At 34.3% G+C, this 68517-nt stretch overlaps 3 protein-coding genes and 2 pseudogenes across 10 annotated transcripts; 4 read left to right on the top strand and 1 right to left on the bottom strand.

The window, feature by feature from the left end:
* Positions 1-5607: 5607 nt before the first annotated feature.
* Positions 5608-7145, top strand: LOC145824156 (UDP-glycosyltransferase 83A1 pseudogene; annotated as a pseudogene). Its single transcript, XR_014365933.1, has 2 exons — positions 5608-5984; positions 6674-7145. The product of XR_014365933.1 is annotated as a UDP-glycosyltransferase 83A1 pseudogene (transcript).
* A 13801-nt stretch (positions 7146-20946) lies between these two features.
* Positions 20947-23333, top strand: LOC145824155 (uncharacterized). Its single transcript, XM_082923763.1, has 3 exons — positions 20947-21799; positions 22262-22571; positions 22691-23333. The coding sequence occupies exons 1-3, from the start codon at positions 20947-20949 to the stop codon at positions 23331-23333; spliced, it is 1806 nt and encodes a 601-aa protein (XP_082779889.1).
* Positions 23334-28783: 5450 nt separating this feature from the next.
* On the top strand, positions 28784-36184 carry LOC114282429 (UDP-glycosyltransferase 83A1). Of its 7 annotated transcripts, none has more exons than XM_028225101.2 (6): positions 28784-29082; positions 30747-30822; positions 30997-31037; positions 32878-33404; positions 34329-34739; positions 35543-36184. In XM_028225101.2, exons 3-6 carry the CDS (start codon positions 31009-31011, stop codon positions 36013-36015), a joined length of 1440 nt encoding a protein of 479 aa, XP_028080902.2. In that variant the 5' UTR covers positions 28784-29082; positions 30747-30822; positions 30997-31008; the 3' UTR covers positions 36016-36184. The 7 variants fall into 7 exon arrangements, with proteins under 7 accessions (XP_028080902.2, XP_028080901.2, XP_028080904.2 ...); XM_028225100.2 differs by having other exon boundaries at positions 32842-33404; XM_028225103.2 differs by lacking the exon at positions 30997-31037 and having other exon boundaries at positions 33027-33404.
* Positions 36185-42263: 6079 nt separating this feature from the next.
* Positions 42264-42860, bottom strand: LOC114282402 (pentatricopeptide repeat-containing protein At1g06140, mitochondrial pseudogene; annotated as a pseudogene).
* Positions 42861-57530: 14670 nt separating this feature from the next.
* LOC114282412 (UDP-glycosyltransferase 83A1) lies at positions 57531-60711 on the top strand. Its single transcript, XM_028225089.2, is given in 3 exon segments — positions 57531-58169; positions 60022-60314; positions 60316-60711. Coding segments are annotated over 3 exon segments (1014 nt in total). The 5' UTR covers positions 57531-57679; the 3' UTR covers positions 60547-60711.
* Positions 60712-68517: the final 7806 nt, after the last annotated feature.

The raw sequence follows: 68517 nt of genomic DNA, 5'->3' as shown, positions 1-68517 counted from the left end.
ATACACTAAATCCATAGTAGAGAACCCAACACTAGGGTTGTTTTAGGAATATGGTTAAAAATTAATTTTTTAACTTTTTAAAAAATATATATAAAAAATGTGAGAAATGATGTAACTTAAAATGTGTTAAAAACTAAAAGATGACTTTTAATCATAGAAGAAAATCAAACATATCATATCAATTTAATTTTGACAAATACACTAAATCCATAGAAGAAAATCCACCATATCAGAAGTCAAAACTCAATAGGTCTAAGTAATTGAGGTCACTTTTGGCAAGGAGCTTAAAAGTAATTTTTTGACTTTTAACCTCTTTTGAATCACATTAGATGTGTTTGGTTTGCATTTTGAAAAGAAAAATGTTTGGTGGCCACAATATTCGCGGCTCAAATGGCTCGAATTGACCAAAACGACGTCGTTTTGTGTTGTTTTGTGTCCAAAACGACGTCGTTTTGGTCAATTCGAGCCATTCGAGCCTGGGAAATTCGGGCCCTCTATCATTACTGTTTTGAAAATTTGTTTTTGAATAATATTTTCAAAAACATGTTTGGTTACAAATTTTTTTTAAAAAAAATTGCAAAATTACTTTTCTCTATTACACATTAATCAATCACATTTTCTCTCTCTTCTCTCATTATCAATCACTTTTTCTCTCATACATATCCATTCAATTACAACAAAATATCAAATCATCCAAAACTTCCAAACTTCAAAACTATTTTCAAAACATACAACCAAACAAATCAAAAAAATTTCTAAACTCTCTCTCTAATTTTTTTTTAAAAAATTTATCTCAAAACACAAAACCAAATACACTCATTATCTCTCTATTTTTTTACACATTTTTAAAAAAAAAACAAAAAATCCATCTTTTAACCTACTTTCCAAAATGCACGTGAGGGTTGATTTTGGAAAGTGACTATTTTTGTTGATTTTTTTGACTTTTTTATGTAAAAATATACAGAATAATTGATTTTTTTTTTTATAGTAATTTTTTAAACTTTTTTAGATTGTTTACAAAACAATCCGCAAGCTGTAAAGAAGATGACTTAGAAAGATGAAATGTCAAGAGTTCTTAAAAAAATGTCACAAATTAATTTTCACCAGTAATTTGTATGAGTTTACATGAGACCCACACAAATCAATGGCCAAGAGACCTTGTTTAGGAAATAATACTTTTGGTCTAAAAGTTATTAAAGAAATTAAAAAGTCTACGAATTATACCCAAAAAATCAAAGGTTCTTTTGTTTTCTCTATTTTTTGTAAATCTTTTTATAAAAAATTAAAAAATTATTTTAAATATATAAATTTTTTTATCTCATATTTTAATAAAAAAATTAAAAAATTATTAAAATAACCGGTTTCGACCAGTAGTGAATAATACGCATGTAGTAGGTGGATTACGCTACTCAATGTTGCCCGCACTCGCTCAAGCCATTCTTGTGCCTTGTCATGTCAAGTCATAGAATTTGCTTTCATGATTTGTTTTTGTATTTTTCTGGTTGGCAATGGGTTATTTGTTTGGGTTTTCGAGCTAATTTATAACTTTTAGTTTTGAAAAAATTATTTTAGATTGTTTGGTTAAAATTTTTTTTAAATAATTTTTGATTCTAATAACTTATTTTAACTCAAAAAAGTTGATTCTGAGAAGCTGTTAATCTCTTACTTCTGATTATGAGTTTCTACTGTGAATATGCTAATTTAGATTATATTCTTAGATTTTTTTTATTTTTTTAAAAATAAAAAAAGACTCAAATGAACTATAAATTATTATTATTATTTTTTTATGAGGAATGTAGATAAGCAGTGAATAACAAAAAATAAAAATTAATTGAAAAAGCTATTTCACAACTTATTTAACAAACATTACTCAGCAACTTAAATCTATAATCCAACAGTTACACCAAACAGATTAACAGTTTCTGATTAAAGTCATAATTTATAATCTGTTAAGGTATAATCTATAGTATGTTTTAACAGTTATACCAAACGGGGCAATAAAATGCGCTTGTGGGTAGGGATGGCAATTTGAAACCGGCCCGACGGGGATCCCCGATCCCGACCTCGATTTAAGCGGTTTTTCCCCGAAAAATACCCCCGACGGGGAGGTGACGGTATTTGAAAATCAATCCCCGATCTGTCACGGGCCGGGGACGGTGATCAGTGTTTGATCCCCGGCCCGGCCCGATCCCCGGCCCCGCCCCCGTCCCCGAATTTCCCCGAAGTGAAATTACGTTTATACCCCTTATATTTATATATATATATATAATAATAAACCAACTCTCCCTCACTCTCATCTCTCAACTCAACTCTCTCTCTCGTTCATCTCTCAGGGACCCTCACTCTCATCTCAACTCTCTCCCACTCTCTCGTTCATCTCGCTGTCAACTCTCTCTCTCGCGGTCACCGACGGCGACGTCAGCACCACCGCTGGCCCCGACGGCGAGTCAGCACCACCGCTGGCCCCGACTCCCCCTCTCTCTCACCGACGGCGACATCACCACCACCGCCGCACAACGTCTGTCTCTCTGCCACCACCACCGAACCCACAGCCACCGCCAGCCACTCTCGATCTCGATCTCTGTCACCACCACCGAACCCACCGACGGCATCGCTCAGATCTGTCTGTTTTAGATCTGTGTGTGTGTGTGTGTGTGTGTGTGTGTGAGATCTGATCTGTGTTCTGTGTTAGATCAATTTTTGTTTTTTTTTTAGATCAATTTTTTTCTGTGTGAGTGATCTGATCTGTGTATCAATTTTTTTTTTTTTAAAGTTTAAATCTGTATTTTTTTTTAAGTTTAAATCTGTTTTTCTGTGTGAGTGATGTTGTTTAAATCTGATCTGTGTCTGTGTTAGATCAGTTTAAATCTGATCTGATCTGTGTTCTGTGTTAGCCGGGGAATGCTCGGGGTCGGGGAAACCCGATCCCCGTTGGGGGCGGGGGTGGGGGCAGTGATAGGATCCCCGTCGGGGATCGGGGCCGGGGCCGGGGAAAATTTGACCGTCGGGGATCGGGGACGGGGAGGGTGATCCCCGGCCCCGCCCCGCCCCGTTGCCATTCCTACTTGTGGGTATATATATCTCTCTTCCTTGAAAAAGAACAAGAAAAGGAAAAAGAAAGAGAACAAAATGAGAAGAGTGAACGTTTTTGTGTAGCTCTTTGGTTGAACTTCTTTTTCTTGTTCTATATATAATATAGCTAAGGTCATCATCCAAGTGCCTTTGAAGCTTTAGTAGTCTTAGGTCAAGTTTGGGAACTTGTAAAAAAATTAAAAAGTCAAAAAGTTACTCAAAAAGTCAAAAAGTTAATACTATTCACCAAAAGTCAACAATTATGACTGCATAACTCCCAATTCGAATTTTTCTTTACACATCAATTTTTACAATTTTTTAGGGCTGAGCAAGGAATTCGTGAAATCCGTAATCCGATCCAGTCCAGTCCAATCTAGTAGGTTTTGATTGATTTTTTGAATCCGTGGTTCGGTTCCGAATTGAAAAATTAAAAATTCGTAGTTCATGGATTGGTTCCGGATAGAACCCCACGATTTTGGATTGGAACCGATCCGGACTGTATACCAAATAGTCTATATTTTTATTATACATCCTCCGGAATAGTATCTTCTCTTATTTTATAGAAAACTTAGATCCAAACCTAAACTCGCATAATATCTTCTTTTATTATTTTTGTTTGCTAGTTTTTAGTGTTAATTTGTAATGGTCTAAATACTTATGGTGGAACTAATTTTCTTATCATTATTTAAATTCTAGAACAGTATGTCGCTATTATGAAAAAATATGTTGCTATTGTGAAAGTAATATGGTGCTATGCTTATATTTTTATGAAATGAAAGTGTTATATATATTTTTTGTTATTTAATTATGTAAATCCGTGGTCCTAAACCGATCCAATCCGTATTTAAATGGATTGGTTCGGATTGGTTCCACGATTTAAACGGATTGGATTGGTTCTAATTTTTCAGGAACCGTAGATAACGGATTGGTTCTAGTTTTATTTCAATCCGGTCCAATCCCGATCATGCTCACCCCTACAATTTTTTATTACACATTTTTTCATAAAAAGTCAAAAAATTAACCAAAGCATCCATATTTTCAACCTCAAATTTTTAATCTAAAAAGATAAAAAGTAAACTTATTTAGAATGTCCCAAACAACCCCTTACTATTGAAGAATTGGTATAATATTTGCATGTGTGGAGGACTCGAAATTAAGCAAGACAATTTTCTGTGGATGATTTTATACAAGAGGTACATCGTAATCCCTATTAATTTTTGTTTAACAAAAAGCTTAAGCGTAAGTATTAGTGCCCCATCCAAAAGAGAAACAACACCAATTCATAAATCTAAACGTTGTCAAAAAAAAGCGACTAAGGCTTCATTGGGGAACAGGCTTTTTTTAGTAATTTTTTTACTTTTTGACTAAAATGTGATGTAAAAAAAACTAGTATGTTTGGGATGACTTTTTGACTTTTTACAAAAAGATGTACAAAAAGTAGAAAGAAAAGAGAATTTTTGACTTTTTGATATGAATTTTTGGCTTTTTAATTTTTTTTAATAACTTTTTAACTAAAAGAGGCACTTGCCAAACGAGGCCTAAAGCTCCTTATTACTAGAGAGATTGTTTGTGTGACTTGAATCCACACCATTACTAAAGAAGCTTATTTTTGGGACTCAAAATCACTCCACCAGGGACGTTGACGACAAGCCTTGGTATCCATGATGGGCAAGCAAGCACATGTAATGGTTGTGCCATACCCGGCACAAGGGCATGTCACACCTCTCTAGAAGTTGTCACACAAAATAGTTGATTATGGTATCAAAGTCACATTTATTAACACACAGTTCACACATGCCAAGATTATGGCTGCTATGCTGGATCACAAGGATGAAGAAGAAAAATAAAACCAGGTTAGACTAGTTTTGATTCCTGACGGATTGGGACCTGATGATGATGATCATCGGAAGGACGCCCTTAAACTGTTGGAGAATATTCAGAGAGTCATGCCCGGTCATTTGAAGGACTTGATTGAAAAGATTGGGCATTCAGAGAAGATTAGGTGTGTCATAGCAGATCCAACCCTTGGCTGGATATTGGAGGTTGCGAGAGAGATGGGAATTGAGCAAGCTGCAATGTGGCCAGGGGGAACAAGGGGTTTACCCTTGCTTCCTCACATTCCAAAGCTTATTGAATCAGGGGTTATTGATATGAATGGTAAGAAGAAGAAATCACTCATTCAAAACAATTCACTTTCTTTATATTAATCGGGTTAAATTAAGTAAATTACACTTTAAACCCCTGCACTTTACATTTAATTCTACTTTGCTCCCTTACTTTTCAATTGTAGCAGTTAAACCTAATCTGCAAATATAATGCTGACAACACTGCATTCATCTATTTTTTAAAATCGGCAAAAAGAGAGATATTATTGATGTATGAAAATGATACAATGAAGTCAGTTTACAAAGCATCAATAATTCAGCACCAAGAAGGTCGCCTCAAAATTCAAAGCATTCATCTATGTTTGTAGCATTATTGGTATATTGAAATATTTTCTCTGCAGGAGCTACTATGAGACATGAGCTCATTAATGTGTCCAAGGACATTCCTGCCTTTGCCACCACTGAGTTGGGTTGGAACTACTTCGCTGACCCCATAACACAAAAGGTTTCCTTTGAATTTGCTCTAACCATCAAACAAACTTTAGAACATTCTGAATGGTTTCTCTGCAACACAATCTATGAACTTGTCGGTTTGTCGGTTGCTTCCCAACATCTTGCCTGTTGGACCGTTGCTTGCAAGCGATCATTTGAGGCGTTCTAGCGGAAGCTTTAGGCTCCAGGATTTGACTTGTTTGAGGTGGCTCGATGAACAACCTGCAGGTTCAGTTGTTTATGTTGCTTTTGGCAGCTTAACGGTCTTCAGCCAGCACCAGTTCCATGAATTAGCCCTCGGTCTTGAACTCGCGGGTAAGGCTGTAAACAAGGCAAGTTGAATAGTGGATTGTTCAAGTTTGACTTGAAAACTTGATAAATTTCAAGTTGTGTTTAAACTTGATTTGTTTGCCCTTCAAGTCGATCTCAAACGAGTTTTAATCAAAGCTAATATGTTTGTTTGGTATAATTTTTAGCAAATTGAAGGTTGATAATCAATTAGAGAGCAGAAGCTAAAATCACATCTCTTTATTTTCTAACAATTAGTTTATTTAAACTATTTTTGTCTCATAAATTAAGCAACTTCATAAGTTTACACTGAACAACCCCCAACCTTATTTGGTGAAGTTTGTTGGAATTGCTTATAATTTTACTTTTATTTTTTTTTTTTAATTTTGAAAGTATGTGTTAAAGTGTTTGGTGCAATTTTGTTTTCTATTTTTTTCAAAAAAAACTAAAGACTAATAAAAGAATAATAATAATAAAAAACCCAATCATTTTTCATGTGTGTTTTTTTTTTCTTCTCTTTTTTGGGAGAAAATAAATTTTAAAATTTTGGAGAAAAAAAATTAATTTTTCATTTTTGTCAAACTAGTTTCTATTTAAAAAAAAAGAAAAAGAAAAGAAAAGAAAATGAATTTTAGAAACCAAACAGGCTGAGTGAATTTTTAATGAGCCCACACGAGTCAGACTCTAGTAAATTAATTCATTTTACAACCTTGCAGGCCGACCATTCTTGTGGACTGTTCGACCAGGCATCACAAACCGATCATTCACTGAATACCCTGATGGGTTTGCAAAGAAAGTTGTCGGCGGGGGAAGATTGTTGAATGGGCACCTCAAGAGGTGGTGTTAAGTCACCCTGCGATTGCTTGTTTCTTTACACATTGTGGTTGGAACTCAACCATGGAGGGTGTGAGCAATGGGGTACCATTTCTGTGTTGGCCTTATGATGGGGACCAATTCCATAACAGAATCTATATTTGTGATTCCTGGAAAGTTGGTTTAAGTTTGGAACACGATGAAAATAAGATTGTATCAAGGCATGAAATCAAGAACTAGATTGAGAATTTGCTCTCTAATGATGATATAAAAGTGAACGCTTTGAAGTTGAAGGAAATTGCCAAAAAGAGCATTGAGAAAGGTGGATCTTCTTGTAAGAATTTTGAGAGGTTTGTCCAACATCTAAAACAATGAAGAGGATGTTGCAACTAGTTCTTCAATAATATTGTGTGTGATGAAGGATAAAAATGTGGCGAACACATAAATAAATCATCAGCGGATCATATCGTGGTTGGTTTTTGTGATTTATTTATATGTTCTAGTTTTAATTTGCCATTTTTGTTTTAATTTTTCATGTTAGGTATGAACGTTAATATAAATTTAAACCCATTTAATTAAGTGTAAAATAGTTATTTCAATGTTAAAATAGATAATATCATGTTTTTTCATTCGACTATGTTATGGTGTGGGTGAAAGTGTTATTTTAATTTAAAATTTAAGGAAGAAATATTTGACTTTTCATAATTTTTTAGTATCTTTTTGATTTTTTACGAAAAAATGTGTTTAAAAATAAAAAGTAGTAAGAATCTTTTGACATTTTTCTAAAATGATTTTTTTGGCTTTTTTAATGGCCTTTTGCTAAATCCATTCTTTCCAAACAAGGCATATAGGTTAAATTATACTAACACCCCTAGATTTCACTGAAATCACACTTGTCACCCTCATATTATCTGAAATATCACTCATTTCCCCGGTTACTTAACACTGTTTAATAACATAAAAATACTATAATAACCTTACCATTCTGCTACTTTTTCTCTAGGTAAATTACAAATACATCCTTGGATTTGTTTAAAATACAAATTGCCCCTGTAGTTTTAAAATTTACAAATATCACATTGTTAGAATTTTTATTTAACAAAATTAATTGAAAAAAATAAAATTCCTAGCTACTCTTCTATACAATAATAAAATTACTCGAATTATTAATTAGGGCAAATTTCACTTTATTCCCTATGGTTTGAACCAGGTGCGGATTACCCCACTGACGTTTGAATATCACCACATAACCTTCCTGTGGTTAATGGGTTGATGTGCACAGTTAACACCGCTAACATCAGAAGTAAAAAGACTATTTTACTTTTGTATATATAATCTTTGTTTAGCATTTCTCATTCAAAACACAACACATCTGTCTCTGTTTCTTAAATTATATACACAAATTCATATTTGTGATTAGCTACAACATTGTTTTTCCAATTTTTGAATGAGAAATGCTAAATCAAGAAAACAAAAACCTAGCAATAAAAATCACCAATCTCAATAAACTACAGAATTGAAGAACTAAAACATACCCGGATAAGAAAACACAAAACCCCAGCAAAAACAAGCCAAAATTGAAGAACTAAAATAAACCCATATAAAGATTTGAGAACCATAACAAGAAAACAAAAACCCAGAAACCAAACAGATCAGAAACCCACTTCATGGATGCTATAAACAAGAATATCCACAAGGGGGTCCTCTATCCTCTAGACCACTCAATATCAACAGAGACATTTGGGACAACTGTTCTTTTACATTATTGTCTTCTTCATCGTTTTCTTCTTCTTCTTCGGCAACTGTTCGAGTCGATAAGGTGAGGAGCGACCTTTTAATCAGTTCCGATTGGATTATGAACATGGATATTTTAATCGGTCTCCTTCTTTTCCTTTGTTTGGTGACCAAGAAAACCAAATCTAGATGATTGAAGAAATAGTTTTAATTTCAATTAGTTTTATAGATTCGTGGAAAATCACAAAAATATATATATATATATATATATATGAATTTGTGTATATGATTGAAGAAACAAAGAGAGATGCGTTGTGTTTTGAAAAATGAAGATCTGGATATTGATGATGAGAATGAGGGTAGGTTTTGAAAATTGATGATGAAGATGAAGGTATTTTAGTCATTTAATTCGAAGAGAAAATCATCTTTCCATGCCCATTTGGATATTAGGCGAGTGTCATGCACGGCCTGTTAGATTAGATGAAAATTCTAACTGTGCACATCAACCTATTAACCACAGAGAGGTTATGTGGTGATATTCGAACGTCAGAGGAGGTAATCTGCACCTGGCCCAAACCATAGGGGGTAAAGTGAAGTTTGCCCTATTAATTAAAGCAAATTTATGAATCATTAAAAACTGTTAATTGACTTAATGATTTATTAATAAAATGAAATATTTGTTATGAAATTGAAAACTTCAAGGGGCAGAATGTAATTTTCAGAATCATAAGAGCAATTTGTATTTTAAACAAATTTCAGAGTGTATTCGTAAGAGTTATGTTAGGAATTCCAAATAAATTACTAAATTTTCTACCAAACCTCTCAAATGGGTATGAGACCTATACAAATCACATGTGTGTAGGTCTCATACCCATGCGATAAAAAATTTGATAATTTATTTGGGATCCATAGCATTTTTTGTATTTGTAATTTACCTTTTTTCGCTACTACCTCTCTTTCATTTTCTTTTCTAGCCATCACCACCATCGCTGCCATCACCGCCACCTAGAGAGAGAGAGAAGAATGAACCCTAATCACTACAAGGATCACCCAACCCAAATTTGACAATGGATGATCGCGTGAGAAATAATAACAAATTGATGATTGCGAAGGTCTTTGTGGTTAAAGACTCATTTGCTCTTAAGGCTCCAAAATTGGATCGTGATTACTTCTAAGGTAGGTACTAATATACCAGTTATATCCCATGGTTTCACTCATCAAATCTAGTTCATTTACAACATCTTTAACCCTTCACCTTCTTTATCCATCTAATTTAATTTCAATTTAAGTAAAAACCCTAATTTGATACTATAAACTACTTCAATTTCATCAAAATCTTTTTAAAAAGAAAGAAAAACTATAAGCTACATCGAACAACCCCCGATCTTATTAGGTGTAGCCTGTCGAAGTTGAGCATCTCTAACCTATGTGCCAAATTCTACATGGCATGTCAACAATCAAATTTGACCCCAAATTTTTGCTCTACCCCATATGTCAAACGTGACATGGCTGTGGCACTGACAAAGGTTGAGAGATTTGACATGCTCCTTTAACTCATGTCAAAAATAATTATAACACTTTTTTAGAAATAAAATAATATTTTAATTCATCTTTGAATAATAAAATAATAAAATTTGGCATATAAATTTAAAAAATGAGGGATTTGGTGATAGGCCTCTCACTGTCTAATTTGTCTTTCAAAATGATAAGAATTATATAGATCCTTTTAAAACCCCATAATATTTTGAAACTTGTTTCTTTTACTATACTACCCTCATATATATATATATATATATATATTTATCAGCTTTCTTGTAAAGCCATCCTCATAGTGTATTTTAGAATAAAATTTTACTTTGAACTCTAGTAAACTTTACTCTGATTCATAGTAAAATTTTACTCTAAATCAAAGTAAAATTTATTATGATTCAAAGTAATATTATATATCGTTAAGTAGTAAAATTTTAATGTTAACGAACCAAAGTCAAATTTTACTTTTAGATCTATGAATAAATAAACCAAAAAAAAGAAAAGAAAAAAAAAAGCCAATTGATATGCATTTTTGTTCACTCTCTGTACGTTCCAACCCAAATCACACCACTATTCTCTAGCTTAAACAGATTAGAGCTCACATAGCTCATATAATCATTCATCATGCATTGAACCTCACTGCTAGGCAAACAGATTAGAGCTCACATAGCTCATATAATCATTCATCATGCATTGAACCTCACTGCTAGGCATAATAGAATTCTCATGTTCCTTCACTTTGCCATCTCCACTCCTAAAATCATAGGCAAAGGTCTGAACATATTAATACATGTGTATATAAGGAGAGAGAAAATAAGACTTTTGAGTTTGAACAGAAGAATAAGATTGAGATCTTAGATTTAACGTGAGGTGGAGATCTCAAATCTGATGCGATCTAAGGAAGGAGGAGACAGTGGTGTTAGAAAGTGAGACCAACTGAGATGAACAAGAGATGAGAGAGAGAGAGAGAGAGAGAGAAAGAGAGAGATCTGAGATCTGAGCACCACGGTGGTGAGATTGTCGTAATCGAATTCAAGATATAGTTGAGGGTATAATAATCAAATTAAATATTTAAATAATAAATTTTGTCCCTTATACAAAACTTTATAATTATGGGGGGGGGTTTTGAAAGTATAATTTTTTTTTAGTCCTTTTAACAAGAAAAGGAAGGTAAGCGGGGTTTATGGCTAATTTTTTCCTAAAAAATTCAAGAGATGTCAAATTGACATATGTCAATTTGCTACCAAAGCCTTCAATTTATTTGACATACCAAAATTTGGCATATAGGTTGGAGATGCTCTATAATTTTTTTTATTTTTTTTTGAAAATTTGTACCAAAGTGTTAGATGCAACTTTTGTTTTCTATTTTTTTTCCCCAAAAAACTAAAGGCTAATTTATTAAAACAATGATAATAAAAAACCCATCATTTTTCATATGGTTTTTTTTTTATTATTGTGTGTGTGTGTAAGTGATAATAATTTTTAAAAATTTGAAAAAAAGAATTTAGTTTTTTTTTTTAAATTTTATTTTTGCCAAACTAGTTTCTATTTTAATTTTTTTTAAAAAAAATGAAAAAGAAAACGGATTTTAGAAACCAAACAAGATGAATACGAGTTTTTAATGAGTCGAAGATGAGTTACACTTAAGTAGATTAATTCATTTTACAACCTTACTTGCAGGTCGGCCATTCTTGTGGATTGTTCGACTAGGCCTCACAAACCATAGAGAAGGTGTTAAGTCACCCTGCAATTGCTTGTTGCCTAACCATTAGGTTGGCCTCTGCTCAGTTTTATTAGTTCAATTACTTTAAATTTGTTAAACCTTTAGATTCATGATGATAGATAAAGAAAGTAGTACCATGTTACAAATTAAGTAGGATTTAGGCAATGGAATGAGAATAGATGGTCATTCAAGCTAGAATCACACCAAAATGTTTGAAGGGTGAATAATCTCCAAGTGATAAACCCCACGGCTTGAGTCCAACCCTTTGAAGGTTTCACTGTAGGTTTTATCCGACAAAGATGTATTTATTCAAGACTTGAAAAATGAGTGTTCCCATGAAGTTTGAAAGTAAGTCAAATATTTTTGAAAATATGTCTCCACATCAATTAAAATTGAAAAATGCTTCAGGGCTCGAATATTTTGGCTCGAATGGCTCGAAAGCATGGGCTCACGTACCCATAACACCTCTATCTAACTTCATTCATCTAACTTCCACTAGTAATGCTATAACACAGAGTGGTCATCGACTCGGATGTCCTTCATGAATATTTGCTCTTGGTGGATGTCCACCCGGATATCCCCCGTATGTCCGATCAAGTCTCGGTTAACAGGGATGATTGCCACGGATGTCGAGTATACTGCTAGGTTGACAACTGGAGTGAAACAGAGCAAAAACTAGGCCAAAAAGCATTGCTGGATGTCCACCTAGATGTCCGGCATTGTTTTTGCTTTGCTTCTTTGTTGCTGCTGTTTGGGTTTGATTTAGTACCTGTTTAAACTTTAATTTGTGCTCAAAATAAACATCAAAATATGATAAAATGTTATAGATGATTTATAAGATAATGATCAATTTTATTCTTCCAAAATAATCCAAATCATAATCAAAACATAAATAAAAGCAATCATCAAAAAATATTACGTCTAATAATATTCATGCTTATATCTACAGATATATGTCAAATTTCATATTCTAGATGAACAAGAATCTCAGAATAACACAATTTGATTAACCCATTTTCATATATCCAAAATCAAACACTGTATCCATCAGGTTACAAAAGCTATGAAGGTTTCTGATCCATTGTTTACAAGCCAAAAAAAATACAAGGTACTAATACGAAACTAAAAAAAAAATGGCACATTTGGATCCGTAACTACATTCATTTGGATCCGCAACTACATTCAAGTGATCAAAATTTGAAGCGATTGTTGAACTTTGACTGCTGATGTTATTCACAATTCCTAATTGAGTATGAGATGTGCCTCCAATATTGTCCACCATTTGCATTGGATTAAACCATGTCTATTCAACATACAAGTAAACTTTACAAATATTGTCCACAAACATATATATAAATTAAAACAAGAACAAATATTTTACTTTAGACATTGAACACATACCGGTACATACATGCTCTGTTGCGTGCCATCGATGCAAGGAAAATAGTAAGGTGCAATTTGCGTCACCTTATGATCATAGTAACACAATTTCATTATTCATTTCAGACATTAAAATAAAAAACAACGAACAAAATATAAAGTCCTTTGTCAAACACATATCGGGTCATACATATTGTATTGCATATCATTCGTACAAGGAAAATTTAACGTCCGAGGTTGACATTGAGGCACCATACGTCCCAATAGTAAAACACATTGGTGAATAATTTATCTTAAAAACATTCAGCAATATCCATATCACACACAAGAAAAGAACTTACCTATGCTTTCAGAGGCTTTTTACTCTTTCCCTTCAACCGATTCACTATTTCATCCACTTTGTTAACCTTCCGTTTGGTATATGGACGGCCACTTCGGCGAGCAACCATAGGATTAAGCATCTTGCAAGACATGCTTGTTTTTGTGGTACTACGAGCAGACGGACTTTTCAGCGAACTATGAGAAGGTGGTACATTACTAGAAGAAGGTGGCACATAAGTGAGAAAAGATTAATCAGTGTTCTACATTACATAACAGCCCACAACCAAGCAAAATTGACTGCCCATGGTGATTAACTCCTACAAACAAAGCAAATGGCATAATATATTTGTTTGTGAGATAGGTTGTATCAAATGAAACCACATCTCCAAATGCTTTATGTTAGCCCTAAGGTTATTCAAATTTAATTTATTATTGATTTTGATAATTGACAAATATTTTGAATTAATTTTATTATTCAAAGTTTTCAAAATAATTATATACAAATTGTGCTTCAATGTCTGTAGAAGATATATGATTCTAGAGTGTTGTTTTTCGACGGTTTTTAGCCCTTCATAACATGAGATTAGCACTTGTATGCAAAAGTCTATTAATGCTTGAAACAGGTCTAAGGGTCAAAACCAAAATAGTAAGGGTTGATGCCAGAGTGAAGCTCAAAATGTCTAAGTGTTCCAACAACAAGGGTCGACCCCAAGAATAGCAAGGGTCGATACCAAGAACAGAAAGGGTCGACACTAAATTTCAGAATGTAATCTAGCAGGAAGGGTCGACATCAGGAGCACCTAAAACTCAACTCAGAGAAGAAAAAAGAGCAAAAGGTCGACACCCAATCTGTAAGGGTCGACACCTGTAAATTTGGGTTTAAAAAATCCCACCTGCCAAATCAGATTAAACTGACACAGATCATTTCTCAGCCACTTTTTCAGAGTTGTGTGCAGAATATGTCATCTTTTCTAACCTTTGAGTAGATTTTCTGGCACCATATCCTCTCCAAGAGATTGACCTATGAAGGAGAGCATTAAATGAAAAGCTTATGCATTTAATGTTCCTTCTCTTCCCAAGACCTGTCAACAGTCTTCCTTCTCCATACTCTAATCAAACACAATAGGAAGATATCTTCCATGATTTGCTCAAACAGCTAGAAGATGTGTCTCTACCTCTCTCTAATAGCTAGAAGCCATTAATGCTATAAAAGAAGAAGCTCTTCTTGGTCGAATATACACTTCTTTAATACAATAAACCTAGAGCATTCAAGAGCTTTTAATATACTCCATTGTACTTCCATTTTCACATTTGAGTGAGTCTTAAATTTTCTGTGATCTTACACTTTCATATCCATCTTTTAAGAGAAAATATTTGTGAAAGAGGATAGTTGTACCTCTTATTTCTATTCCTTATTTTTTGAGTGAAACACTTGTAAAGTGAGGCATTTAGTTGAGAGGTACAGATTGAAGTACGTCCTTTGTAAAAATCCACAAGCTAGGTGAAACTTGGTTGTGCATTGATTCTTAGTGAAGAAATTCTCAAGGAGGTCTCTTGAGGAGTGGATGTAGGCTTGCGAGCCAAACCACTATAAATCCATGTGTTGAGCTCTTCTTTCATTTTCTTTTATTTTCTATGTATTTGTTGATTGTCTATTGCATTTAATCACTTAGTCTTTTGAAATTTATTTTTTCGGCCAAATTTTTTAATAACCCAATTCACCCCTCTTGGGTTACTTTCCTGTTTAACACTTTATAAGCTGCCCTACTCCTTGCATCCGCCCAAAACAAATTTCGCATGCGACCATCTTCATCGAGGTCAATTGCAGAATAGAAGTTTGAATTTTGTTGTTGCATCCTATGAAAATAAAGGGCAATTGATTCAGTATCTCCTACCCCAAGCCTCAATCTTCTCATTCTCTCAATGTGATTCTTTGCATCTCGTTCATCAAATTTTAATGCCTCATATCCCTGTCACGACCCAAACCCGGCCCTATGGGTCTAGCACCGTAACCGGCCAGTAATCCGAGATTACCGAAGGCCTGCAGAACAGTAATACAGTAAAACAGAGTACAGGGCCTGGCGGAAGCCAACACAGTAAATAAATAGTGTCCATTGAGCTGTGACAGTCTGTATGCAAAAAGGCTTTTCATATATTCACACATAAACAGTACAGAACAGTATGTACAATATTCACATCCATTCAAGCTAGGGACTCAACCCTATAGAACAGTACAGAAAACATTCCGTCTGTACAAAACAGTACGGTCTATACAAAATTTACAGTCACACAGTACAGGGACCTACTCCCTGTATAACAGCACAGTAAACAGTCAGTCTATACAGAACAGTTAGACAGTACAGAAGACAGGCGGGGGAAACAACCAAAACACCCCCAAGCCATAGCATGGCAACTCGGAACCTCGCAGTGAGGCACAAAGGCTGGCTTGACAAAACTGGAGTAACCCTGACGCCTCTAGCTGCGGTCTGGTGCCTGTACACCTACATATATATATGAGCAGTGAGCTAAAGCCCAGTGAATAACATAAAGCGTAAAGGGGTTTAGAATGAATGTCCTTACAGTAATAAAAACAGTTCAATTCAATCAGTGTTTCAGTCGTTCAGTACAGTAAACAGTCATATGTGGTACATCCATTAGCATAACAGTAACAGTAGGTCTTAAAAGACCGAATAGTAATGATGGCCATCAGTCAGTAAATAGTAGTGGTTCCACGAGGGAACCGACAGAGATCTCTGTAACAGTAACAGTAACAGTAAACCGTAGGTACTAAGGATGCCACAGTACAGTTCAGAAATAAAGGACATACATTCATTCAGTAAATAATACCAGTTCAGTAAACAGTTCAGTTCAGTATTCAAAAGATAATCAGTTGAACATATCTTTACACAATTGTTACTCACAGAGTTCTAGGCTATAGTATGCTAGAGCGCGTCTCCCCAGTCGCCAACCCTACACAGTTCACAGGTTGAACACACACTAAGCTACACAGTTGGGAAATATCATAACTTAATCCCTAATTTGCCTTGGTGTGTTCTACAACGATATCCTCAACAAGATGTCTCAAACTAGGCCTAAGAATGCCTAGGATGGGATGAGGATGCAAAGATGTACACTTAAAAGCATTTTCAGAAAAACAGAGTTCCGCTCGAGCGCACGTTTCCCCGCTCGAGCGGTCATGCAACAAAGGTACACGCTCGAGCGTAAACTTCCCCGCTCGAGCGTACTGTAAAAGTACTGGATGGGTGAAATCTCCGCTCGATGCCCGCTCGAGCTTGAGACAAGACTCCGCTCGAGCGCCCAATCCTCCGCTCGAGCGGACTGTAAAACAGTGCAGAGAGATGCTGGATGCTCGGATTCCACGCTCGAGCGGCACTTCCCCCGCTCGAGCGGAAGTGCGAAATCTGGAAAACCCAGATCGCACCTCCAAGCTCCAAAATCAAGTTCAAAAGCATCAAAACTCGACCTCTTGGGCTAAATTTCCAGAAAACACATGTAAACTCATAGTTAAACATGATTCAAAACTCAATTTGAGAAATCAAGGCCCAAGGGTGGTTAATTTAAACTCAATTTCAAACCATTTTCCAAGAACAATCCTCAAATATAACATGCATGATCTTAAATCATTTTCAAAGCTTTAATGCTGTTTCAAAAGAGCTCAAACCTTCAAAAACAAGATGAACTCATGGAGTATGACCAAAAGATGGACATGCATGTGAGGAAACATGGATTACAACCTCAAAACTTCAATATATGTACATGCATGCAACATCCAAGCTGCAATACAACATCTAAACCATGTTTTGGCTCTAAACTCCATCAATATGACATGAACCATGCAAGAATCAACTCAAAACATGAATAAGAAGACAATGGAGCTACCTTTAGTCTTGTAGTTCAAGAAGGGAGCTCAAATATGCAATCAACCTTCAATTCTTCAAACAATTCTAGCCAATTCACAATGAAACAAGTTGAACTCAACTCTTCTAGCTCCTCTCTCTCTCTAAGGTCGGTTGTGTGCAGGAAGTGGAAGAAGAAATGTTTTGTTGAGTGTATTAGGAGATCAAAAAGGCTCAAGTAGTGGGCCACTCAGGTGGCAATTTGGTAAAAAGTCCAATTCATGAAATTTGGTACCATTAATCTAATTTAATCATACCTAATCAGTTTTCAGATAACTTCACCATAAAATTACATAAATTATGTTGATCAAGATACACTAATCAATTTTGGATTCGGCCGCCGATAAGGCCTTCAATTTGCAATTTAAACATACAAACAGGAACAGATAATCAAACAGTCAAACAGATAGAATACAATTTAACACACACATACTCAGTCAATTCGATTCCAGTTTTCAGTCGGTCAGTTCAGTACCTTAGGCAGTTCAATTATCAGTCATTATCAGTCCCATTTAGCAGTAATCGATGATTAACGGTAATCATTCAGTCATTAATCAGTAAACAGTATGAGAGTTGTTACAATCCCCCTGCTTCAACAACTATAGAATGAAAATTCCTAGCCACCCTTATCCCTGCTTCATTGTTTATTTCTAGTCTTCTTTTCACAGGAGTAAGAATTCTCTTATTCATTGCAAAATGCCGCGAGTCACTAGAAATCAAGTCATGCATATGTTCAAGCACAACTGTGGTTAACTTAAATCTTCCATCCTTTTATAGAGTTGCTTTAACCTTTGCTATACATTCAATGAATGATGACAAAGATGGTTCGAGAGGGTGTACTTCTGATCGTTTTGTTTTTTTGCGTGCCCGAATACATTTAATTCCAAAGTATTTTATTTCCCCATCTTGTCCTATATTTTGTGTTCTATAAGCTACAGCAAATCCGAGGTGTTTCGCATATTTTGCATAAAACGCATATACTTCTTACTTTGAGCTAAAACACATTTCCTTCTTAGGTTCTTCAATTTCACCAATCTCATTTATTGATGGATTGTTCTCTGCTTCTTCAACTTCCTCAGTCCCATTTAATAAAGGATTGTTTGAACCAATGTCCATTGAAGTGTGTAGCTTGAAACCAAAATTCAGAGAACATAACCAGTAACCAGATAGAAAATAAAGTTCAAGTGAATGTAGTGACATGATAATCTAATGCAAATCTTAACTTAATATTATCAGTAAGGTTCATGAACAACATTTCAATTTTTCTATCCTAAAATCAGTAAGGTTCTCCAACATAAATTTTCCTAACATTAAAGTTCTCATATAGCACAGAACATGCATTAGTTTATTTTAAAAATTGCTTATTTTAAAATTGTTTCTTTTGATTGCTTATTCTCCAACATAATTGCTTATTCTCCGTACAACATTTCAATTTTTCTATCCTAAAATCAGTAAGGTTCTTTTAAAATTTGCTTATTCTCCATACAGAACATAATACAATTTGTGAATGTTTATTCTTTGTTAAACATAATACAATTTGTTTATTCTCTGTTAAACATAAAACATCCCATGCATGTAAAGATTGAACTAGACAATTAGCATTATCAACTATCAAACATAAATGCAATGAATGTGCAACCTTGACTATTCCCGCTTTCTGCAATTGTTTCCCTAAGCCAAAGAGATTTGAAAACTAGTTTTAGATACATACAATTAGAGGTCTAAAACACCTTAACTTTTAGACAATAATAAAAGGTACCACTAGTAAAGAGGGTCCGATTCCAATGGGGACTTTCATCAAACACTTGGAATGCATCAATACAATGGAAGATGTTTAATAGAGGGTCTGATTCCAGAACAAGCCAAAAAAAAATAATTTACAGACATCACGTCACACAATTCAGCATACCCATTGTTCCAATGCATCTCAGATCAAAAAAAAAAAAAAACAAAAACAAAAACAAACAAACGAACAAAACAATAACTTACTTCACAAGCTACAAGTGTGGGAATGGAAAAGAGAGGTGGATGGTGGTCAGCGACGTTCGTCGGTGGTCGTCGTAGTTGTCAATGAACACACAGGTCGTCGTTCTCGTCGTTGTCCTCACTTTGGTTTCCCCCCCTCTTTCTTCTCTCCTCTTTTTTCTGTTTTCTTTTTGTTTCACTTGTTTGATCTCCAAACTAGCACACATGGGTTCCCCGTGCATGTTTTATTTCGGAGGGAAAACACTTTTTGAGCCATTTGAGCCACTGCCCATTTGGGCTCCGTAGCAACTTTGATTAAAATTACAGGGTCTTAGGAGACATCTTTAAAGGGTTCGGTCTTTGTCATTTTGAGGCATGAAAAGGGTTTGGTTTTTGGCAAAACAATGAACAAAAATGGACCTCCACACCTAAAGCAATTCCATGTAAAGTCTAAGTTCGAAGAGTTCTTCATAAATATACTTCCATATCATCATCATAGGGCAACAACTCAGCTCCAGCTGGTCACAATAGGGTGTTTACACCTCGCAACATCTCTCTCTGACTACAAGAAAAGCACATTTGGTGACTAAAAATAGCGACTAAGAAAATTTTAGTCACTGAATGTTTAGGTATTGGCCACTGAAAGAGGTGTAGTCATTGAAAGTTGAGTGTTTGCCAACTAGACAAAATTTGTCGTTGAAAGTTGAGTTTTTGTCAACTAAACAAAATTTAGTCGTTGAAAGTTACATTTTTGGCAACCAACAAAGGAATTCAATCGCCAAATCTTAACATTCACCGACTATGTAGTAAATGTTGCCTTCTTTTTTTTTTTTTTTAAATTCTGTTTCACCAAGTTATATTTTTATTAAAAAAATAGGTTTTAGAACTTTTACTTAGATATTTATAAATTTCTACTAGATATTACAATTTTTTTTAAAAAAAAATAAACTAGATATTTATTTTTTTTCAATAAAATTTTCACCAAATAAATAGATTCTAGAATTAATTGTCCTGCTCAAAACTAAATTCTTTTAAAAATGAGATTTTAAATTGGAAAGTTTAGGAATTAAATTTTGGAAAAATTATCCAAAAATCCCATATCACCATCATACATCCCATTTAGTCCTACCGTTTTACAAATACACTAACAGATCCCATTTGTTATAATTCTAATACCAATGGGTCCTGTTTTGATTTATGTTTTCAAATTTTGGTCGTTTCTACCCTTTCCTTATCTGCGTCACACAGATTTAGGAATGAAGGCCGTTTCCTAATACCAATCTTGTGGCACAGAATTAGGGATCAGGTTCATAACGTATTACCATCTCCTCCACTGGGTCACACAGCGTGTTGTCCAATATTTGGTCACCACAGTCATATCACAGAGGGAGCACATTCAGGGTTACACCGATATCAGAATTAGGTACGCCATCTGATTTCCCCCCTTGTATGATGGTTGTTACATAAGTTTTCATCGTTGTCTTTGTGCCCCTCATTGCTGATGAGTTTTTAAGCATTTGCATTCGTCTGTGACACACAAGTGGGTCTGTGTTTTTCTTTTTCTCCATACCTTGTAAACCGTCTGTAACTATTTTTAAATGGAGGGATGGACAACGTGATTATGTTGTTGTGCTGTTTCCGGTCCATGAATGTCGCATACAATCTGAAATCCCCTTACGCATTTGTCGATTTGATTAATTTTTTGTGTGATAATTTTGATGGGCTTACGTCGGTTAATGTTCGATTGTTCTTCAATGTTCCGGGTTACAAAAATATCTCATTACAAAATGACATAGATATGCAGAATATGGTTCACCTTGCATTCTCTTTTCGTTTGCAACTAATCGAGGTTACGGTCGAGTCACACGATGATGTATGTGTAGCAGTAGATGATGATTGTGTGGACACCACACCAAGCCTTGGCACGCGTGGAACCAAACGATTTGTTCACCACATTAACAATGACCCTGATATTGACTTGTTGCCAAACTACTGTCCACATGATGAGCAGACATTCTTATCAGCATCATGGGCTAACGGACTAACTCATGTGGGGCAGAGTTTCGAAGGTGGTGCAACTGAGTTTCGAACAGTTCTTCGCAAATATGCGGTGGAATGCGGTTTCGAATTCAAGTACCTCAAAAATGATACAGTTAGAATTACCGCTGTGTGTTCGTTGCGAGAGTCAAAGGGTTGCACATGGTTGGTACACGCGCGAGTTCTGGACACTAATGGTTTTTTCTACCTTCGCAAATGGAACAATGAACACATTTGTGGCGTAGCTGTTCGTACAGTCAACAACCGCCGTTTGGGATCAGACTTGGTCTCCGACATCTTTGCACATCGTATCCGCGACAAGCCTTTGACTAGGCCTACTGATGTTGCATTTGATTTGAAAAAAAATTACGGCCTCGAAATAAGTTACCACATAGTTTGGTTAGGTGTCAAAAAAGCCAGAGGCGAGTTATTTGGGGCACAAAGTGCATCTTTTGATCAGCTAAGGTGGTACAGTGGGGCATAACGGAACACAACCCAAGTACTTATATCAATATTGATTGCGACGAGCATGACAACCGGTTTGAAAGCTTTTGCATATCATTCAAAGCATGCATTGACGGGTTCAAACATTGCCGACCATTACTTTTTCTAGATGGCATCTTCTTAAAGGGGAGGTTCAAAGGGAATTTACTTGCTGCCATATCTAAGGACGGGAACCGAGATACATTGAACATTTACACAAATATAATGCACATACGGAACACAACCATGCCTGCCAATATTTTCACACAACTATCTACACCTTCACACCCAACTAACCACCCTACTCACATGCAGGATTGTTTCCAGTCGCATTGGCGATTGTGGGGGAAAAAACGCAACAAACTGGTCATGGTTTTTGTAACATCTTCGTAATGCGCTAGCTGATGACAGAACGTTCACATTCATATCAGATCGGCATGTTGGCCTCATGGAGGCAATGCCCATTATCTTCCCAAATGCTTACCACGCGTTTTGCATGCAACACCTTCAGAGGAACCTTAGAGACAAACTTAAATATATGAACAATTTCCATTGGATTGGGTTGATCACCAAGTTCAACAACTGCGCTTATGCACCGGCTGTTACTGCATTTGAAGAGATGGTACAAAAGTTCACCAATTCTGGTAAGAAAATTGCAATCAATTTCCTCATAAATCTACCTCCACAACATTGGGCAAATGCTTATTTCAGGTGCGTACCTTTACATGCTCCACTTGTATATGAACTGTACAAATCATTGACTGTGTCGTGTTAAATTACATTATCTGTACTAATGTCGCTGTTATGTTGTGGAACAAATTGCACTACAGAGGTGACCGATACGGCGAGATGTCCTCCAACGCCGCCGAATCCTTCAACAACTGGATTTCCGAGGCACGTCACCTTCCGATAACCCGTTTGGTGGACAGTATAAGGACACAAATAATGCGACAAATGTCAACTAGGCGGGAGGCGTCACAACAATGGCATGGTGTGTTATGCCCAAAAATGGAAAAACTACTAGAAAAGTCATACAATGACGGGAGGTCATGGACTATAAGCCAATCAAGCCCCACCGTGTACGAGGTACACTCACACTCGTTCGTCATGGTCGATGTTGACAGCCGCACATGCTCGTGTTTCCAGTGGCAGATTAACAGGTTCCCATGCTCACATGCCAATGTTGCCGCTCGGAAAAGTGGACAGGATTTGTACACATTAATCGAGCCTTACTTCCCTGCCTCTGAACATCGCTTGTCATACAGCCCAACAATTACACTAATTCCAACGATCAAACAACCACCCATCCACACACACAATTTGATCATACTGCCACCCACTGTTAAACGACCACCTGGCAGGCCCAAAAAGAAGAGGATACCGTCACGCGGTGAGGAAGTCCAACCAATACGTTGCAGCAGGTGCGGTCGCATGGGACACCACAACCGGAAGACCTGCAAAGAACCAATATAGCATATCAACCCAATCATGTGGAAACACACTATTTGACACTTTTATTACTTCATTTTTCCCAGTTAATAATCATGGGTTACAAATATTTCCCATGTATGCATTTAATTTCCAAGTACTTTTCGCATTACTTTAATTTTCCTAGTTAATAATCATGGGTTACCCATATTTCCCATATACGCATTTAATTTCCAATCACTTGTCGCATTGTGGACAATGTTCCAAAACAGTCTCCCATTCATAATGCAGTGGTATACTCATTTACCTTTCTCCTTTACATTGTTTTCAATTATCAATTTCCTTACTTTTGATTCATATTTTAATGAAAATTTCTTTCACCAATAACACACAATACATAACAGCACACAAATTGCATCATTACCATTCACAATGTCGATACACACGCCACTAATACCATTTAACCCTTAACAATTTAACAAACTCACATTGTCACAATATATTAGTTTACATGCTGAAAGCAATATTATTCATCCACCATCACACAACGAGTTAATACCTGTTCCACTTTCATGAAACATACATGTTCAACATACAAACTTCAAAACCTGTAACTGAACAAAACACAACATATTCAACACACGGAAATCCCAAGCAGTAAATGAACAACATACAATGTCAAATGTAACATAACACACAATCGCATAACATCCATCTGTAATTACTATTATTCACAATTTAATAGCCAACGTTAAATCCAACCAAAACATTCACAATAACTAACACAAACTTAATAAAATATGTTCAGCCCTGTGCAAAAAATAACCCACAAAAAATAGGTATATAACGTAGCGCCACCACATTGCTAAATCAAAACCCAACCGGCAAATCAATCCCATTTACAAAACCCAAACAGTTTCATACTTCATGCACTATCTTTCAGACCCCTTTCATGGTCGTTCACAAACCCTTTAACCATGTTGGCACGCAATATGACGCAGTTATCCCCTTGCAACAATCTGTTGACGTCAACATGATGTACATACTGACGCATCACAACACACATAATGATTGCGCAGTCCTCCCTATAATGAGCGACAATACAAATACACACAACTTATTAAATCCTCCAACAAACCATATACCACATTACATTTTATGTATGTACTATCAAATTAATCTGGACAATACACGTACGAGTCATGTTTCTACTGCGGGCAGTCAGTAACTGCCTCCACACCCATTTCACCAAACTGCGTTTCGTCATCATCGCCCAATCCACCAACTGCGCCCTGCTGGATTTCACGAATAGTATCTCTCTGTAAAACAATGCCCTACCATTACCAAACACACACAACGAATACACATAAAAACACATCAACCTCACACATATAATGATACATTTCACTCACCACAAAAACTGCCTCCTTAAAGTGCTTGTCTTCCATTCCAACCCGGGGCCTCATAGAGTTGTAATGTTTCCAGACACCCGTTTCAGTGTTATAAACAACCAACGTCCAGTGTGCTCGGAAACAAATAGGGAAGTGGACGTACCGACAATCTTTACATGCCTCGAAGTTCTCCAGTACGAACCTGTCCCGTACATTACTGTTATCATTTTTTAACATGTCCTGCATCATTATTTCACCAGTTAGATTATAAAATTTTAATCGTTCTAACCATGCACCCCAAAGCTTCCCAATGTAACTTTAGAAACAACTTTAAAAACTCACAAGGCATATGCTACTAAAAACGTATGACTTGTCCGGGAACTCCACTCCAACAGCAAGTCTATCTTATTCTTCCATTAACAAGACTGCGTAGGCATCTATCACCTGCCACAAAACGGTAAACTTCAAACAAAATACACATTCAGACAATAACATTACAACTTTACACCAGTTACTTACATTGCCACGCAATGAAGATGGCTGAACAAGCGACTTAATATCCGCAAAGTACACACAGACATCATGTCCACTGCTAGCCCACATCACCGCTCTACAAGTAAAACACATAATGCATGTTAAACAGAAATACACGCACACCCAATTTTATTTTCATCACCCGCACATTAGATACCTATCCCCATCTTGGTCATACGTGTGTCTGATCTTCTCTTTCTCCACTGTAGTCATCAACTTCCACACCCCTAAATGATTGTTCAAATCAAACCCAGACCACTCCCTGCTCCTTACTGCACATGCATCCACATCAATATACCGTCCAACGTTCCCACTTCTCACACCGGTACGTATGGCATCCACCGCCTTACTGTCCACCACCTTACCACACCCCACCATCATTTTACCCACACCCCCGTACTCAAAATCTGGCTTCATAAGCTCCTTCCTCACCTTACCCTTCAGGTTCCTCACAAATGAGCTCTCCACCCCCTCCACAGTTTCTCTACTCGTCACACACCTAGCAACTTCAACTACATCAGATCCATTCCCACTAACTTCAACCAACACACCACTTGTCACTTCATACACACCCCCACAATTGTCACCCTTTTTCAACACATTATTCCCCTACTTTCTAACACTATCCACTGTAGCCCCTTCCTTACTTCCAACATCGTTGCCTCCCCCCATATTAGTGTCGCCATCAGCGACCTTACGAAATGCTTGTGTCACGTTGTGTACATCTTGTTCAGCTAACTGCTCCTCTAAAACACCTATCGTTTTCCGTAGCTCAACATTTTCCTCCACCACCTTCTTCATCTCATCTTCCTTTACTTTGAAAACTAAGGTGAAACCACCAACTATATCAACAGCTTGTTTTTCTTTCATCCTCCTCAGCTGGTCCACCTCTGCTTGCAACTCCGCAATCATACCATCTTTAAGTCTACATTCCGTCCGAAGTGCGTATAACTCGGCTAACGCCGTCTCCAGTTCCCCCTGGCCATCACCAATCCGTTCCACCCGTGTCGCACATACAACACCACCAACATCCCCCATCACTGAACTTACGCCATCAACCGCAACACTGTGTTTACCCTTTTCAACCACACCCCCTTCTGCTGTAGATCGTCTACGATCACTACTGCCCCTGACGTTGCGTTTAACAGCCACCCCGACACTACCCACAAACACCTATGTTAACATCGTTCCCGGCCCCACTGTCAGTACAAAAATCATCACTACCATTGCTATTGTATTCTCCACCTACTTCTCGATCTTCATCAATATTAGCGTCCTCCCCACTATCAAACTCTTCTCCAGCTATTATAACTTTTTCGTACGGTTGGCTAACAAGTTTGCCCCTATTCACCTGCCACAAAAAAACCAAAAATTAATTATGTACTACCACCCAAAAAAACATAAACAAAATTTCAATTTAAACACACCCACATAACTAACACACATCAAACTCGTACTGACGCACCTTAAACTGTGACACAGACCCCAAATCCAAGCCACGCGTTTTGGCCAACAGTGTGGTAATGTTCCATTTCAGAAACCGGGGGAAGATTATGGGTTTAGTCGTGGACATGATGTTTGTATGCTCACAAAGCTAGTACTGTGCATGCACAAATACAACATCAATTACTACATGATACCAACAACATATTCAACAAATAATATACAAATTCACACCTCGGCAACGTTCATCACACATGACATCAACCAATGAAAAAAATCATTAAACATAAACAACATACCAGTAGCGCAACAACACAGCCCGTAACTTTCTCCGAAGTCTGCCAAAATTCACAGACAGATCCCATAAGCGTGTTCAAAATTGCCGCCGTCCAGTCATAATTTTGGACAGTGTCCAAGTTGTCCATGTACCGAACAAACACCCAACTGATCGTCTCTCCAGACGTTGAGAAAAATAACTTGACGCACACATATAAACACAGCAGCTTAGCAGTGTCCTCCTCATCGCACTTTGAATTACCTTTCACCGCATCATCAAGTAAACTTTTAATAAGACTCGCCGTTATCCGCCCTACGCCATTACAACGTCTCTGAATGAAATCAGATGCAAGACGTGTGCTCGGCGTCAGGTCCAACTGCTGTACACCACATTGCAGCCCGAAAACCAACCTAATGTCAGCTTTGCAAACTTTAACAGGACAACCGCCAACATAGAACTCGTCGTCACGCAGCCTGAACGTCCTCAGAATTTTAACCACCAGCTCATCACATTTCCTGTACTCATTGAAGTCTGGTTTGTTGATAATAATGGCTTCAAACATTAGCCAAAACGGTGTTCGCCTCAGCTGCCGGAAGTGTCTTTCACTCAACCCCAACTCGAAAACAACCTTAATCACACCTGTCATATTCAAACGGAAATTTATACGCTGTGTTGGTTTTCCGAGGTGACCGTATTCTCTGACCAACTCTTTGCGGCTGTTTAAACAAAACACGCCCCTGCAACTTCACACTAAGACTTGACAACGATGCCACACTTGGACCCTCTAAACGTTTACGCTCAGCCGACCTAGTCCACGGGCTCCTCAATGGTACAACATTATCTGTTCCACAAAACACCACCCACTCAGAGTTTGATCCCAACCACATAACACATGCCACAAAAATGATGTAACACAACAAAAACTATTCAAACAAAAACTAAACCAATAAAATGCAACATCACTACCCCTTCCCCCCAACAGATCACTACAAACAATCCCATACATTTTTTAGGGAAAATTATCCAAAAGTCCCATATCAATATATGTGATACTAGAAATTACAAACATATGTGATCGTGTCATACACACGACGGACGTCCAATTTAACAAAAAACAGCACAAAGGTACACGTTCACGACATAATGTGGGGACCAAACATGTTAAACCCACACACTTTCGACTCACCCACAACCCCCACACATTATTGCATAAACAACAATCAAGTCACATACATACATGCCGACAAACAAAAGCACTACAAAACGCAATGTAATGGACCACACACCCACACATCTGTCCCCCCAACAACCAAACATACCCACCGTTCAACAACTTTCGAAACAAAAAACAACACATAACAACACTACAACCAGAAACGGAAAAAAACTTACGCTTGTGCGCCATTGCCACCGTCGAAGTTCGTCCCACACGTCTATGTTCACCGCGTCCAAACCCTACAAACACACTGCGCCTCGACCACACAATTTCGAAAAAAAATGTGGACAATCTCCCTCGAAACCCTACCGTATTTCTACGATTCCCAAATCAATATCCACAACCCCACCCAATTCCACAGAATCCCCCAAATCCTGTAACACTAAAACGGTAACACCAAGAGATTAGGGATTACGCGACACTATTTGCTTAATTTGGAGTTTTGCCTAACATAACATACGGGTCGTTATGTATGGGTCGGGTTGCACAGGTATGACTACACCCCGTCACACACCCACAACCAAAGAAAGACTACTATAGGCCTTTTCGCCGCCGTGACACCCAATAACATCCCACGCCACAAATTCACACACAGTCCAACAAAAAAGGACATTTCAAGAATATACATTACCACAGGATCACACAGAGTAGTAAAATAATTGAAGGACTAATTGGACCATCATTCCACATTATGGGATTTATCAGTATCTCTCCCTTAAATTTTCTTGTGTCAGAAACTAAACTAATGGATTTTTTTATTTGTTCTGTCTACTACACTGGATTCGCACTCTCTGTCTCACTCTCGACTCTCAAACACTCTCCAACTCTCGACCTCTTGCAACAATGGTGGGTTGGTTGATGAATATCACGAAGTCGTTTAACTGTCGTCTCCATCTCCGATTCGAGTAGAAAAATTCGATCGATTCATAATCGGTAAGCATTTTTCGATTTCTACCTCTCTATTTCATCATTCGATTCTACCAAATGAGAAGATTTTTTTTAGTTTTTCTAGTTAGGGTTACGGGTTATGACTTGGTTTTCTTCTCTCTCTCTAGATTCAATTAAAGGACTCTATAGATTCAATTACACAAAATTATTCGTATTTTGCTCATGGATCGATTTGTCCTTGTTATCAGTGGCGGAGCAGGATTTTGATTCATAGGGGCACCATTAATCCTTGGCGATATCAATTACAAAACATAACTGAATCCATTTTTTATTTGGTGATAGAATGACCAAAGATCAATGTGATGACAAAATTATGTGCCCTAGATATATTTAAACTAACCGATGCTTTTTTTATTTGCTATTAAGTTACTAAATATGATGATAATCACAATTTAAAATTTAATAACACGCATACAAAAAAATGAGAAAAAAGAAGAAGAAGATAGATGTGGAGAAAAACAAGAGAGAAATGAGAGAGATAGAAATAATTATAACATATTTGAAAATTAAAAAGGGATTTCAATGAAATTTTTTTTTTTCTAATTAGAGGTAAAAGTATAATTTTCAAAAAATGAGAGGGGCACGTGCCCCCCCGGATCCTATGTAGCTCCGTCCCTGTTTGTTATTGTGAATGGCAATGGTACAATTGTTTAATTATTATTAGTTTCAGAATCATAGGACGTTGTGTTAGTTTTGAGCATTGACACATGGTATTGTTTATCTGAATTATTCAAAATTCTTCGTTTTTTGCTCATGGATCGAGTTCTAGGCAATTTATCTGTAATTGTTCTGTCTTTTTTTTGGTATTCTGATATAGAAAATATACATTTTTGGTATTTAAATTTGCACTAGAAGCTGCATGATATATTTGCTGGACCATAAAGAAAATAAATGCTTTCAAGTGTTTTTACACCTTAAACTTCAAAGGAAGTGCTATGCATTGTTATTTGATCCAAGAGATCCCCATAACAAAATCAATTATCTAGCTAAGAAATTGATCTCTTTGTTACCTAGCCTTGTAATTAGAACTTTAAGTGTTAATCTGAGAATCGTAATCCAATATGATATCAATAGGCGTGAGACTGGGCAATATAAGAATTACTTAACCCTGCCACCTACTGTTATCCCAGTGAAGAATAAGAGCAAGTTGGATTTGACATGATAACACATTGGACCAAACTTAATTATCAATTAAAGAATAAATAAATAAACGAAGGGGGATCATAGAAGTTTGTCACAAATAGGTTTTAGAAGATGTGGTAGTGGAGTATTGTTGGTAAAGGTTGTATGAGAAAGCGTTTGGGAGGAGGATTGTGTTGAAAAAGTATGGTCAGATCTGCTTCTATAGCTGGTACCATCAAACAATAGAGATTTGAAGAATGCCACTTATGACTGTGAGTTTTTTAAGCTTTCCATTGAAAATTTGGCTCATAATTACATATCCTTCCTTCTTAAATAAGAGGGCTCTTAAGGGCATTAGCTATTTGTCTAGGTCCATGTCAGACGCACAACTAAAATTAAACTTGTTTTTGTTGATACTTATTTTATGATTTACTTGTTATTGATGTTTTAGATTTTTTTTTTTTTTTTTTTTCTTCAGTACTTGCATGTTTAGTTCATAATACACATTTTGAATGTACACATGACAGGGTGGGACTTGAAAATTTCTCGGATACGCTTCTTGAAATTGGCTTTGGACTACTTGAAATTTGAGGAGATTGAGAAGTAAGATTCTATAATATATTTTTGCTTCTTCTTCTTTTATATTAGTTTTTATTTTGTTCATTCGATACGAACTTGAATGCTAAGGTGTTAAAGGAAGGTTGATGTTGATAAGTGTGAGGAAATAGTAGGAATACTCTTTTAAGAGTCTTATTGTAATCCCATTTTTGTGGCCAGTGGGCAGGAAGTATGCATGGTAATGATATGGAAGAGTTGAGGTAACAAGACATGTTTTTGTTGGCTTTAAGAGGATTTTGATTTTAAAGTTTGAAACTAAAAATTTTTCAATTTAAAGCAATTAGCTCAGCTAATAATTCTGATATAATTTTTGATTTTTTTTGTTTTATAAGTACTCCAAAAACTCAATAGTTTTATAGAATATTCAAAATGAACTTGAATTGAATGTATTTTCTCAACTCGCAAAACATGGGGGGATAGTAAAGTTTAAGGTTGCGATGCAAACACCATGTTGTGCACCAAAGTAGGTTACTAAACAAACCCTTCCTTATTCCAAATATTTTAGGGTCGGTTACATGGATATATTTTCTTTAATCAATTTCGTTCAAAATCAAAGACTAATGTCCTTAGCTAAATTTAAGGTAATCATATCGCCTCAACCCACGTTTTCGTTGGTCTTCTTCCTCTATTTCTTTTATTTTCTGAAAGGCAGAATTGCAGAATGTGTTTATGCATGTTACATTTTGGTTAAGACTAGACGTCTTTTAGACCTTGACTAGAAGCAATTCTAATATCCTTGCATGTTTACTAGTATTCCAAGAGCTGGGCTAAGTTACTATTTTTCATTTTAACTTTGTCATCATGTTCCTTTGGGCGCACAATTATTACTTATTATAATTCTTTGCACTTTGAAGAGAAGTGTAATTCAGGGTGTTAATGGAAAGTACATAAACAAGATGATCAAGATTTTTTTTTTTTCCCCTTATTGTTATTATTATTATTATTTTTTTTTTTTTTTGGTGTGGGTGTGTGTGTGTATTTTATGGGTTGGAAGTGAAATGCATTTGATGGTTTTATATAGATTGAGAGCTCTCCTTTTCTCATTTCCTGAAAGAACAACAAAAGAAAAGGAGGGAGAGGAAATGAGAAGAGAGTGAGTGTTTTTTTGGGTAGCTCTTTGGGCAAACTTCTCTTTCTTGATCTATATATCTAAAGCCACCATCCAAGTGCTTTCCAACTTAGTGTGTGGATTATAGTGATGATTTAGTAGTCTCACTATTGAAGAATTGGTGTAGAATAGGACTCATAATCAAGCAAGACAATCTTCTGTGGATGATTTTATGCGAGAGGTATATGGGTAAATTGCACTTTGCACCCCTGCACTTTGCACCAAATCTCACTTTGGCCTCTACATATGAAATCATGACCGTCAATTCCTTGCACTTCTGGTCAAATCCCACTTTGGTCTCTACACAAGTGTTAATGCCCCTTTTCGTGATTCCAATTTATACAAAACCCTAATTCATCTTCTTAATTGTTCCCAATCTACGTTTTGTTTTATCCTAATACGATAATATTTTGATGTAAATTTTGGGATAAAGTTTTTATTGCTAGAAAATGTAGATGATTTTCCTTTCTTACCCTTGTGCCGTATTCACATTCTTATCATATGACTAGATTCTGTTAAATATTTCAACAATTGAGTAATAGAAAGGGGACATTTATACGACCAAAATGAGATTTGACCAAAAGTACATGTGGTTGATTGTCACAATTTAATGTGCAAGGACCAAAGTGGGATTTGATTAGAAGTATAGGGGATTGACTGTCATGATTTCATGTATAGGGGTCAAAGTGAAATTTGGTGCAAAATGTAATTTATCCGAGGTATATTGTAATCCCTATTAATTTTTGTTTCACAAAAAGCTTATGTATTAGTGCCCCATCCAAAAAAGCAACAACACCAATTTATAAATCTAGATACTTAAAAAAAAAAGGGACGACTAAAACTCCATATTACTAGAGAGACTATTTTTGTGACTTGAATCTATACCATTACTGAAGAGGTTGTTTTCGTGGCTCGAATTCACTCCACTAAAGACGCTTACAGCAAGCCTTAGCATCCATGATGGGCAAGAAAGCACATGTGCTGGTTGTGCCATATCCAGCACAAGGGCATGTCACACCTCTCTTGAAGTTATCACACAGAATTGCTGATTATGGTGTCAAAGTCACATTTGTTAACACAGAGTTCGTACATGCCAAGATCATGGCTACTATGCCAGATCACAACAATGAAGAAGAAGAAGAAGAAGAAGAACAAAATCAGGTCGGACTAGTTTCGATCCCTGACGGATTGGGACCCAATGATGATCGGAGGGATGCCCTTAAACTATTGGAGAGTATCCGGAGGGTCATGCCAGGTCATTTGAAGGACTTGATTGAAAAGATTGGGCATACAGAGAAGATTAGGTGTGTCATAGCAGATCCAACCCTTGGGTGGATATTGGAGGTTGCCAAAGAGATGGGAATTGAGCAAGCTGCAATGTGGCCAGCGGGAACAAGGGGTTTACCATTGTTTCCTCACATTCCAAAGCTTATTGAATCAGGGGTTATGGATATGAGTGGTAAGAAAAACACCCACTCAAACAATTCACCCTCTTTATATTAATCTAGTTAAATTGGGTAAATTACATTTTGCACCCCTAAAATCCCACTTTCCTCTCACTTTTCAATTATAGCAGTCAAATCCTTACACACTTCTAGTTATCAATGTTCCTCTTCTGTCCAAACCTGTTATAGAAATTGATAGAAAATTGTCATTTCCGCAAAACGTGGTCTAATCTTGATGTTGATACGTGGCAATTTTTGTCAATTTATATAAATTTGGAGAGAGAGAGAGAGAGGGGACATTGAGACTTGACTAAGAGTGTAGAAATTTGACTGCCACAATTGAAAGGTGAAGGGGCATAGTGAGATTTTATATAAAGTGTAATGGTGCAAAAGTGTAATTTGTTCATTTAAATTTGATTATTTTGAGAACCACCTAATGATCATATTGACACTGAGCAATGTTTGGTTTGCTGGAATGATTTTGGGTATGAATGGAATGACTATTTATTAGTTTTCTAATAAAATGATTATTTTTATAATTGGTAAATGGTGATTCCATTTGGACTCTACATTTATTTTATTTTTACAAAAACAATGTGTATACCAGTAGTTTTCTCCGTTAGTTTTCGAAATGATGTTATATAGATGGTTTCAATTGCAACTTGACTCAAAATTTAAGTGGTTGACTTAATAAGCCCGTAAGCCAAGTAGAATTGGACAAAATAGGAAAGTGAATTTACCCATAATAACTCTATTTAAAACATATTCTTTGCCAAAAAACAAAAATGATAAAAGCAAGTTGACTGAAGTGTACACTAGTAGCTTGACAATAAGTAAAGAGAATTTTTTTCCTAGAAAAATGTACAAAATGCAGTACTGATGACACTCTATTCATCTATGTTTGTAGCATTATTGGTATATTGGAATTTTCTCTTCAGGAGCTATTTTGAGAAATGAACTTATCAATGTGTCCAAGGACATTCGTGCCTTCAGCACCTCTGAGTTGGATTGGAACTGCATAGATGACCCCATAATACAAAAGATCTGCTTTGAATGTGCTCTAACCATCAAACAAACTTTGGAACACTCTAACTGGTTTCTTTGCAACACAATCTACGAACTCGACTTGCCGGTTTGTCGGTTGCTTCCCAACATCTTGCCTGTTGGACCATTGCTTGCGAGCGATCATCCGAGGCATTCTAGCGGAAGCTTTAGTCTTCAGGATTCAACTTGTTTGAGGTGGCTCAATGAACAACCTGCAGGGTCAGTTGTTTATGTTGCTTTTGGCAGCACAACAGTCTTTAGCCAGCACCAATTTCATGAATTGGCCCTAGGCCTTGAACTTGCAGGTAAGACTGTAAATGAGTTGAGTTGAATAATAAATTGTTCGACCTGCACCAAACATCCCCGACCTTATTTAGTGCAGCCTGTTGGAGCTGCTTATAATTTATTTATTTTTTATATTTTTATTTTGAAATTTTGTGGCAAAATATTTGGTGAAACTTTTGTTTATAACTTATAAAACAAAATAATTTAAATAAGTTAAAAAAATGATAAAATAGAAGCTGAGGGAGGAATGTTTTTAGTTTTTGTTTTCTGATTATCTACTTCTTGCGTAAGAAAAGTTGTACCAAACAAGACCAATAATAACTTGGGTTTACCAATAGGTCTTACTTTTGGGACTTATTATCCATTAAGTTTTATTGATAAATTTATCAGTCTGTCTTATTTTTATGAATAAATTTATAGTGATAAATTTATTAGTTAGGACCTTCTGGTAAATAAATTTAGCTAATATAGATTGGTAAATCTCCCTCTTCATAATGCATAGTAATATGTTTTCACTCGAAAACTCACCCATTTTGGTTGAGTTTTAAAAAATTGCTTTTTTATTCGTTTCCTGCAAAAACTAAAGACTAATTTAGAATAGAATAAAATAAAATAAGATAAATTGTTATTATGGGAATACTTTTTGAAAATTTGAAGAAAAAATTTATTACTTATTTCTGTAAAACTAGTTTCTATTTTTTTGGGAAAAAAAAAAGTAGAGTAAAAGAAAAGAGATTTTAAAAATCAAACAAGGTGAATGAGTTTTTAATGAGTATAACATGAGCTAGACTCGAGTAGATTGATTCATTTTACAATCTTGCAGGCTGGCCATTTTTGTGGATTGTTCGACCAGGCCTCACAAACCGATCATTCGCCGAATACCCAGATGGTTTTGCTGAGAAAGTGGCTGGTCGGGGGAAGATTGTCGAATGGGCACCTCAAGAGAAGTTGTTAGGTCAATCTGCAATTGCTTGTTTCATGACACATTGTGGTTGGAACTCAACCATGGAGGGTGTGAGCAATGGGGTGCCATTTCTGTGTTGGCCTTACTTTGGGGACCAATTTCATAACAGGAGCTCTATTTGTGATGTCTGGAAAGTTGGTTTAAGGTTGGAACACGATGAAAATAAGATTGTATCGAGGCATGAAATCAAGAAGAAGATTGAGAATTTGCTTTCTGATGATGACATAAAAGCAAATAGTTTGAAGTTGAAGAAAATTGCTAGAAACAGCATTGAGAAAGGTGGATCTTCTTGTAAGAATTTTGAAAGATTTGTACAACATCTGAAACAATGAAGAGGATATTTCAACTAGTTACTCAATGTAAATGGTTGCTAAACTATGTTATGTTGGCATAATTACAATAACCTCCTTTACAAATGATATCTTATTTTTTCATTATGTTGAAAGTGTTGTAAGAATGCAAAACTTCAAATCAATCAATAAATTTATATTTGTTACTCAATTTTTTTGTCTTTATTTTTGTAGATAAGAAATTTGTGTATATGAGTGTCATGTTAATTTAAACTTTAAGGGAGCAGGATAGATCAATGTAATTAAGGCTTTCTTTAATTTATTGACATATGAAAGTTTGAGCATGCTATTATCCAAGTTGTAGCTAATCTTATACTATTATGGATGATTATTGGGTACTATGGGAGTACGGTCACGTGGTATTTAATGATATTATAATTAGTAAAGAATGTGAGGTATTATAAATTTTTTTTATGTGATTAAAAAATATGAGAAATATAGTAAATAATGATTGGTGAAAGAGCACATGGATACATGGTATGAGTACTTAATAATTCTCCCGATTATATACACATTTTTGGTGGGAAAAGAAATACAGTTAACGGAAGTTACTATCTTTTTATTGATTTTTGAACTAAATAAAATCTATACTATATATATAACCAAATGTAGTTGTTTTGTCAAAAGTCTCCAAATATTTATTCCTAAATTCTCATAATTTTAAAACACTCTTTTTCCTACGTGGCAACCTTCTTTGATTGCCTTTCATGTTTTTTATTTTTCTTCATTTTTTATTTGTTTGATTAATTAAAATTAAAATTAATTTCATTACTTATGGATAAAGATTTAAATTTCAAAATTCCTCCATATAGATAAACATATAAAAACTGAAAATTAATTTTATAATCTACAGATAAAGATAAAAAATAAACAATTAATTTAAAAAAATTAATTTCATAAATTATAGATAATTTAAAATTTCTTCCCGTAAATAAACAAATAAAAGTTGATAAATAACTTATAAAAATTAATTTCATGACCTACAAATAAAGATAAAGATTAAATAATTGATTTTTTTTATAATAAAAAACAAAATTACTCTCTTTCCCCCCTCATTGCGTACTTTAATTAATTTCATTATAGATAAACATCTAAAATTCATAAATAATTTATGAAAATTTATTTCATGACTTATAGATAAAAAATAATTGCATGACTTATAGATAAATAAACATATAAAAATTGATAAATAATTTATAAAGATTAATTTCGTGGCCTACAGATAAAGATGAAGATTAAATAATTGATTTTTAAAAAATTAAATAATAAAATTTAGATAAAGATATGATTTGTTAATCTATATATCTATCAAAAACATATATATCTAAATCTTTATTTTGATTTACTCTTTTTTTTTTTCTCCTATCACATATTATCTTTTTTTTTAAAATTTTTTTTATCTTATGAAATGCTCTTATCTATAACTTCTTATCTCCTATTAAATTCTTAACTTTTTCTTGATAATTTTTATTATTCGTTATTATCTACCAAATGATAAAGACTATAAAAAAAAAAAAATATCGCTCTGAATGAAAATAGTATTAATAATGAAATAATAAATGCTACATGGGAGAAAATAGCACAAAAATCTCACAAAATTAATTTTCTTCACTATATTTATAAAATGTAATAATTTGAGATTCTTTCTATTAGTTATTAAAAATAATTTGCATTAGATCATTGTTATATTTTTTTTTTTTTAAATTTTTTTATAAGGCTGTCATTCGTTATAATATTTCTTCAATCCCATCTCTAAATTCTCTCTTTGAAATTTTTGTTTCTTCAATAATTAAGTTTAGAATCAATTTTTTATCAAATTTGTTTTCTTGATCCATATTTTATTGAAGGATCGAGACGAATAAAACTTTCATATAATATATGAAATTAATGAATATAATACAAAGATGATAGGGAAGTACTACATATTTGTCAATATCTCTATGTTATTATTAGTTGATTTGCTCGATTATACTATCAATTTAGAACCCATATGATTTAATTCAATGTTCATGACTCTATTTGTATTTGACCATTTTTTCGTTGAGTAACCGATATAATTTTTTTTTGGGTATATAATGATTAAAGCTATCATTTGTTATATTTTTTCAAGTACAATTCAAATATTTTTTTATCATTTTTTTATAAATAAAATGGATTAAAACTATTCTCTTATATAATTTTTATAATACTATGGCATTCTTATCTTGATTAATTTTTTTAAAATGACGTAGGAACTATGCAAGTATTATTCAAACTATGGAGAATGATTTATACTTTGATATGATATGAGTGTGTCATTGATAGAGGAAATCAAAGATAGAGAGTTGCTAATATAATCAATTAATGATTTGTTTGAGAAATTCTTTTTATAAGCAAGGCAACAAACTTAGATTAAATTTTTTTAAAAACTACTTATAAATTATAATTAAAAGTTGATATTTATTCATAATTTGATCCACAATAATAATATACACCACTGATTTAAAAGCTCAAGTAAATTTATGATAACTTTTCTGAGCTTATAGAATTTATCTCTTTTAATGTTTTGTTTAGTTTGATACAAGTTATTTATGTTATCAGGTGATTATGATACTATTATTCTCAACAATTTTTATAATTAATAATTTCTTATGCATATCATATTTTATTGTAAAATTTTGTGGGTTAATTATTGTTAACATCTACCTAGATGACTTAATATTATGGCTTGTCGCTATTAAGATATAATTTAAGATTAAGATGATTTATTTATCACACAAAATATATATAATCTATTTTTCCGTGCATCGCACGGGTTACCGCTAGTAATAGAATATACACATGTATCACATGGGTCTAAAACGGTGCGGGTGTTTGGGGTGTGTACCTTTTTTGTTAGCTTATTTCGTCTTAGTAAATTTTGTTAGGGGAATTTTTTTAAAGATTCTTAACATTAAGATTTTTTAAGATAAATAACATTTAATAATTTTATAATAGTTAGGGTTTCTCAATATTTTTATAAAAGAAAATTGACTATAAATTTTAACTGACTCAAAGAAATTTCACTCCGACTCAGAGAAATTTCAAATTTCACAGAGAAAGAAATTTCTCTGTGATCATATTAGAGAAAATTTTAAAATTTTTCTGAGTCGGGACCGAAATTTCTTTGAGTCGAGTGAACTTTCTCTGAGTCGGGCACAATTTCTCTGACCCAAATTTTTTTTTTGTAGAAATGTTGAGGGACCTTAGATAAAAAAAAAAAAAAAAAAAAATTAGACCTCTCCTACTAATTCTCTTTTTTTTATATAATTTTTCAAAAAACTTTAGACTTCTAAATTTTACTTAATGAGATGAACCAAAAAATTAAAAATATTCGGAAAAGACAAAATTAATACAAAAATAGTGAACTTTTAAAGCTTATTTTGGATTTTTAATTTTATATTTTGATTTTTTTAAAATATTAATTAGATTTACCTACACAATATGGATAAAAAAATTAAAAGATTGTGACAATTTCAAAAAAAAATTTGTCACTAAAGACAATTTAAAAAAACAAACATTGAGATTTAAAAATTCGAGGCAGTTATTCTTAAAATGCACGATAGTACAAAGATAATCATCAAGCATGTCATTTTCTTTTGTAGAATTATAAGGTGTATATGATATAATTTTTTTTTTTAATAGAATTATAAGGTGTATATGATACAATTTTTTTGAGGGTCCTGTATTATAATCTTTCCCATTCCAAAACAATAACATAGAATTTTGATGGTATCAGGGCAACTTCCCCTTCCCGAAACAATAACACAGAATTTTGATGATAACAAGGCAGCTTATAATGTGATCACGACAAGAAGTCCTTTTCTTAGAATTTTATCTTTTAGGAGTGTAGAAAATATATAGATGTTTTTTGTTTTATTTATTTTAAATTAGTTTTTATTTTTTTGAAAGTCAAATATGGTGATAATTTTGATATCATTATTAAAATCAATTCATTAAATTCAAAAATTCAAAACTAAAAAAATTTCATATATTAAACACATCGATTATATAGTAAAAGTCTAATAACCACTTATTACATGATAATCATCTAAAAATATTTGTTAATAACAAATACAACCATCTATTATGTGATAATTATCCAAAAATATCAACAAAAATGAACACCCATTATATAATCATCATCTAAACACATATTAAAAATTAATTTGGTAAAAATGTGAAAAAAATAAAATTGTAAAAAATTTATCATTTTTATATAATTTTATCTTTGGTGAGTAGAAATAATTTTTAAAAATTCAAAAATAATTTTTTGACATTTATTTTCGTCAAATTAGTTTATATTTTATTAAATTGACAACTTAGCCCTTGAAATGGAGTAACAGTGTTTTCAATTGTTCTTATTTGAAACGAAATTTAAAATTTAGGGTCAAATATATCATAATTTAAAAGTCGTGAAATGGAGCAGCAATGTTTCCAATTGTCTTTATTTAAAACAAAAGTCAAAATTTAAGATCAAATTTATCATAATTTAAAGGTCATGAACTAAAATGATACAAATCTCAAATTATAGGAACCATTAAAATAATCCACCCAAAATTATAATATACATGTATCATGTGTGCCTACAATGTCTAGTATTCTTTTAAATGCACAATAATAAACTTTCCAAAAGATAACATAGAATGTTGATGAGAACAAGAAGTCCTATGATTGAATCAACAAGGATGAAACATGTTATGGATCTCAAATGATTCATCAAATTTTTTACTAAACCTCTCACATGGGTGTGGGACCCACACAAATCCACATATGTGTGAGTCCTATACTCATGTAAGAAGTTTGGTAAAAAATTTAATAAATCATTTAAGATCTCTAGCATAACTTAACAAAAATTTTATAAAGCCAAGTGAAAAAACACAAATATTGTAATAATAAAAGGCAAAATCCATGTCAATTTGACCGAAAAATACACTAAATTTTGAACTTAGACAACGAGACCACAAATCACACAATTGACTTAGGGATGGCAATTTGAACTCAGCCCGATAGGGAACCGACCTTCCGATCTCGATTTGAGCAGTTTTTTCCTGAAAAATATCCCCAACGGGGCGAGGATGGTATTCACAAATCAATCCTCGATCAGTTTCGGGCCAGAGATGGGGATAAGTGTTCGAGCCCCATACCCGGCTAGTCCCCATCCTTGTTTGTCCCCGAAGTAAAATTACTATTTTGCACCTCTCTCTCTCTCTCTCTCTCTCTCTATATATATATATATATATAAACCAAACCCTCATTATCATCTCACTTCTCTTTTCCTCTCTGTCTCTGTCTCTCTCTTTCTCTCTTCCCTCTACTCTCTCTCTCTCTCTCTCGCTCACTCACTCACTCACTCACTCTTGAACCTTTCCTCTTCCTTAGTGCCACTACCACTATTTGCGACGTCGATCGTCCTTTTCCATTGTTATCACCTCTGTTGTCGCAGTCACAATCATCCATCACCTCCGTCGTCGTCGTCATCGTCATCATCGCTAATTGTCCACTCTCATTCGTCACAATCACCGTCATCCGTCGTCGCCGATCTCTTCCATCGTTCGTCACAGTCACCATCGCCTCTATCCATCATCACCTTCTCCGATCCCCTCTGTCGTCCATCATCGCCGATCGTCCACTCTCTCTTTCTCTCTGTGTGACACAGATACACAGATCTCAGATCTGTTTGTGCATGTATGTATACATGTATGTATGTGTGTCTCTATTTGTCCTTTTTTTTTTTTTTTTTTTTTTGGTAGTGGATTCGTTGATGATTTTGTTGATGTTGATGTTGAAAATGAAACAATTGGGGTTGATGATGATGTTCTTGTTATTGATGGTATGGTTGAAACAGATTTGGGCTGGGGAATTTTCGAGGTCGGGGAAACTCGATCCCCGTTAAGGGGTGGGGACGGGGAAGGTGATAGGTTCCTCGTTGGGGATCGGGGCCGGGGAAGGGGAGATTTTCACAATCAGAGATCGGGAATGGGGAGTGTGATCCCCAGCCCCACCTCGGCCTGTTGCTATTCCTACATTGACTTAATGGGTGACCTTTGAATATCGAATTTACCTTATTAAGAGCATCTCTAATGATTCATCAGAATTTTCATCAAATTTGAGTAAAAAAAGAGGAATTCCTCTATCTAATATTGCCTGCTCCAACAGAGGAATTTGAGTTTTCATCAAACCACCGGTCAACCGGGTAGATGACCAGTTAGTCAATCAGTCAATGCAAAAAATGAAAATCCTGCTTCTAAGACAATTGCAGTCCATAAAACTACATCTTTATTAGATACCTCTTTGAATAATCTGAGACCAAAATCAAGCAACCCATAATTCAAGTACATATCTACAAGCGATGTCTGTAAATAAATGTAGTTGGAATTCATAAAATTGTGCTTTATACAGAACCCATGAACCGATTTACCTTCTTTGCCAGCAGAAACATTTCCACAAGCCCGAACCAAACATTCAGATGTAAATGGCTCCAATTCAAAACTATCTGTTCTCATTTTCGAAAACAACTCAAAAACTTTGGTTTGCTCTAAAGACTTGAGATAGTCTTTCATCATAGAACCCCAAATACCTGTATTCCACTCAGGAATTTCTTCAAACAATTTATGGGCATCTTTCAAAGAACCCAAATCAGAGTACACATCTATGAGAGCAGGGACAAGATAAGGATCTCTATCGAGTCCCGATTTGATTGCCAAACAATGAACCAACTTCCCATCTTGCAAAATCGACAACCTAATACAAGATTTGATTGCAAATGCCAAGTTGAAACCATCAACGGAAAAACCTTCGGTTCGCATTTATTTGAAAAGCCATAGAACAGTGGAGAAACGTTTGTTCTTGAAGAATCCAGAGGCGATGGTGTTATATGAATAGGAGTTCTTGACAATAATGAAATTGAGAGCTTTGGTAGCGAATTGGAGAAAACCTAATTGGATGTAGGAGTTAGAGAGCTTGGAATCGAAGAAAAGTGAACGATAGAGACCATTGAGGATGATTTGGGAGTGTAACTATTGGGTGACTGGGGGGTCATCCAGGGGGTCGACCTCTTAGTGTAAAATTTTCACAAAATTTTGCTTGAGGTGGACGCCCGACCAGTCGTCCGGTAGTCCACACTCAACGGCTATACACAGTAAATTGCTTAAAGATGCAACACATCTTCAGTTTGGTGAAAAGTTTGGGACGTTCTCAATTTGATACCGTTTAGGTGAAATCATTGGAGCACAAAAATATCATTTTTTGCACCAAATTTGAATTTGATGATGGATTTGGTGAATGGTTGGAGATAGTCTAAGATGGGTCCAAAAGGCCCCTGTCTAAGATGCGTTCTCATTTATTAAAAAAAAATTACCCCCATAACATTAGTGTTACTATTCTATGTTGCCACACTCTCACGCTCTCTCATGCCTTGAATGCTAAATTGTCATCTCAAAGGGTTATTTATTATTTTTACTTATTGGCAGTGGGAAATTCTATTTCCACACACCCTTTCATCTCTGTGCACACACTTAATGAAACAAAATTTTAATAACAATTTTATCACGAAACAAAATGACCGTAATAGACATCATAACACATATCAAATATGAAAATCATAGTTTTCTCTGTACACATAAATTTGTGGTGTCGTTATTTTATGTGCCACAAAGCTCAAGAACAAAGAATTTGTGTATATGCATGTTCTTCTTTGATGAGCTCAGGAACCATACCATTTTATTGATGAGAAGATCCATACCATTTTTGGCAAGAATTGTTTGATGAGCTTAGGAACCTATTAATCTCTCCTCACTCTGTTTCTATATATGTATATAATTTGTATATATGCATGTTCTTATGTGTTTGTGTGTGTATATGTGTTGGAACAATCTTCTGTGTAAATAAAATAACTAGAAATAAATTCAAACAAAATAAATAAATAACATACCGGATTTATTTTGTCGAACCAAATAAAATTACAAGACCAAGTCGAGTGTGTGACACTCTGTCCTTAAGACAGATTCGCCCCGCTATGGTGCTTACGGTTGAGTGGCGTCTATCTCCCAGGATACAATGATCTTTAATCAATTTGTAGTAGCACTCCAAAACAAATTGTTCAGCGAACCAAACCTGTGATCTAACTCTCTGAAAATTTATTCTAAAAACTAGAATGAAGAATAATGCAGAAGAAGGAAAAATCTGGACAACAAAAAGATCAAATTTGGACAGATTTTTTGATGGACAAATCGGATACCACCCTGTTAGAACAGATGGTATATATAGGCAGAAAAGGGTACCGAACGGGTATCAACATCAAGAAGTGAAAAGGTGCAAACTATCCAATTCAAATAATAATTGACAACTTTGATCTCAAATTCAAAAATTTGAAATGTTCCGTTAGATGTTCCAAATCTGTAGGAAAATTATTATTTACACTATTTCAAATATATATATATATATATTAAACTAATTAAATATATATATATATATATATAAATATTAAACTATTGAAATAGTTAAATAAATAAATAAAAGAGGTACAAACTTTAGAAAACCACTTAGGAACCAAAAATTTGAATTTAGAATTAAATTAAATTCACACAATTACAAATTTTAGGAAACCACTCAAGAATCCAAAATTTGAATTTAGAATTAAATTAAATTCCCACAATAATTTTTATTGAAAAAATTCAAATGAATTTTATCTAATAAAAATTAATGTTAGACCCGAAAACGACGTCAACTCCCATTCACTCATAAATGGTTTTGACGTTCCGTCTTCACCTCTATGGACCCACCCCAAAAGACGTTTGGGGTCCACCCAAATTGGGCTAAATAATATGCCTATATAAAACCATTTTTTTTTCCAACAATCCCCCACATGAATGGAATTTGACGGAGAGAAAATGCAACAACATGATCTAATTACAGAGAGTATAGAAATTGGAAATATTCTGCAAAGGATAGGTAGCTTTTGGCTTTGAACCTTCCCTTGTGAGACACTATCGGATTTACTAGCTAACCAGTGAACATGATGTCTTGAACTGTTCAGCCGTTTGTGTAAACCAAGACAATAGAACTCACACAGTATATTCCCAGACACAGTTTAGTTCTCACTATTGTGTTCATTTTGGCCCTGAACAACCTGGTCTTTCATGAGTGCTCTAAAGATTTGTAGCCCTTCACAAATCTTATAGAACCGGCCCAGTTCACACTCACATAGGTGATTCTTATGAAAAGTATCCTGCCATACTCCACTAGGTTTACCTAGATATAAGAATCATTAAAATTTTACTTAACCTCAAACGCTGCAGACATCACTTATTTTATCATAGAAATGGGTAGGAGTTGGACTCCACAGTGATCCTTCTGAGTCAATCACAACTCGGTTGTCCCTTTGAACCTAGATCTTGGGATCTCCAGTCAACTAGGTTGGGTTGCCGTTGTGGTAACTCTTATTTAATAGGCTTTAATCCCATTCCCCTCGATGAATTCTCAACTAACTCTCTTGCTAACCCTTTGGTTAGTGGATCCGCTATGTTGTCTTTAGACTTAACATATTCTATGGAAATAATTCCATTAGAGAGTAGTTGTCGTACGGTGTTATGTCGACGACGAATGTGTCGTGACTTACCGTTATACATATGACTCTGTGCTCTACCAATTGCTGATTGACTATCACAATGTATGCATATAGCAGGCACCGGTTTTGGCCATATTGGAATATCTTCAAGGAAGTGGCGAAGCCATTCTGCCTCTTCCCCTGCTTTGTCTAAAGCTATGAATTCAGATTCCATAGTAGACCTAGCAATACAAGTCTGTTTGGAAGATTTCCAAGATACAGCCGCCCCACCAAGAGTAAAGACATACCCACTGGTGGACTTCGAGTCTCTAGTATCCGATATCCAATTTGCATCACAGTATCCTTCAAGTACTGCTGGATATCTAGTATAGTTAAGCCCAATATTACGAGTAAATCGGAGATATCTTAGAACCCTTATCATTGCTTTCCAGTGTTCTACTCCCGGATTACTCGTATATCTACTTAATTTACTTACTGCATAAGCTATATCTGGGCGAGTGCAGTTCATCAAGTACATTAAGCTTCCAATAATTTGGGCATACTCTAATTGAGAAATACTTTCCTGTACATTTTTAGAAAGATACAAATTAACATCTACAGGAGTTCTAGCAAGATGATCATCATCTTTGCTGAATTTGTCAAGTATTTTCTCAATGTAATGAGATTGTGACAAAGCATATCCCTCTGATGTTTTGGTAATTTTCATACCAAGTATTACATCAGCAATGCCCATGTCCTTCATGTCAAAATGTTTATTCAACATTTTCTTGGTAGTTTTAATCATGTCATTATTACTACCAATGATGAGCATATCATCTACATAAAGACATACAATGACATAACCTTTATCTGTGTTTTTAATATAAACACATTTGTCACACTCATTAATTTTAAATCCATTTGACATCATTGCCTTGTCAAATTTCTCATGCCATTGCTTTGGCGCTTGTTTTAAACCATATAATGATTTAACCAATTTACACACTTTCTTTTCTTTCCCTGGAACAGAAAACCCTTCTGGTTGTTCCATGTAAATTTCTTCATTTAACTCACCATTTAAGAAAGCGGTTTTAACATCCATTTGATGAATTTCTAGATTGTATAGAGATGCAATGGCAATTCTAATGGATGTGATTCTAGTAACCGGTGAGTATGTGTCAAAGTAATCTAGACCTTCTTTCTGTCTAAAACCTTTGACTACAAGTCTTGCCTTGTATTTATCTATTGATCCATCCGCTTTCAATTTTCTTTTGAAAATCCACTTGTACCCAAGAGGTTTACAACCTGGTGGCAAGTCCACTAATTCCCAAGTGTGATTTTGCAAGATGGATTCAACTTCACTGTTGACAGCTTCTTTCCATAAAGGAGCTTCAGGACTGGACATAGCCTCTTTAAAAGTTAAAGGCTCATTTTCTAACAAATATGTTAGAAAATCTGGACCAAAAGATTTTGAGGTTCTAGCACGTTTACTACGCCTAAGTTCCTCTTCCTCATTTTGATCTAACTCTTGTTCTTGATCATGTTCTTGATCCTGACTAGTAATAGCATCAAAAGATCTTTTATTAGTACTAGTCTCTTGTCCAATCTTCTTTGGAAATACATGTTCAAAGAAAGATGCATTCCGAGATTCAATAATAGTATTTACATGCATTTCGGAATGTTCTGATTTATGAATCAAAAACCGATATGCACTACTATTCTTAGCATAACCAATGAAAATGCAATCAATGGTCTTAGGACCTATCTTAGTCTTTTTAGGACTAGGAATAGCCACTTTAGCCAAACACCCCCACACTTTTAAGTATTTGTAGGATGGTGCTCTTCCATGCCACAATTCGTAAGGTGTTTGATTCACTTTCTTTCGGGGTACTTTATTTAAAATATAATTAGCAGAAAGTATTGCTTCCCCCCACAAGTTCTGAGGTAATCCAGAACTAATTAACATGGCATTCATCATTTCTTTTAAAGTCCTATTTTTCCTTTCAGCAATTCCATTTTGCTGAGGTGAGTAAGGAGCAGTGGTTTGATGAATTATTCCATGTTCTTTACAAAACTCACAAAAAGGTGATTCATATTCACCACCTCTATCACTTCTAAGTTTCTTGATTTTCTTACCAAGTTGATTTTCAACTTCATTCTTATATTGAATGAAAGTTTCCAAAGCTTCATCCTTGGTTCGAATTAAATAAATATAACTATATCTAGTATAGTCATCTATAAAAGTGATTACATACTTTTTTCCACCTCTGGTTTGAATTGATTTAAAATCACAAATGTCACTATGAATTAATTCAAGTGGTTCCGTACTTCTTTCAATTGAATGAAAAGGAGTTCTAGATAATTTTGCCTCAACACAAATGTCACATTTATGATTTGAATCAATGTCAAATTTAGGTAAACATTCCATATTAATTAATCTACGCAAAGATCCATAATTAACATGTCCTAGTCTACCATGCCATAAATTTGAAGACTCAAGCAAGTAAGAAGAAGATGTAGTTTTATTAATAACTGAGGGTACAACGGTCATTACATTTAACTTGAAAAGGCCATCAGACATGTAACCTTTTCCTACATACATCCCATTCTTAGTAAGTACAAATTTATCACTCTCAAATACTAGCCTAAACCCATTCTTACTCAACAAAGATCCGGAAACAAGATTCTTGCGAATGTCCGGTACATGCAGCACATTGTTGAGAGTGAGTTCCTTTCCAGATGTCATCTTGAGTACAATCTTTCCTTGTCCTTCAACTTTGGAAGTTGAGGAGTTGCCCATAAAGAGTTGTTCACCATTATCCACTGTAGAATAAGATGTGAACATCTTTTTGTCGGCACAGATATGGCGAGTAGCACCAGTGTCCACCCACCATTCTTTAGGATTTCCGACAAGATTTGCCTCGGAAACGACTGCAGAAAGATTGATGTCATCGACACCATTGGAAATATTGTCCACTTCAGTCATGTGGGCTTGAGCAGGCTTCTTGCTTGTTCTTCTTTTATTTGTGCCTTTGCTACGGCAATCTTTGGCCCGATGTCCCTCTTTGTCACAGATGTAACATTTGCCATTAAACTTGTACTTTTTATTATCCCCCCCTTTAGAGCCTTGTGATGAACTTTCTCCAGAAGACTTTCGTTTCTTGGTTTTTGAAGTATGTTCCACCACATTTGCCTTAGACTCCATAGGATGCTTACCAGCCCGCTTTTCTGAATTGCGGTTGTCCTCCTCAATCCTCAAACGCACAATTAACTCGTCCATAGAAATTTCTTTGCGCTTATGTTTGAGGTAGTTCTTGAATTCCTTCCAGCCTTTTGGTAATTTTTCAATTAAGGCTGCAACTTGAAAGGATTCACTGAGAGACATACCTTCTGCGTGAATGTCATGCAGAATGAGTTGGAAATCTTGAGCTTGGCTGATCACAGTTTTGGAATCAACCATTACAAAATCTAAGAATCTGCCAACCACAAATTTCTTTGAGCCGGCATCTTCCGTTTTGTACTTTTTCTCCAACGATTCCCAAAGTTCCTTTGCAGTCTTGATTGGACTGTAGACGTTGTATAATGTGTTGTCAAGTCCGTTCAAGACGTAATTTCGGCAAAGGAAATCGGCATGTTTCCAGGCATCAACCGCAGCAACCACTTGCCGGTCGGTTTCATCCTCTTTCAGGATAGGAGCATCTTCACGGAGGAAACGAGCCAGGTTCAGAGTTGTAAGATAGAACAACATTTTCTGTTGCCATCTTTTAAAGTCAGTTCCTAAGAACTTCTCTGGCTTTTCACCGTGATTTACCGGTACTGTTACAACAGGAGAGGGGGTTGGCGTCATTGCAGCCACCACAGCAGTACTTGTTTGGGCATTTGTTTCAGTAGCCATCAACTCTAATATATAAAACAAAATTATAATTAGAATTTATACTACACAGAAAATTAAACCAAATTCACAGAATTAAATTCCGTAAAAATAAAAGAAACAAGAATGTAACTTTTATTTTCCAATTAATTTGAAAATAAAATAAAATTTTATTTAAACAAATTAATTCCACAGAATATTAAATTCTGTAAAATAAAATAAATAAAAACTATAACTTTTATTTATCAATTAATTTGGAAATAAAATAAAATTTTATTTAACCAAAATAATTCCACACAAGAAATTAAATTCTGTAAAAATAAAAGAAATAAAAACTATAACTTTTATTTTTCAATTAATTTGGAAATAAAATAAAATTTTATTTAACCAAATTAATTCCACACAGAAAATTAAATTTCTGTAACACTTCAATAATTAAAATACTGAAACAGAATTTTAATTAAAGAAAACTCAGAAAATAATTTCTAAAAACCAAAATTAATTTCTGAAAAAATTCCACAAAAATATATTCTGAATTGTTAATGACACCAGTATCGTACTACTAGTTGTTGTCAAAGAAAAGAGACAGTATATTACTACTATCTGTCAAATAGCATATAATCACTATTTGTTTTTCCAACCAGAATATTATTTTGTAAATTCACAGAAAATAATTTTCTTCCGAAATTATTTACGAAGAATGAAAAAGGAAAACAAACGAAAAATTCTGTAAACAGAATAATTCGAATCTGTCTTAAGATTGTTGGAACAATCTTCTGTGTAAATAAAATAACTAGAAATAAATTCAAACAAAATAAATAAATAACATACCGGATTTATTTTGTCGAACCAAATAAAATTACAAGACCAAGTCGAGTGTGTGACACTCTGTCCTTAAGACAGATTCGCCCCGCTATGGTGCTTACGGTTGAGTGGCGTCTATCTCCCAGGATACAATGATCTTTAATCAATTTGTAGTAGCACTCCAAAACAAATTGTTCAGCGAACCAAACCTGTGATCTAACTCTCTGAAAATTTATTCTAAAAACTAGAATGAAGAATAATGCAGAAGAAGGAAAAATCTGGACAACAAAAAGATCAAATTTGGACAGATTTTTTGATGGACAAATCGGATACCACCCTGTTAGAACAGATGGTATATATAGGCAGAAAAGGGTACCGAACGGGTATCAACATCAAGAAGTGAAAAGGTGCAAACTATCCAATTCAAATAATAATTGACAACTTTGATCTCAAATTCAAAAATTTGAAATGTTCCGTTAGATGTTCCAAATCTGTAGGAAAATTATTATTTACACTATTTCAAATATATATATATATATTAAACTAATTAAATATATATATATATAAATATTAAACTATTGAAATAGTTAAATAAATAAATAAAAGAGGTACAAACTTTAGAAAACCACTTAGGAACCAAAAATTTGAATTTAGAATTAAATTAAATTCACACAATTACAAATTTTAGGAAACCACTCAAGAATCCAAAATTTGAATTTAGAATTAAATTAAATTCCCACAATAATTTTTATTGAAAAAATTCAAATGAATTTTATCTAATAAAAATTAATGTTAGACCCGAAAACGACGTCAACTCCCATTCACTCATAAATGGTTTTGACGTTCCGTCTTCACCTCTATGGACCCACCCCAAAAGACGTTTGGGATCCACCCAAATTGGGCTAAATAATATGCCTATATAAAACCATTTTTTTTCCAACAATATGTATATGTATGTAATTGTTCTCTATATTTGAATCAATTTGTTGTTTGATATAGTTCTGCTGAGTCAGATTCACACTTACAGTTCCTGAAGCAGCGAAGATTACTAGAGATGTAAATCAAATTCAAGATCCAATTTTTTAATACTCTGCTTTCTTCATTTTTCTTCATCGATTACTTACCTTCAATAATGCAGTGCTCTGTGTAGTTCTTCAATGGAATTGGGTCTTTACCATGGGTCTTCAATGGAGTTAGGCTATGTGGCTATCCGTGGGTAGCTGTGTAGATGTGTTTACCATGGTGGGCGTTTCAAGGTGGGTGAAAACCTATTTAGGTGGTTTGTGTATAAAATTTGACTTAGGGTTATAATTGGAAATATGACGTGTGGAATGAGAATAATAATATATAATTAAATTCACAAAGGTATGCATTGAGATATAATGTGCACAAAGATAAAAATGTGTGTGGAAATAGAATTTCCAATTGGTAGTGGCTTGATGGTTATATAAAGATAAGTTAATTACCTAAAAGTCTTATTTATAAATATTATGGTAGTTTAGATATTATTTAAGATTTTTTGAACCAACAAATTTTATTTAGTAAAATTAAAAATATTATCAATTTTTTCCAATTTTTAAAACTAAAAATATTAGCAATTTTGTATAGTAATGTTCCAAATAATTGTTTCATTTGCTGATAAAAAAACAGACAATGAGATTAAACATTTTTGTCTTTCTACTTATTGGTTTGATTCAACTATCCAATAAAACTAAGAACATTAATAGTTATTTTCCAATTTTAAAACTGAGAACTTTCATTTTTGAAGGTTTTTTTTTTTTTACACATCAATCTTCCATCATCATGCTCCTTTATAGATACAAAATTTTCAATTTTGTACAAAAAAATAATTCAGTTTTTTCAAATTTTTTTTCGCACATAATTTTTTTTTTAAAAAATTTAGTTTGAAAGTTTTGAAAATCAAAATAAATGTCAAATCATCGTTTTTTTTTTATATTTTTTATTTATAGATAATCATTGTTTTAAGGGTAATTCCAACTATTAAAATTTTAATGGGACTTGAAGATCCAAAAAAATCTTAGGTGTTTGTTATGTACTAAAAAAATATAATTTTTTTTTGCATACCTACACTTATTTGGGTTACATCAATCAACATCTATCAATATCTCCTCTCTACTTTTCTATCCACTTTCTTTATTTTTCTACACATTTTTTTTATTATAAAAAGTCAAAAAATGTACTTATTTAGAACATCTCAAACTACTCCTTAATTAGGACTTAGTGGAATATAAGTTAATAAATTAGGATTTGTGCGTAAATACCCCTAAAAAAAATAAAGTTACAACTAAGGAAAAATTACTCAAAAATCCCATTTGAGAAACTGTTGCTCCATTTAATCCTAGAAGTTTTCTTCTAAACCAATTAGTCCTTTTATTTATGGTATGTTGTTTTTGTTTAATTTAGAGGTTGTGGAGTTTACTTATTTACCCTTGATTGTGATTTTGGTTTTGATTTTTTTCTAATGTTTTGGTGAGTTGGTTATGTTATGGTGTTATTTTTCAAATTCTTTGTGGGGATTGTGTGGAGTGATTTGGGGGGTTAGTGATGTTACCCATTTGATTTGGGTTTCTGATGTGGAATCTTGGGTCTTCTTACTAATGTTGGGTGGGTTTATTTAGGTATGATGATATGTGAGTTCAGATCGTCTGTCGCGATATCCTGCGGCGATCCTGTTATTGTTTAAAAAGGGCATCGTTTTGACGAAGCTTTGTTTTTTTTTTTGTGTGCCCTTTTTCCCTTTTACCTTTTCCCCTGTTTTCTTTTCTCTCTAAGTTCTCAATCATTTGAGAACTAAGAACTGTAACTCGACAAAGAGGAAGAGGGCGACGACAGCGATGCGACAAAAGAATGTAATGTGGGAAACCTTAGAGAACACATTATGATCTAGGTATTCTCAGAAACGAGGCCGGTGACTCCGACTCCGATCATCGCTGCCTTCACGGACTGTGTCATAGTCTCGGTTTTTTTTTGTTTTTGTTTTTAGGATCATATGTAGAGTCTCTGTTAGATTTCTGGTTGGTTTGATTTGGTTTTATATATAAATGATGATGACAAAGTGGATTTGTGAATTTCTATGTAGAAAAGTATTGAATTGATTTTGGTATTGTTGACTAGTTAAGTTATTTTGTGGCCTTGTAAATGAATGCGAGCAGTAACCCTTATTTCAATAAAAGCAAATAAAGAATTGATGAAAAGATAAAATCTATGATGGACTTCCAAGCAAGAGCGGAGTTGAGTGAAGTGTGTTGAACAAAAAGAGTGATTCGTGAAAGAGATTCATGTTTGTGAAAAACGATTAAGAACCAATTCAATTTTTTATTTTATTTTTTTTATTTTTTTTGATTTTGCTTCACCTAAATCTTCTTCTTCTTCTTCTCTCTTTGTCTCTCTTTCGCCTTCGCTGCCATAGTCTTCTTCGTCTTTGGTCATTCGAGGTACTTAGGGTTATCAACTCTGCATCCCTTGAGAGCTTAGAGAAAGAACAAAACAGAATCAAGATTCCCTCATTGAGTTTCCTACTTAGACTTTCTACTTGTTAGGTTATTGGGCCCACTTTTAGGCCCAATTGCAATGATCCGAACCGTTCACATTTTAAAATTTGTTGAGTATATCATACCCACAAAAAAATCAAGTTAATCGAATATCAGAAAGTATGTGTTCGGATCATCGAACTAAAAACTATTTTTTTTTTAAATTAATAAACAGTTTTTCGAACACATGCTTTTTGATATCCGATCAACTTGATTTTTTTACAGGTATGATATATTTAACAAATCTTAAAATGTGAACGGTTCGGATCATCGAAATTGAGCCTAAAAGTGGGCCCAATAACTTAGCAAGTAGGAAGTAAAGTAGGAAACTCAAGGAGGGGATCCTGATTCACTGGGAAGAAAAAAAAAATTTAGGCCAAAACGACACCATTTTGGTGTCACAGCAGGAAGCACCAAAGGGTGTCATGGTGGAGGATCTAGACTCGATGATATGTTCCCAATGTTTTTTTTGGAATTGCGTGGAGTGATTTGTGAGGCTAATGTTATTGCCCATTGAATGTGTTTTTCTGATGTGGGAGCGTGGATCGTTGATGTAGGGGGGGTGTTTTTTTTTTTTTTGGGGGGGGGGTCAATTTCTACTTCGGGTGCTGTGTTGTTGACGTTGCTGCGTGGGAATTTGCAGGTCTGTTTCATTGTTGTATTGTTGACATTGCTGCGCGGGGACAAACCCATTTACCACCAATACAACAAAACCCACTCAAAACGGACACATTTCCATGGCCTTCCATTGAACATCATAAACATATATATCATCATAAAATTTCCCTTCCACTAACATTGACATACACACCACTCCATATTTATGTGTTGTGTTTTTTTTGACACAAGAATAGAGTTTGCAGTGTTGTTGTCATTCACAACGTTGCCATTCACATCAAATTGACAGCAATCTAAAATATCACAACACAATAACCCCCCGCAACATCAACTATAGTGTTCCCCCCAAAATTAACACTACCCAGACCACGACCCCCAGACCTTCACCCCTCTCCAAATCCAAACCCCCCCAATCGAACAACATCAAACACAAACAACAAACATGGATACTCACCCATCACACACATGCACATACTTCACTATTAACCAAACACACTCAAACACACTACCGACAATAATCTATCAAACCTACTGGAATAAGAAGTCGGATTACACATACTCGATACCGTCGTTGACTAACACAATCAAAATCATAGATGCTGGGTGGTGGTTAACTTCATGGTGCCGACTGTCACGATGCGAACTGCAATGAAGGCAGAAAACATACACAGCCCCACTCGATTCAGACTGTTCAATGTTATAACACATCAAATGGAAATTGTTTTTCTAGGGTTTGGGATAGGAACCAAATGTTAATTGGGGCAACTTCGAATACCAAACTAACATTCCCAAATCATTGAACACTGTAGGAACATTTTACATAGCAACATTACCATCCCCTAACGTTGCCATTCACATCTCTTTCGGAATAATGGGCTGGGAGGGACATCCAAAAACCCATACAGTAAGCTTTTGTAAAAAATTGTAAAATCAACATCACCAAAACTCCCGTTATACCCCTACATTTTTTGAAATAATATAAGGGGCCAATGTACAAAAGGGTCTTTTACAATTAAATGGGACTTATTAGTCCACAAGAAAAAAAGACAGGACTAAATGATTTATAAGATGTCAACTTAATGGTGTTTTACCCCATAACTAAACATAACATAAGGTACAATTAAATAACTTTTAAATTATAATCAAAATAATATTATAATTAACATTATAATATATCATACTGATATTATAGTAAACCATAACAAAAGAAACAAAGATCGTAATTGTAACCAAACATGGTGTATATATACCATAAAATTTTCCAAATATATATTATAAAAGTTACGTATACAAAGAAAATGCAAGACAAATGATTTTTTTATTTTTTGTATAGAAGTCAACTAGTTTTTCTCTCCCGAAACTTCAACTCATGCCAGTGAAAATCTTAATAAATGAGAATCACTCTAGACCACTGATCCTATGTGTTGTGTGGATTAGCATGACTCATCTCCTAAAATTTTTCAATAAAATTAAAAATATTAACAGTTTTTTTCAATCATAAAATTAAGTTTGTTTGGTTCTAGTTTTCAAAAAATAGTTTTCAATTTTTTTTTCGTATTTTAATGTTTTCAATGAATTTTTTAATATTTTAAGTAATTTTTTTTTTATAAAATTTTTAGACACACCTAACAAAAATACACTTAAAAAGTATAATATTTGTGAAAAAAATCTTTAAAAAATTACACTAAATACCAAAAAATATAAAAAAATATGAAAATTTAGTACATTTTCATATTTTTGTGTATTTACTAATTTTTTAAAATATTTTTTCACAAATATTTTACTATTTAGGTACATCTAAGTAAAGTGTATTTAAAAAAGTAAAAAAATTACTTTAAATTTAAAAAATATTCACTAAAAATAAAAAATAAAAAACACGAAAAATAAAAAACTCAGTTTTAAAAAAATTGAATTCAGAAAACTGAAACCAAACACATTTTTTTTTTTTAAAGTTTTGTACATTAATATTTCATCATCATACTCTTTTATACACAAAATTTTCAGTTTTGTACAAAAAAGAATTCAACTTTTTCAAAAAAAACTATGCTTGGTTATCATTTTTCAAAAACACTTTTCAGAAAATTTTACTTTTTTATTTTCAGTATTTTTTTGTTTTTACTGAATTTTTTTTAATATTTTGAGCAATTTTTTTAATTTTTAAACATACCTAACATACATATACTTAAAAAGTAAAAATTTTTTGAAAAAAACCTTTTGAAAATTCACTAAATACCAAAAATATAAAAAAAATACGAGAATTCAGTACATTTTTTATATTTTTATGTATTTATTAATTTTTAAAAATATTTTTTCACAATTTATTTACTTTTTAGATACATCTAAGTAAGGTGCAACTAAAAAAGTAAAAAAAATGTTGAAAATTTTAAAAATATTCACTAAAAACAAAAAAACCCAAAAATCAAAAAATTCAATTTTCAAAAAACTTAATTCAAAAAAGTCAAACCAAACATACTGTTAGTTTTTTTTTTCGCATATAATTTTTTTTTAGTATTTTCAATTTTCAATTAATATTTTAAAGTTTTAAAAATCAAAATAAATGTCAAATCATCATATTTTTTTTTATAGATAATCATAAATGATACGCAATCATTGTTTGAAGGACAATTCCAATTATTAAAAATTTAATAAAACTTGTAGATCTAACAAATCTTAATTAAAACTTAATGTAACATAAGTTTATAAATTATAGGGTAAATTACAAACACACCCCATGAGGTTTACTTAAATTATAAATTACTTTTTGTGGTTTTAAAAATTACATTATGCCCCCCAAAGGTTTCTAATTTCATAACAAATGATCATTTTATTAATAAATTATCAAGTTAATTAAAGGTATTTAGTAAATTTAAAATTTTATTTCAATTAATAATTAAGATAATTTTATTATTGTATAGGTGAACGGTTAAAAATTTCACATTTTTAACTAATTATGTTAAATAAAATTTTTTAATAGAAAAATATTTGTAATTTTTTAAATCACAAAAGATAATTCATATTTTAAGAAATCCAAGGAATTTATTTATAATTTATCCTAAATTATAACTTATACGTAAATGCCCTATGTAGATTGAGACGTCTATCTCCTTTGATGAAAGAACAATAGAAACGGCTTATCCCTATTATTACCGGAGAGGCTGTTTCTAGGACTCCAATCCATCCACACCATTACTGAAGAGGTTGTTTTCGTCACTCTCGTGAAACAAAGAATAAGTCATGATGGGCAAGCAAGCACATGTAGTGGTTGTTCCATACCCGGCACAAGGGCATGTCATACCTCTCTTGAAGTTATCACACAAAATTGCTGAGTATGGAATCAAAGTTACAGTTGTTAACACGGAGTTCATACATGCCAAGATCATGGCTGCTATGCCAGATCACAAGGATGAAGAATTGCAAAACCGGGTAAGACTTGTTTCGATTCCTGACGGATTGGGACCCCGTGATGATCAGAGGGACGGTGTTGAAGTAATGGAGAGTATCCGGCGAGTCATGCCGGGTCATCTTAAGGATTTCATTGAAAAGATTGGCCAATCAGAGGAGAAGATGATTAGGTGTGTCATAGCAGATGCAACCCTAGGGTGGATACTAGAGGTTGCAAAAGAGATGGGAATTGAGCAAGCTGTAGTGTGGCCTGCTGGACCAGGGGGTTTACTCTTGCATCCTCACCTTCCAAAGCTTATTGAATTAGGGGTTTTAGATATGAATGGTAAGAAGAATAAGATATCTATTCACTTTCTGTCCAATTTATTCAATGCTCTGTTTGTTTTGATCGGAAAATATTTTTCAAAAAATTGTCTGATTTTACTTATTCATTTATTTTTACTTTTTAAAAGTGAAGAATAATTTCCATCCTATTAAGGGTTGGTTTGGAGTGTTCTAAAAAAGTGCACTTTTTGTCTTTTTACGAAAAGATGTGCAGAAAAGTAAAGAGGTGATGTGATGGAAAAAAGATAAAAAGATAAAAAGATGGATTATATAGTCTATGTCAAACCAGCCCTAAGTTTGTTTCTGTTGAACACAAAAAAGGGAGAAAAAATCCATTGACTTACAGTAATTTTTATGAAAAATAATTTTTTTAAAACGGCAATGATACATACCATTAAAAGTGGTGTTTTAAAACACCACTAGTGAGTTGGTACACACTTAAAAAAAAAAAAGGTACAGCAACACTGTGACAGTGGGTGAGGCCACTGCCATATCATTAGTGCTACTACTAATTAGTGGTTTCAATAATTTTCTGAGAAGGTAATTTGTAAACAAATTGGGCCGAGCTAGGAAGAGTCTTCTTTGGGAGCTAGGCCGCGTAATGGGCCGAGATAAGGGTCGGAGTATGGACGACGGGTAGTTCGGTCCCTTTTTATCTGAGTACCAAACTGGACAAGGGCGTTGACCGAGCTACTTAAATACTAGGCCCAAGGGTTGGCCGAGGTGTTTGGTAAGACAGATGGCCGAGCTAGGTATAGCTCGGTCAATGCTTCTATTCCATTACTTAGTTGAGCACAGAGCCGAGGTAAAGATGACAGCCGAAGTAAAGAAAAGTTCTGTAGCAAACCGAGGTAACATCAATGGTGTGGGCCGAGCTGTGTATAGCTTGGCAGGATGGCATTCGATAGATTGGCTTTCGATCACACAATTCGAATGGCAGGGGACCGAGATAAGACAGTTCGGTTAGAAATGTATAACCGAGGTAAAGGGCTCAGCCATCTCACTTGGCTTGCAGTGATGAGACTCCTAGTAGGACTCTGCTAAGGAGAGTTAGAATCCTACTGGGATTGTGCAAACCATCTCACTTGGTTGGTAGTGAGTAGGAGTATGACTCCTAGGAGGACTCTACTAGAGTCCTACTAGGATTGCGCAAAACCATCTCACTTGGTTGGTAGTGAGTAGGGTGTGTGATTCCTAGGAGGACTCTCATAGGGAGAGTTAGAATCCTACTAGGATTGTGTCAAAGTAAAGTCTATAAAAGCTCATGACCAGACCTATGGACAGGTATCCAAATTCTTACTCTCTAGTATACACAGAGCTTATTGTCTGTTGTTTAGTTGCTGACTTAGGCATCGGAGGGGTTTCCGGCACACACCCGCCGGTTAGCTCACACTTGTGTTTTTAGGTGGCAAAGCAACGTTGTTTGGAAGAGTACAAACTTGATCAACAGGATCATATGAGAAGAATTATTTCGTACTCGTACATTTTCCTTTTAAAAATTCAATGCCATCTTTTTTAGTGTTTCGAAAAAAATTGGGTTTTTTTTTTTTTTTTTTTTTTTTTTTTTTTTTTTATAGATAAATTCCAATTTTAAAAACAATAAGCCAAACATTATTTTCTAAAAAATGAAAATACAACCAACCATGACAACAGCAATTTGTTTTCTGTTTTTATTTTCTGAAAACAATCCACTTTAAGCATTTTGAATTTTCAAAAACTATTTTCGCACATAAATAAAAATGACATTGAAACAATGGGTGCATGTGTTCAAACTGTACATTATTTCAATCTTAGAAAACACGAAAAACAAAAACACAATCAAACATTAACCTGTTGATTTTTGTTCCCTGCAGTAACTGTTTTGAGAAATGAGCTCATCATCTTGTCAAAGGACATTCCTGCTTGGAGCAGCACCGAGTTTAGTTGGTGCAACACAAGTGATCTCAAATTACAGAAGATTTTCTTTGAAAATGTTCTGTCCATCAACCAAAGTGTGGAACTCTCTACCTGTCTTATGTGCAACCCATTCTATGAACTCAACTCGTCAATTTCCCAGTTGGTTCCCAAAATGTTGCCTGTCGGACCACTACTCACGAGTGATGAACAGAGGCGTTCTACCGGAAGCTTGAGGCTCCAGGATTCAATTTCACAACAGAAGCTATATTTGTGATGTCTGGAAAGTTGGTTTAAGGTTGGAACACGATGAAAATAAGATTGTATCAAGGCACGAAATTAAGAACAAGATTGAGAAATTGCTTTCTGATGATGATATGAAAGCAAATAGTTTGAAGTTGAAGGAAATTGCTAGAAGGAGCATTGAGAAAGGTGGATCTTCTTGTAAGAATTTAGAAAGATTTGTCCAAAATCTGAAACAGTGATGAAGATGATGATTGATGCAACTAGTTTTACTGTTTGTTAGACTCTGGCAATTCAATGCATTGTTGTAAAATCATGAATTGAAATGTTAATCATTTTTGTTGAAATAAGAAATGAAGTTTTCTAAAATGCAGAATGAAAATAAAATAAAATGCCTCATAATCCAAGTATTCATCCTCAACAGTTTAATCTACAAATAAAATGATTTATTCCCCAATTTTCAAGTTATAATGATAAGTAGAAACTAAAAAAAGATGAAATTTATCAAATTACCATTTTGGTCATGTATGTGAAATATATCAAATCCTACTTTATTAACAAAAGACAAATCACAGTGTAATATAGAAGCCTAATCTCAAACTCAATCACGCGGTTTGGTTCCTAAATTCTGAATTCAATTTTAGGAAATTTTAGATTTTTTGTTTGGTTATCCAAAAAATCAAGGAAAAAAAAAATTCAAAATCTAATTTTCTAGAAGCATTCGGGAAATAGAGAAATATTTTGTATTTGACATAAAGTGATTAGATAGACAGAGCATACACTAATAACTCTACTTGCCTCAACAGATTACCTATTGCTTTGTTTGTTACATCTTCACCAAATCAAACTTCTTCTTGTTTGATTGTCATGCCAAGATTCTTCACTACTTTTGATGTGATATATTCTTATTTTTTTATTTGTTATTTTACTATTAAACTTCATCATTTGCGGTGCCCAAAATCCAATGGAGGGAGTTTTGAATTTCATTTGCAAAATTAAAAAGTGAAACCAAACAATAGTCACTTTTCAAATCAAAATTATAAAAAAATAACTCAAAAAAGTAGATCCAAACATGGTGAATGCCTTTCTTTCTTACCTTTAGATTATTTGTGTAAGGGAAGTGATTGAGACACCCTCAAACCCCCACCCCCACCACCCCCACACACACATGGGAGTTGGTGATTGGAGGAGAAGAAAAAAAAAAAAAAACTAGCCAATCACAGGCCAGTGGGGGTCGTGGGGGTGACCCCCCAGTGGAGGTCCGGATCTTTTTCCTTTGTGTAATGAATTTTTCCTTCTTATGGGACATTGGGACCTTTGTCCTTAGATCCTCAAATGGCCACTTTCACCTTCTTCAGACTCCCATACATGGCTGTAATGAAATGCAAATGGAAACAAGAGTGAATTTATGTGCATTCTAGTCATTTCCTCTTCTTTTATATCAATACATATCAACGAGCACATATCACTTCAATCAGTTAGGGTTATTTAATTACTTTAAATAATTAAGAGTATTTTAGATATTTCATATTATGATATGCTGACATCATAGTCAAAACATCGGTAAGACTAACAAAATGTATCATAATGGGTATACACAACAGTTAAAGTGAGAGGAGACTGGTGTAATTATCCCATATTAACGGAGCAAGATGTAATTATACTATTTGTCAAGGGTGGTGAATGTAATTATCCTAATATACATAAATGAAGGTATTTGTGTCAAAGAGAAGCAAAACGAGTAACAGTGAAACAATAAACAGCTTCAACAAATGTGGTTGTAGGCACAAAACTTAAATAAACAGTGGAAAGCATGAATAATTCTAAAAGCATTTTGTTCACATATTTAAATTTTGGAGGTTTTTTTTTTTTTTTTTTTTTTTTTTTTTTTTTTTTTTTTTTTAGGTAAGTAGCACATGACTATTAAAATAAATAAATAAGATTACATTATTATCATCATCGGTTATCTTTATTTATTTATTTTTAATTAGTGATAAAAAAGAATCTATATATATATACATATATATATAAGGAAAATGATCTTTTTAAGAATAATGATTGTGGAAGTTTCAAACTCCCAAATTAATTTTGTTAGTTTGTTAATTTTTAAAGAAATAAAAAAAAAAATCTATTGGTTAGTTCTTTAAGTCAAAAATCCAAAAACAAAAAAAGTTCTAACTATTTACAATTTTGAATTTTAAAATTCAAAATAATATGATAAGTCATCCTCCCTCTTTTCAAAAATAATATTAATCAAAATAATTCAAATAAAAAAAAAATAAAGACACTAATTTGCTTTCTGATGATGATATAAAAGCAAATAGTTTGAAGTTGAAGGAAATTGCTAGAAACGGCATTGAGAAAGGTGGATCTTCTTGAAAGAATTTTGAAAGATTTGTGCAACATGTGAAACAATGAAGAGGATATTTCAACTAGTTACTCAATTTAAATTGTTGCTGAAGTATGTTGTGTTGACATAATTACAATAACCTGCTTTACAAATGGTATCATATTTTTTTCGTTATGTTGAAGGTGTTGTAAGCATGCAAAATTTCAAATCAATCAATAAATTTATATTTGTTACTCTATTTTTTTGTCGTTATTTTTGCGTACAAGAAATTTGTGTATACTAGTGTTATGTTAATTTAAACTTTAATGGAGTAGGATAGATCAATGTAATTAAGCCTCGTTTGAGAACATACTTTTTTAGTAATTTTTTAGTTTTTTAGCTAAAATATGATGTAAAAAAATTAGTATGTTTGGGATGACTATTTGATTTTTTACAAAAAGATGTGCAAATAATAGAGAGAAAAATGAATCTTTAACTTTTTGGTATAAGTTGTTGGTTTTTTTATTTTTTTAGTGACTTTTTTAGTCAAAAAAGTCACTCGCCAAATAAGGCCGCGCTTTCTTTAATTTATTGATATATGAAAGTTTGAGCATGCTATTATCCAAGTTGTAGCTAATCTTATACTATTATGGATGATTATTAGGTATTCTGGGAGTATTGTCACGACCCAAACCCACTCTTATAAGTTTAGCATCATAACCGGCCAGTCATTCTTAAATTACCAAAGGCCTCTTAACATAATGACGTATAATAAGAGGTTGCGGAAGCAAATATAGAAATATATATAGTCCATAGAGCTGTGTTAATGTATATGAAACAGAAATATTTAAAACAAACTTATATATATGTGACGTCATAAATACATTAGTTTTACGTCACCCATATACACAGATGAAGCCAAAAAGGGAACTTAGCCCAATGTACCAAAAAGAAAAACAAAACAAAAACATCTGTAGCAAGGTTATGAAACTAGACATCTCAAAAGAGAACCTCTCCGGGAGGCACAATGGTTGGCTGACCCAAAACTTGCCACGCCCAAACTTTTTAATTATTTGGAAACATTACCAAAAGCTTGTAATTTAGGTCCATTTTTTTTAAAATTTTATATATATGCCTATTACCCTTAAGTAATAGAAACAAAATAATACATATTCTCTCTCTCAATAAATAATATAATGACAACAATCCATGCCAATCTCCTACTATGAAGCTACAAATAAATAAATACAAATACAAGATCCATTTCCTTTACATCAACTATGAAGTTATACAAAAGGACTCCATAACTCTTCAATCAAAGAATCCAAACTTTCTTCCTGTAAAAAAAAATAAAACCACAAGGGGTGAGCACTAATGCCCAGTAGGAATCTCATAGTTCTGAATCAATAACTAACACACAGATAGAAATGATCATGCATGTAGGATGATACTATATAGTAGGGTGACATTTTATAATTTCAAAATATCTTAAGTAAGGTGCCTTTTTCTCAAAAACCATTTAAATGCTTTTAAGAAAAACCTTCAGCCATTAAAAATTATCCCTTAACCTTAGAAAACCATAAATCCTTGTGAAACAAACATATTTGAGAAACAACATCATTTAAAAATTATTAGCTAATTCCCAAAATATTTCTCATTTAATTTCTATTTTTAATATTCCTCTTTTCTTTCATTCTTCCTTTCTACTCATTATACTTATTTAGAACTCCATAACTTTAAGTTCAAGTTCCCTTTTTGTTTCACTGACAATTCTCCTATACTCAATTCACATCGTTATTTACACTCTCAAATTTCATTTCAAGATAACACAAGATCAATAAACCCCTTTCAATTCAATCTCTCGTTTATTTACAGAACAACACTCATAATTACTTTTATTGTCATAACTAATTCATTATGTTCACTATCACCAATCCATAATCCCCTTACTATTTTTGGGTTCCATTCTTTACAAATAATGTCTATGTACATTTCCTCTTTATACCAAATTACACATCAATTTGCAATTTCACAGATTCATCACAAGTCACAAATAACATCACTAACTCAACACACTTCTCAATACATATCTCAACACAATCCACCTTTTGCCGACTTACTACGGCGGGATGGCGGGCACCCAAACCATAACACTTTTCACCTTTTGCCGGCTATTATACGCGGGAAGTGAACTCCCAAAAATCATTTTTCAACTTTTTAAAACCATCCCCCATATTTGCCGGCTACTATACGGCGGGACGTGGGCACCCAAAACATTTTCGAAAACCATCCGTCTTTCCACTTTTGTCGGCTATTATATGGCAAGACTGTGTGAACACCTAAAAATCATTTTTTCACTTTTGCCGGCTACTATACGGCGGGACTGTGTGGACACCCAAAAATCATTTTTCCCACATTTGTCCAGCGATAAGCCTAGACAGGGCAATTGGGCACCTTTAATTTAATACCACCCCCACGATTGCCGGCTACTATACGACGGGATGTGGGCTTCCAAAAACCTTTTTCAACTCCCCGCGGGGGTACCAACACAACACCACCCAACACAACTCAACCCAACTCGACACAACCCAACACAACTCAACTCAACACGACTCATCAAAACCCAACACAACTTAACATGATTCAACACAATTCAACATAGTCAACACAATTCAACATGATTTAATTCAACACCACTAAATATAATTCAAGGTGAACTCTTAAATCTCAATTTCATCATTTCATCCCAAGGCTCATGTCATCCATATCATTAAAAAATCTTTTTTCCCAAATTTCATTTCATATTATAGCATGATTTGCAATATCCATAATAAAGGTTCATTCGCTAATTTTTACATAATTTTCAAACACTTTAAAAATTCAATTAAACTTGTACATATATAATTCAACCTCTCAATTTCATGATTCTACTTTCAATTTAGGCAAAATCATTAATTATCATCATGAGTCAACTTAGGGTTTTCAAGAAAAATCAAGACTTTCAAGAAAAATTAAAAATTTTCACACCACTGCTTTTTATTCCAATTTTCCCATTGATTATACACCTAAGGTTCATAATCCACATTCTTAACCCAATAATTGAACCCCAACACTTCAAACCCTAAGCCCCCAAATCTCATGATGTAACACTATATGCTCAAAAATGTAGATTTTGCTTTTATATAATCAAAATACCACAAATCTATCTATTGATGCAAGTATTGAAGAAGAACTAAGACCCCTACCTCAAAAATCAAGCAAAAGAGCAAAGCTTTGATGAGATTCCTTCACAAATCCAAACTTCAATCGGTTGAAAAGTGAGATCTTCAAGCATTCTTCACTTTTTGGTAAGAGATCTTGGCCAGAACTTTAGGGAATAGAAGGTATTTGGGTAAAAAGTCTAGGGTTTTTTGGACCTAGGATGAGATGGATGAAGAAAGAAAAGGAAAGTGCAAAGAATGATCTAGAAAATCACTTTTTAAGTTGCTGAATTCGCGCAGTCTGCTCGAGCGTTGCTTTCCATGCTCGAGCATACTTGCTTCCAACACAGATACTAAAACTTCAAACTGGTATAACTCTCTCATTCAGACTCTGTTTTAGGTCGTTCTTGTGTCCAAATTGAAGCCCCAGAAACAAGCTTTCCAATGGTTCTCGCCTCATACCCAAATTCAAAGTGTGGAAAAAGAAAACGGTGAAAGATGGATGCTTGTAAGAAAATTACTCGAGTCAAAGTTTTCGGTCCAATCTTACTTTACCATTATGTTACCACTTCGATCAATGTCCCAAAATAAAATAAGGAGGCTCCAAACACAACAATAAAAATGTCAAGAGCTATCCCACTAGTTCTAGAAATTCAAACTCAACCAGGTAGACCGCTCGAGCACCCAATCTTGTGCTCGAGCGCGCAGACCAACAAAGTCGTCCACTCGAGCGACCACTTCTACGCTCGAGTGGAAATTCAAAACTCTCAGAATCTCAGACAGATTGCAAAAGTACTAGGAGCCTCACAAGTCCGCTCGAGCGTCAACTCCCTCGCTCGAGCGAAGGGAAAAATTCTAGATCGTTACAAAACTCCAAGCAGCAGCTTAGGCTTGGTTGCGCACCTGCACACTTACATAAATAATATAAATAGTGAGCGGAAGCCCAGTAAATAATAGCAGAGTAAAAGGTTTAAATAAACAATGTCCATAACAGATTCAGAAATCAGAGTTTATATCAGAAATAAATTTATATTCATATTCTTGTTCAAACTACATATAGAAATTAGAGTTCATACTTCGTCATACATGGTACATTCAATAGCGTTATCATACTTGTTAGTTCCATAAGGAACCTCCAGTACCGGGTACTTGTAATATACTTGAGCCACGGTATTATTATCCCCCGAGTAAGGGCCATGAGACCTCGGTATTATTACCCCGGGGCAAGGGTAATGAGACCACGGTATTATTACCCCCGGGCAAGGGCCATGAGACCACGGTATTATTACCCCCGGGCAAGGGCCATAAGACCACGGTATTATTACCCCCGGGCAAGGGCCATGAGACCACGGTATTGTTACTCTCGGGCAAGGGCCTTGTACTTGTAGACTACGGTATTGTTACCCCTGGGCAAGGGCCTTGTACTTGTAGACCACGATATTATTACCCTTGAGCAAGGGCCTTGTACTTGTAGGCCACGGTATTATTACCCTCGGGCAAAGGTCTTGTGCTAAGGATGCCACGCATACTTGTCAAAAATTGGACATTCATTCATTGATATAGAACATAGCATTTCAGAAAGCAGATCTTTTGTTTTCATATCATATAAGAAAATACTTTAATGTGAACATAGCTTTACAAAGTTATTACTCACAGATGGCTCCATTTGCAAAACAGACAAATCAGATAACTTGTGGTTCGTGACCTACACACACATAACAGAAACATATAATGAAACACACACTTGATTGGTACTTAACTTCTTTCGTTTCATTGTGGTGTGTTTCTAGGTCTTAACCTCTTATTGTGTCTTAATCATGGTCTAGAAATGCCTAGGATGCAATGTGAATGCTATATATGCACTTTGGAACTCTTAACAAAACTTGCTGAAAACAAGGGTCACGCTCGAGCGCAACTTTCCTTGCTTAAGCGAACATGCAAACATGTGAGGTGTCGCTCGAGCACAGATTCCCTCGCTCAAGCGGTCTGTAAACTCTGAAAAAGTACTGGTTGTGTGAAATTTTCGCTTGACGACCGCTCGACAGTCGCTCGATCGTGTGACTGAGGTCCCCGCTCGAGCGCAACTTCTGTTGCTCGAACGGTCTGTAAAATGTGAAAACCTCTGGGAGCTTGTATTTCTCGCTCGAGTGAACTTCTGGTCGCTTGAGTGTGAAGTGCAAGATCACAGGGTGGTCGTTCAAGCGCAGATTCTGCCGCTTGAGCGAAAGTGTAAAATCTGGAATTTCCAAATTGTACTCCAAAGCTCCAAATTCGAATTACACAGTTCAAAACTCATCTTTTTGGGCCAAAACTCCAGAAAACATTTAGAAACTTGTAAAATACCATGATTTGAAGATCATTTCACTAAATCAAGGCCCCAAGGCATGTCAATTGACTAAGACTCCAACTTGAAATTTATGAATATGCCATGAACATGACATTCATGAATTACTTTGAACTTAGACTTTCCAAAACATGATCAATTAAGGTCAAATGGTAAGAAATGTGATGACTTCTCAAAACCAAGTTAAGATAGACACATGCATGTGAAAATTCTTTAGAAATCTACTCAAAATATTATGATATATGCATGCATGCATGATATGGTTCAATTATCTTCATTTCTAACTCAATTCTTGTATTATCCAACATAATTACCTAGAGTTCATGTCCTACACATCATA

The sequence above is a fragment of the Camellia sinensis genome, chromosome 4, assembly GCF_055761805.1.
Source record: "Camellia sinensis isolate YWXY chromosome 4, ASM5576180v1, whole genome shotgun sequence".
Lineage (NCBI taxonomy): Eukaryota > Viridiplantae > Streptophyta > Magnoliopsida > Ericales > Theaceae > Camellia > Camellia sinensis.
The sequence above is the reverse complement of the archived record's forward strand: the minus strand, read 5'-3'. Positions and strand labels throughout refer to the sequence as shown.

Excerpts from the sequence above, each read along its gene's own strand:
- LOC114282429 (XM_028225101.2), top strand. The coding sequence starts at position 31,009 with ATGCATGGTAATGATATGGAAGAGTTGAG. Across the intron at positions 31,038-32,877 it reads AATGATATGGAAGAGTTGAG|ACGCTTACAGCAAGCCTTAG; the intron begins GTAACAAGACAT and ends ACTCCACTAAAG. Across the intron at positions 33,405-34,328 it reads AGGGGTTATGGATATGAGTG|GAGCTATTTTGAGAAATGAA; the intron begins GTAAGAAAAACA and ends TTTTCTCTTCAG.
- LOC145824155 (XM_082923763.1), top strand. The coding sequence starts at position 20,947 with ATGGACAACGTGATTATGTTGTTGTGCTGTTTCCGGTCCATGAATGTC. Across the intron at positions 21,800-22,261 it reads AGGTGTCAAAAAAGCCAGAG|CTGATGACAGAACGTTCACA; the intron begins GCGAGTTATTTG and ends GTAATGCGCTAG. Across the intron at positions 22,572-22,690 it reads TGGGCAAATGCTTATTTCAG|AGGTGACCGATACGGCGAGA; the intron begins GTGCGTACCTTT and ends ATTGCACTACAG.